The sequence below is a fragment of the Micromys minutus genome (assembly GCF_963924665.1).
Source record: "Micromys minutus genome assembly, chromosome: X".
In the NCBI taxonomy this organism is placed as follows: domain Eukaryota; kingdom Metazoa; phylum Chordata; class Mammalia; order Rodentia; family Muridae; genus Micromys; species Micromys minutus.
In genome coordinates, this window is record NC_137970.1 from 69,756,867 (window position 1) to 69,828,955 (window position 72,089).

Sequence of the window (72,089 nt, forward strand, 5' to 3'; positions counted from 1 at the left end):
TGAGGCACAAGGTTGAAAGACAAATTCCATGAGGGAGACCGTATGTAACAAATGACAATGATTTAGCAGATTATAAAAGGTAACAACAAGCTACAGCAGCTGGGTGCTAGTGCCACTTACCTTTAATCTCAACACTCAAAGGAGGCAGAGGCAGGAGGATCTCTGTTAGTTTTCGGACAGCCTGCTCTACAAAGTGAGTTACAGGATAGCCAGGACTACACAGCCTGGCTCTCAAAAAAAAAAAAAAAAAGCAATCAAAACATTAAAAACAAAAACCACCACCACCACAACAACAACAAAAAACGCTTCATAGACCTCTGTCTGCAGTTTTTCCTCCAGCACTAAGATTGTCTCTCTTTCTCCAATGTCTCTCTGGTTGCTTCCCAGTATGAACCACTGCCTACCACTCACTCACTACACCTGTGCTTTGCCCCAGGAACTCGTGGGATTCCCTTTGAGGGGTCCATTTTCTCTGGAGTTATCAGAACACCCAGATAATAGGAATACTGTTTCACAAATGTGAATGATGTGACACAAAAGAGGAAAGCAATTTAGCATTAGTACTTGGAAAGAGGAGCTTCTCGGCCCTGTACTGGCCCACATCTTTAATCCCAGTTCTTGAAAGGCAGTGGCAGACAGATCTCATAATGAGTTCCAGAACAACCAAAGGCATACAGTGAGACTGTCTTGAATGACGCCACACCACATCACACACCCCCCTAAAAGAAAACCTAACAACAACAACAACAACAAAAATAGAAGCTCCACAACATAGGGTCTTTGCTTCTTTTGCAACTATTTAGGGCATCTTGATTCAATTGGTGTTTACACACACTAGACACATAATAATAAAAGTAATACATATGTTCAAGAAATGGCACTTTTATCTAGGCCAATTGATTATAATGATTTTTTTTCTAGGATCAATTACTCATAAGTTGGTTTTGTGTAGGGATCAATTGCTTGCAAAACAAAAAAAATTTAATATAACACAATAGTTTTCCTAGCATAATAAGTAATATTCTTACATTGTATGTGTTTGTGTATGTGCGCATGGTATTGGTCTGCACATGACATGCATACATAGATCAGAGAACTTGCCAGAGTCAGTTTTACCTTCTATCAGGTGGGTTCTAGAAATAAAATATAGGTCATTGAACATCTTATCTTTACCTACCATGTCCTTGGCCCAAAAGCAACATTTCTTATATTTTTATTTTTCATGTGTATATATGTGTATAGTTTATGTATATATACACTTGCTTACATATATGTAAACATGTATGTGTATTTGTGTGTGTGTACGCACATATGGAGGACTTAATAAACATCCGGTGTGTTCTTCAATCACTTTCTACCTTATTTTCTTTAAATGGGGTCTCTCGCTGAACCTGGAGTTCATCAGTTCCACCAAAAGCACTAGCCAACAAGGTCTGGAGACCCTTCTGTGTACTCTGTCTCTCAGTGGCAGGATTACTTGTGCACATTACTTCCTGTGCTTGACTTTTTACATAGGTACAGAGATATGAACTTGGGTCCTAATGCTTGTGTGACAAACACCTTACCCACTGAGACATCTTTCCAGCCCCCTTTTATATTAAAGAAATAGTATTTCTCTCTAGAGTCTCTTTATGTAGAAAACTGGTAAACAAACTCCACTGAGTTAGGAAAAAAGAGGCTTTAAGCTAAGAAATAATAATAATAATAATAAAAAACAAACAAAAAAAAAAACAAAAAAAACAGGCCTCTAGTGAAAGGAAATGGAGCCCCACCACACAGGAAGCAAAAAGCATTTGAGATGATGTGTCTGTTTGTTTCTTTTACTCCTTTTCTTTGAACCCTTGCTGCTGTGTTTGCTTCCACTTTCCCTTTTGCAGCTGTTCTTAACAGCAATGTTTATGACTCCTTTACTCGCCGCACATGAGATTGTGCATTAATTTGGTTTGCTAGACATACTTTCTGTCTTCAACCTCGATAGATACTGGATAAAACACCAAAGGACTGCTTATTTTGCCAGTTGCTATAGGCAATTGGGCCAGGTTGTCATCCCTGGCCCTATTAACATTAATAAGTGTGCGTGGGATGGGGGAGATCACATTAATAATTCTTTCCAAACAGTGAAGGGGGAAGATTCCTCGAGGAGACTCTATGAGGCAAGGTAGGTATGCGAGACCTATCAAAGACAGTTAAGTAGCTACAGCCCAAGTGGTGGTAGAAATGATCTGCTAGAGGCTTCTAGAACAGAGGTCCACATTCTTTTTGTAAAGGGCCAGATGGTAAATTTTGTAGGTTTAGTGGGCCAGAGAGTCTGTGCTGGCAACTACTTAACTATAGAGCAAATGCAGCCACAGACAATAGGTAAAAAGAGTGGCGTTCCAACACAGCATAAAAATGTCAAAACAGTGGATAAACATAGAAACAGACAGAAGGCTGGATTTGGCCTGAGGGATGTACTCTCCAGATCCCCTTTCTACGATAAAGGTGCTATCAGGAAATCAGACACTTGTCCACATTATCTTCAACTTGGTGTCTGCTTCCCAGACTGACAATGTTATCTTGTTTTCACTGATTTCTTTGCTTTTTAAATCTTCAGTGAATTACAGTGACCTAGCTGTAGGATGCAGACGGTCCTGTCGAAAAGAGAATGCAAATAACATACCATGTCACATACAGTGAGCTTCAAGGAGCCAATTTTATTAGAGCAGACTGAATGAGAGTTGACCATTGGTGCTTCCTGCAGTTTAAATAGCTATGTACAATCTCGGTGGATGGAAGGCATGGTAGTAGAAGGGAAGTTCTCCAGTGGATTAACAGGAGTGGAAGGGGAGAGGAAAGGAACATATGTCTACAATATAATATATATTTGTAAAAAACATCCTTAAGCAACACAGTACCATGCTCAATAAACATACACAATAAAATTGTTTTAAATAATAGAGATTTTAGTCAAAATGAAACTATAGAAATTGTACTACAAAACACTGGGATGGTGTAATTGCTCAAGTTTAGAATAGTATTCTTTAGAAGCAACTCTCTTTTTCCCCTTTTCACCTCCGTGCCAACAACTCTACCAGCCTCTTAATAATTACTGCAGCTTTTTGAGGGGAGGGGGAGTAGTTGCTGGGTTTCTCTCTCACTTCTAATGGCTCCTGATAGAGTGTGAGAGATGAAATAAGGGTTTTAAAAAAGGATAAGAAGTAGAACCAACATGTGTCACCATTGACTGGATGTTTGTCAAGTAGAACAGTAGAGTTTTTAAATGTAGTTTTATTTTAAAGAGATGATGTTTGGAAATGCAGCCCGTGTGGCTGGGGCTAAGCTTGTAATAATTTGACCAGTGCTGTGAAGAAGCTCCAATTTCTCTCTGAAAGTGGTTTTGTCATACTGTAATATAAAAGGATAAGGGAGTAATCTTGCCATGTGTTTCTGGGTGGATGCTGTTGCTTGAACTTTATTATATTTAGGTAATGTCTAACTGCACACTTGATAGACATTATTTTTATGTTGTAGCATTGAACTGTTTTATGTTCCCTGGTCATTGTGTTAAGAAATGAGGTTCTCTTACCTTTCTGAATTAAAGGCCCCTATGCTTACCCCATATCCTAATAAAAATCAAACTCTTCACTTTCTCAATTAAAAACAGAATGAGTCTACTCGGAATAGACTTGGGTCCTTTAAAATGGATGGATTTGCCAATAAAATAGCAAGGTACCAATTGAGGCAACACATTAATTAAATGGTATTGCACTGTCCTCAAGGTGTGGCAAAATTGACCTTGACCAACCGTTAGGCAGAAAAGGTGGTTAAGGGAGCAGTTGTAAGTACTACTAGTCACTAATTGTCCTTGTTTAGAGCTAAGGTTGAAAGGTTGTGCTTCCTTAGGCTTCTTCTTTTGCCCCAGAGACCCTTGGGATAGAGTGAGCACCAGTGTAGCTTTCCCAGAACATCACTATCTAAACAATCACTGCAATGTGATTTTTTTCCTAAGTCATGATTTTCATCATGGCATTTGGTTCAGTAAATTAGCTTAGGTTTCTGGATCCTTTGTGTTTAATAAACTCAAACTTGCAGGAAAGTTGAGTACAGTATAAATAACGTTTTTTCCTCATTATTATCACCTCACCCCAAAATTCTGTTTGAGTTTTGTCAGTTGTCTCTATGATGGATATGACAGCAAAGGACTATAATGGCTTTGACAGCAAAACATCCAATTCTAAGACAATTCATGTGCTGTGCTGGGCTTTCACAATTCATTATGCTCCGGTGCTCTAGGAGATTTCCTAGGTTCACTTTTTGTTTTTTGACCTTGACCTTAACAGAGATTGTGGGCTAGTTATTTCATGGACTTGTCCTCATTCAGGATTGTTCAGTGTTTCCTCCTAATTGGTTCAAGTTACAAGCATTCTCACAGGAACATCTGTGAAGTGATGAGGAGTTCCCCCTGTATCCTTGCACACGGATTGGGATGTCAATGTTTTCTTTCATTGTTAATGTGTGCTTCAACCATATGGTTCACATACAAAAATTGGGATGATTATAAATTCAATCTCTACCACTTTATCAAATCCTATTTTTTTTTATTTTTAAGTAATTTAGAACTTATACCAAATATTTCATAGAGCAAATGTCATACAATCATGATCTGTTTTCCTCTGATATAAGCATCTTCTATGACCATAAGAATAACGGTGTGTGTGTGTGTGTGTGTGTGTGTGTGATACTCGATAGATTATTTCTTTGCTGGTGTTATTAGCCAATCCAAGCCAGATGAGGATCTATTAAAGGTAGGTTTATAGGGAAGCTGCCCTTGGACTGGTGAGTTCACTGGCTGCAAGGAAGGAGGCCAGGGAAACTGTCACAAGGTTGGGGAAGAGGGAAGAAAGAAAGGACACACACTTGCAAAATGAAGGCAATTTACAGCAAGCCCATAACCAACATCAACCTAAGCAAAGAAACTCAAATCATTTTCACTAAAATCAAGGATGTCTACTCTCTCCACATGTATTCATTATAGTTCTTGAAGTCTTTGCTGGAGAAATAAGACACCTGAAAAGATCAAAGCAATTACAAATTCAAAAGGAAGACATCAAAGTATCTGCAGATGATAAAATTATAAACATAAATGACCCTAAAAATCCACCAGGAAATTTCTACTACTGATAAACACCTTCAGCAAGGTAGCATGATACAAAATTAACACACAAAATTAATAACCTTCCTATATACAAATAAAAAGCAGACTGAAAAAAAAATTGGGGAAACAACACTTCAGAATAGCCTCAAAAACAATCACCTTGGTAACTCTAACCAAGCATGTGACAGAAAATATTTAAAGATGGAAAAATCTCCCATGCTCATGGATTGGTAGAATTGACATAGTAAAAATGGCCACCTACTGAAAGCAATCTTTAGATTTAGTACAACCCTCATCAAAATTTCAACACAATTCTTCATGGATCTTGACAGAACATTTTGTAGCAATCAAAGGAGGCTAGGTGAGATGATCCTAAATAATAAAATAACTGTTGGACGTATCCCTGGTCTCAAATGGTACTACAGAACTATAGTAATAAAACACCATGCTGTTGGCTTAAAAACAGACATATTGATCAATGAAATCAAATTGAAGACCTAAACATAAGTCTATATACCCACTGGCATCTAATGTTTGATAAAGAAACCAAAAATACACACTGGAAAATAAAAGAGCATCTTCAACAAACCATGTCGGTCAAACTGGATAACTACATGTAGAAGGATTTCAATCGGTCCCTAATTATTATCATGCACAAAATGCAAGTCCAAGTAGATCAAAGACATAAAACCACATACAGTGAACTTGATAGAAAAGAAAATGGCTATAATTTTGAACTCATTGGCACAGGAAAAGACATTCTTAGCCAAACACCAATATTGTATGTATTAAGAACACAATACGGCTGGAGAAATGGCTCAGTGGTTAAGAGCACTGACTGCTCTTCTAGTGGTCCTAGGTTCAATTCCCAGCAACCATATCATGGCTCACAACCGTCTATAATGAGATCTGATGCCCTCTTCTGGTCATGTACTTTTATATAATATATAAATAAATCTTAAAAAATAAAACACAATAAATGGGACCTTATGAAACTGAGAAGCTTCTGTACAGCAAAGGACACCATCATTTGGAAAAAGCAGCAGCCTACAGAATTTTTTTTTTACCAACTATACTTCTGAGTCAAACCTAATAACTAAAATATATAAAGAACTCAAAAAACTGGACATCCAAAACACAAATAATCCAATTAAAATTTGGGGTACACAAATTTAATCCCATCACTAGAGAGGCAGAGACGCGTAGATCTCAGAGTTTGAGAACAGTCAGGGAAAGGAAAATCAAAAGTATTTTGAGATTTCATTTTATACCAGTGAAAATGCCCAAGATCAATAAAACAAATGACAGCTGATGCTGGGGGGAGGATTTAAATTAAGGAAAAGCTCATCTGTTGCCAGTGGGAATGCAAAAGCCACTATGAAAATCAGTGTAGTTATTCAGCAAGTTGGGAATAGATCTACCTCAAGATCCAGGTGTACAATTCTTATTCATATACCCAAAGGATGCTTCATCCTAATATAGAGACACTTGCTCAAACATGTTCATTGTTTATCTATTCATAATAGCCAGAAATTGGAAACATTCTAGATATCTGTCAACAGATGAATGGATAAAGAAAATGTTGTATATTTCCACAATGGGATATTACTCAGCTGTTAAAAATATCATAAACTTTACACAGAAATGAATAGAGCTAGAAAAAAAAATCCTGAATTAAGCAATCGAGACCTCCAAAGACAAATAAATATGGTATGCATTCAATTATACATGTATATTAGCTTCCAATGGGCATGCTATAATTCCTATAACCACAGAAGTTAGTTACAGAGTAATGGAGCAGGGTGAGGGGAGGATTTTCCGAGAAAGGGGAAACAGAATGTATAGTTGTAGAGAGATGAAAAAGGGAGTCCGGAATGGGAAGGAGAGAGAATGGGGACTGATGGGGGAATATTTGGAATGACAGCTCAACTAAGGACTGTAGGGTTATGGGTCTCTCTGCCACAAGGCATGTCCACTCAGGGAGCGTGGACCAGGGAGTTGACTGCACCAATCCCACCTCACCAGGAAGGTGTTGGGCTGTAGAGAAGCCTCGGGACACTGCTCAGGGGTGGGAAAGCAGTCAGAGGTGAAGCAGCCGAAACTGGCGTTGGGGTTCCTGGGCCTGTGACAAGGCTGGGGCTGTCTGGTTCTAAGTCTTTGGATAGCCAAACACAGCTAGACAACACAGAAGAGCTGAGTACTGAGTGGAGGCCAATAGTCTGGATCTAGCCGGGGCTGGCAGGCGTGGGATGTGGGGGAGCTCTGGCTGGTCCCTTGGTGATTGTCTTTGGCTCAGCAGGCAGCAGTTTTGGCTTGAAATTGGTGGTAGTCTTGGCTGGGCATGCAGAGAGGCCTTCTACATGAGACTAGAAAGTGGTGAATCTATAGGTAAAGGCTTTCTCCATGATTCCCCATGGGGACTCTCATGAAAAGAGGTAGGCCGTAGTTTTAAGGCGTGTACTGTCGTGGCAGACAGTGAATTGTGTAAAACCATACCCTACTCTCAGTGTAGGCTTGAGATTAAATACGATTTGCCGGGTGGAATGTCTAGGAAGGAAAGCATATTGGCTAAGTCCTCCAGGTCTTTAGGTACTTAATTAAGATGGAGATGAGCCTACGTGACCACACTTTTATTTTCTTTTTCTACATGTCAGGTCTTGGGGCATTGCCCTTATGTGACTGATGGCCACAAATCTATGGGAGACTTCAGCTTGTAACAGGGGCCTGGTGCTTGGGTGAAGGTAGAGTTCCTACCATCCCTTCAGGGTCTCCACGGCTTAGCTCAACCAAGGACCACGGTATCTTCCACAGTCCCACAATGGTCCATCTGAAGGTTCATATAAAAACCTACTGCAGTAGAAGATAATATATGTGTATATATGACACAACTTAAGTTAATACTTTTTAACTCATGAGAGAGCACATAATTATCTACATGTTTATATAGATCAATCCTTATATTTCTATTTTACCTGTAGGCAACCAGATAATTATGGAGTATTTTGATAGAAAGAAGATCTTAAATGTAGTGAACTTACCTAAACCAAACTGTTCAGGTACAATATTTGACAAGAACATTTTTATCTCGGCTGTAATTGATTCACTTTGGTGGCAGGAAAACAGGAACTCTTGGAATTAAGAAAAAACTGTATTTGTTGAAATGTCTATCTCCGATCATGGGCCTGTAATTTTGTTTTATTTTGTTGATACTTGGAACTCTTACAATTCCATGTGAATTTTAGTAGATTTTTTTCAATTTGTGAAAAATGTTTTTACTTGATAGTGAATGTATTGTATCTACAAATTGTTTTGAGAGTAACATATATGGCATGGGTTGGGATTATTTTTCATTTGATTAATTTTTTAAACACCATTTAATTGTTCAACTATGTTATATAGTGTTTCACATATAAGACTTTTGTTTGATTTGTTAAATTTATCCTTCAGTATTTTATTCTTTTGTATAGTATTATAAATGGAATTGTTTTTTTCTTTTTTTTATAAACAACTTTATTTTACAAAACAAAGATAAATGTACAGATTTTAAACATTTTTGCTTAAACTTATACATTTTTGTCAGTACTTTTTTTCAGATTTTAAAATAATTTTTACATAAAATTATGTGAATATATTTTTTAGTCAGTACTTGATTTTTTTTAAAGGTTTAATAGTATGCATTGAAAACTTAATAGTTACAATGAGCGTAAAGTACATGTAAAACAAAATGTAACATGGAAATAGTCAAAGTTTTCTTGTGTAAATATTTTTTTTGTTTTGTTTTCTTTATTTCTGGGACTTCATAAAGTCTGTGAGTTGTTTCTGGGGGAGTGCAAGCCTCTGGGGTTAGCATCCCACTATCAATAACTGCATATTATGTCTGTTCTTTTGTGACTGGGTTATCTCACTCAGGATGATATTCTCTAGATGCAGCCATTTTCTTAAGAATTTGGTTAAGTCATTATTTCTGGTGGCAGAGTAGTATTCCATTGTGTAAATGTACCACAATTTTTGTATTCATTCATTTTCTGAAGGACATCTGAGTTCTTTCCAGCTTCTGTTTATTATAAATAGAGGTGCTTTGAACATTGTGGTGCATATATCTTTGTTGTGTATTAAAGTGTCTCTGGGGTATATGCCCAGAAGTGGAATAGCTGGGTCTTCAGGTAGTACTATATCTAATTTTCTGAAGTATCGCCAGACTGATTTCCAGAGTGGTTGTATTAGTTTGCAGCCCCACCAACAGTGGAGAAGTGTTCCTCTTTCTCCAAAACCTCGCCAGCATCTGCTGTCATCTGAGTTTTGGATCTTGGCCAATCTGACTGGTGTGAGGTGGAATCTCAGGGTTGTTTTGATTTGCATTTCCCTGATGGCTAAGGATGTCTAGAACTTCCTCAGATGGTTCTCGGCCATTTGGTGTTCCTCAACTGAGAACATTTTGTTTAGCTCTGTACCCCATTTTTTAGTAGGGTTATTTGATTCTCTGGTGTCTAGCTTTTTGAGTTCCTTGTATACCTTGGATATTAGGCCTCTATCTGATGTGGTGTTGGTAAAGATCTTTTCCCATTCTGTTGGTTGCCGTTTCATTTTCTTGACAATGTTCTTAGCCTTACAGAAACTTTGCAATCTCATTAAGTCCCATTTGTTAATCTTTGACCTTAGAGCTTGAGCCATTGGTGTTTTGTTCAGGAACTTTTCTCCAGTGCCTATGTGTTCTAAGGTTTTCCCTACTTTCTCATCTAATAGTTTCAATGTATCTGGTTTAATGTAGAGATCTTTGATCCACTTACACTAGAACTTTGTACAAGGAGATAAGAAAGGGTCTATTTTCACTCTTTTGCATGCTGAGTGCCAGTTGGACCAGCACCATTTGTTGAATAGGCTGTCCTTTTTCCATTGAATGCTTACGGCTCTTTATCAAAAATCAGGTGACCATATACATGAGGTCTCATTTCTGGATCTTCTATTTTATTCCATTGATCCACATGCCTATTTCTGTACCAGTACCATGCAGTTTTCAGCACAATTGCCTTGTAATATAGCTTGAGGTCAGGAATAGTGATTCCCACAGATGTTTTTTTTGTTGTTGAAGATGGATTTCGCTATTCTAGGTCTTTTGTTATTCCATATGAAATTGCACATTGATCGTTCCAACTCCATGAAGAACTGGGTTGGAATTTTGATGGGGATTGCATTGAATCTGTAGATTGCTTTTGGTAGGATGGCCATTTTTAAGATGTTGATCTTTCCAATCCATGAGCATGGGAGATCTTTCCATTTTCTGAGATCCTCCTCAATTTCTTTCTTTAGAGGTTTGAAGTTCTTGTCGTACAGGTCCTTCACTTGCTTAGTTAGAGTCATACCAAGGTATTTCATAGTTTTTGTGAGGATTGTGAAGGGTACCTTTTCCCTAATTTCTTTCTCCACATGTTTGTCCTTTGAGTATAGGAAGGCTACTGATTTGTTTGAGTTAATTTTGTATCCGGCCACTTTGCTGAACTTGTTTATCAGCTGTAGGATTTCTCTGGTGAAATTTTTGGGGTCACTCAAGTACACTATTATGTCATCGGCAAAGAGTGATGTTTTTATCTCTTCCTTTTCGATTTGTATCCCCTTGATCTCCTTTTGCTGTCTAATTGCTCCAGCCAGGACTTCCAGTACTATGTTGAATAGGTAGGGGGAGAGTGGGCAGCCTTGTCGAGTCCCTGATTTTAGTGGGATTTCTTCAAGTTTCTCGCCATTATGTTTGATGTTGTCTGTTGGTTTGCTGAATATTGCTTTTATTATGTTTAAGTATGGACCTTGGATTCCTGTTTATTTCAGGACTTTTAACATGAAGGGGTGTTGAATTTTGTCAAATGCTTTCTCAGCATCTAGTGAGATGACCATGTGATTTTGATCTTTGAGTTTGTTTATATGGTGGATTACATTGATGGATTTCCTTATATTAAACCATCCCTGCATCCCAGGGATGAAGCCTACTTGGTCATGATGAATGATCGTTTTGATGTGTTCTTGGATTCGGTTTACAAGGATTTTGTTGAGTATTTTGCATCAATGTTCATAAGTGAGATTGGTCTCAAGTTCTCTTTCCTTGTAGAGTCTTTTTGTGGTTTAGGTACGAGGGTTACTGTAGCCTCAATTAATGAGTTAGGTACTATTCCATCTGATTCTATCTTTTGGAATAGTTTGGAGAGTATTGGTGTTATATCCCCAATAAATGTCTGATAAAATTCTGCACTGAACCCTTCTGGACCAGGGCTTTTTTTGGTTCGAGGCTTTTGATGAGTTCTTTTATTTTTTAGGTGTTATAGGGTTTTTTATATGATTTACTTGGTCCTGGTTTAACTTTGGGATCTTGTTTCTGTCCAGGAATTCGTCCATTTCCTCCAGATTTTCCAATTTTGTGGAGTATAAGTTTTTGTAGTAGGATCTGATAATTTCTTGAATTTCCTTAGTTTCAGTTGTTATGTCGCCACTTTCCTTTCTGATTTTGTTAATTTGTATACTCTCTCTTTGCCCTCTAGTTAGTCTGGCTAGGGGGTTATCAATCTTGTTGATTTTCTCAAAGAACCAACTCTTGGTTTTGTTGATTTTTTCAATGGTTCTTTTTGATTCTATTTGGTCTATTTCTGCCCTAATTTTGATTATTTCTTGCCGTCTACTCTTTTTGGGTATATCTTCTTCCTTTTGTTCTAGGGCTTTTAGCTGTGCTGTCAGGTTGCTGATGTAAGCTCTCTCCAGTTTCTTTTTGGAAGCACTTAGGGCTATGAGTTTTCCTCTCAGTACTGCTTTCATTGCATCCCATAGGTTTGGGTATGTTGTGGTTTCGTTTTCTTTGAATTCTAGAAAATCCTTAATTTCCTTCTTTATTTCTTCTTTGACCCTGCTATCATTTAACAGAGCATTGTGTAGTTTCCATGTATATGTGGGCATTTTGTTGTCTTTGTTGTTGTTAAAGACCAGCTGTAGACCATGGTGATCTGAGAGGATGCATGGGAGTATTTCAATCTTTTTATATCGATTGAGGCTCATTCTGTGTCCAATTATGTGGTCAAATTTTGAGAAGGTGCCATGAGGTGGTGAGAAGAAGGTGTATTCTTTTACTTTAGGATAATATGTTCTGTATATATCTATTAATTCTAGTTGGTTCAAAGTCTTTGCTAGTTTTGCAGTGTCCTTGTTCAGTTTCTGTTTCCCTGATCTGTCCATTGGTGAGAGTGGGGTGTTAAAGTCTCCCACTATTATTGTGTGGGGTGAAATGTATTTTTTGAGCTTTAGTAGGGTTTCTTTTATGAATGTGGGTGCTTTTTTATTTGGAGCATATATCTTAAGGATTGAGAGTTCCCCCTGACAGATTTCCCCGGTAATGAGTAAAAAGTGTCCTTCCTTATCTTTTTTGATAACTTTTGGTTGGAAATTTACTTTATTCGATATTAGAATAGCCACCCCAGCTTGCTTCTTGGAGCTGTTTGCTTGGAAGTTTTTTTTTTCCCACCCTTTAACTCTGAGATAGTGTCTGTCTTTGTCTCTGAGATGAGTTTCCTGTATGCAGCAAAAGGCTGGATTTTGTTTATGTATCCAGTCTGATAGCCTATGTCTTTTTATTGGGGAGTTGAATCCATTTATGTTAATAGATATCAAGGAATAATTGTTTCTGTTTCCTGCCATTATTGCTTTTGTGGGTTGAGTTGTGTTTGTGTCTTTTTCTTCTTTTGTTTTTCTTGTTTAGGAGTTTTCTTGTTTTTACTAGGCTGTATTTTCCCTCATTTTACTGGGTTTTCCACCTATAATTTGTTGTAGTGCTGGGTTTGTGGTCAGATATTGTGTAAATTTTGATTTGTCTTGAAATATCTTCATCTCTCCATCGATGGTGATTGATAGTTTTGCTGGGTATAGCAGCTTGGGCTGGCACTTGTGCTCTCTTAGGGTGTGCATAATGTTTGTCCAGGCTCTTCTAGCTTTCATAGTCTCTGTTGAGAAATCGGGTGTGATTCTGATTGTCCTGCCTTTACATGTTACCTGACCTTTTTCCCTTACTGCTTTTAGTATTCTTTCTTTGCTTTGGGCACTTGATGTTTTTACTATTATGTGTCGGGAGGTATTTCTTTTCTGGTCCAACCTATTTGGAGTTTTGAAGGCTTCTTTTATGCTCGTGGTCATCTCATTCTTGAGGGTAGGGAAGTTTTCTTCTACGATTTTGTTGAAAATATTTACTGTGCCTCTTAGTTGATACTCTTCTCCCTCTTCTATTCTTATTATCCTTAGGTTCCGTCTTCTCATTGTGTCCTAGATATCCTGGACATTTTGGGTTACGAGCTTTTTGTTTTTTGCATCTTCTCTGGCTGTTTTGTCTATGTTTACAATGTTGTCTTCTGCCCCCGAGATTCTCTCTTCCATCTCTTGTAATCTATTGGAAATGCTTGCTTCTGTGACTCCTGATTTCTTTTTTATGTGTTCTACCTCTAGGGTTATCTCTTTTAGTGTTTTCTTTATTGTGTCAATTTCCGTTTTAAATTCCCTCTTCCATTCCTTAATCTCTTTGGTTGTGTTTTCTTGTAATTCTTTTTGTTTTTTTCTTGTTTCCTCTTTAAAAGCTTCTGAATCTTTTTGCTTTTCCTCCCGTTCTTGTTTAAGTATCTCTATCAGTATCTTGAGGTATGATTTCAGGTCTGTGTCTTCTTTTTCTGGAGTGTTTGGCATTCTGATGTTTGCTGTTATGGGAGAGCTGGGTTCTGGTGTTGCTAGATTGTTTTGGTTTCCTTGGGATATATTCTTTCACTTTCCTCTTGCCATTTTGTTTTCAGTGATATGTTCTTGCCTTTCCCTTGTATCTGGTCTGTGTCCCTGGATCTCCACTTTTCCAGGTGGCAGATGTGCCGAGCCCTGTTCTATGCCTCAGAGTAGCTGGGTGGGAACAGAATTTCCAAAGTTCTGTTCCTGGTCGCTGGATCAGGCAGGGCAGGGCGGGGCTAGGCAGGGGTTGCACTTTTCGTGTGCACTTTGCAGAGATCTCTCTGCTCCCTGGCAGCCCAGGTCTCCCACCCACCAGTTGCTCAGCCTCTACGAGCCGCCATTCCTTGTGGCAGATGGGCCAGGCTCAGCTCTGCGCCCTAAAGTTGCCGCCAGTTGGAAACAGAAGTTCCAATGTTCTGTTCCTGGTCACTGGATCAGGCAGGGCAGGGCAGGTCAAGGCATTGGGTGCACTTTCCGTGTGCACTCCGCAGAGATTCCTCCGCTCCCCAGAAGCCTAGGTATCCCACTCACCAATTGTTCAGCCTTTACGAGCTGCCATTCCGGGTGGAAGATGGGCCAGGCTCTGTTCTGTGCCCCGAAGTCGATGCCCGGTGGAAAAAGAAGTTCCAAAGTTCTGTTCCTCGTCGCTGGATCAGGCAGGGCAGGGCAGGGCAAGGCAGGGGGTGCACTTTCCATGTGCACTCCGCAGAGATCTCTCTGCTCCCTGGCAGCCCAGGTCTCCCACCCACCAGTTGCTAAGCCTCTACGAGCTGCCGTTCCAGGTGGCAGATCTGTTTTTTTTTTTCTAAGTTCATTTGTAGATTGATGTTTGCTCTCATATAGAAGAAACACGACTGGTTTGTTGTACAGATATTATATTCTGGAGCAGTGCTAAATTATTTCTAATAATTTCAAAGTTATATTAACATTTTACATACATGATTATGCCATGAAAACTCAATTCTCACACTTCGTTTTAAAATATTTAAATATATAATATTGCAACTCAAAAAGAAGTTTGACCCAGTTCTCTGAGTATGTTACTTGGAAACATTAAGATTTTAGAATCAATTAATCAATAAGCTATTTATAAGCCTATAACACATTTGTTAATACACTATAAAATCAGGCACATCAGTGAGACGATGCAACACTTACTCCAAATAAGCAGCAGCAAAGTGAGAACATAACATTTTCATTAATAATTAGATAATCAAAACGACACTGTAATAAGATAAATAAAATGTGTGTTCTTTCTTTTTTTATTTCTTTTTAATTCTATTTTTATTGGATATTCTCTGTATTTACATTTCAGATGTTATCCTCTTCCCCCATCTCATCTCTTCTCTCCTTCCCATTGCTTCCATGACGGTGTTTTCTCTCCCAACCATACTCTCCCACCTCAACTGAGAAAAAGAGTCTTCACTGGACCAAAGGCCTCTCCTCCCATTGATGCCAGATAATGCCATTTTCTGCTGCATATGCACCTGGGGCCATGGGTCTCTCCATGTGTGCTCATTGGTTGGTGTTTTAGTTCCAGAGAGCTCTGGGGGCTTTGAATAGTTGATCATATTTTTTTCCCATGGAACTGCAGACACTTTCAGCTCCTTCAGTCTTTTCTCTAGCTCTTTTATTGGGGTCCTCGTGTTCAGTCTGATGTTTAGCTGCAAGCATCCTCATCTGTATCAGTATAGGTCTGGCAGATCCTCCGAGGAGTCATCCATATCGAGTTCCATATTTTTATTCAATGTGCTAATCCCAATTCTCTGTTTTATATAATAAGTACAATGAGTATAACTTTTTTATTAGTTGTCTTATTTAAGTTTCTACTGCTGCAATGAAGATGCCATGACTCAAAAAACTCATGACAGGGAAGGGTTTATTCCATCTTACAGTTTATAGTTCATCCTGAAGGGAACATAAAGCAGGGACCTGGAGGCAGGAACTGAAGCAGAGACCTTGAAGAAATGTGCTTACCAGGTTCACTCCTCATGCCTTGCTCATCCTGCTTTCTTATCTCTAGGATCACTGGCTTAGGTATGGCACTGCCCCCAGTGGGTTGAATTCTCCCACATCAATCATTAATTAAGAAAATGCCCTGCAGACAAGTTTATAGGCAAGATAATGAGGGCATTTTTTTCTTCAACTTAAGTTTCTCTTCCCAGATAATTCTATCTTGTGACAGGTTGACAAAAAAAAAAAAAAAAAAAAAAAAAAAAAATTACCAGCACACTAGCACAGGGATATAATACAAATCATATTTAAAAAAAAAAAACTGCTTTCTTGGGATGCTCGAGATTGTTACATTCTAAATGTATGACAGGTGTAACTCTTTTCTAACGGGTATTAATAGACTTGCTTCCCTGTTGATTTTGTTCAAAATAGAGGAGCTGAGTTAGAAAGTGTGAACTTAGTATATAATCTTTCACCAATAATAATTTAGATTGTAAATCACAGTACAAATATGAGTCATGAATAGTTCAGCTTTAACAAATCATCATTAAGGAACACTTTCTACATATCTCATAGAATTAAATAAATTGTATAAAATCAAATGTGATAGAACAAACAAACAAGAGAGATGAAATAGGTACCACTAATGATTGTATCACACCTCATAAAACATTTCAAGGAATTAACCTGTGAAGTGAGAGGGCTGATGAGCACTCTATTAATTAATTTTCTTAATACACACTTTAAAGTTCACCACAATGTTTATTGTCATGCTCTTAAAAGTAGAACTCATAGCTTTTGAATACAAATACTCTATTATTATTTTTGAAAAGCTTTAAAACTTTTAAGCCTACTAAAATAATGATAATTCAGAGGTCTATGCTCCCTTAGGATTCCTTTACTCTTCCTGATGAAAATAAGGCTTACTTTTAATACAAAGACTAAGTGGGAGGTGCATACCTTCATATTTAACACATATTATTTGATCATTGTTTGGGGCACCATTTTTTGCTTTTCAGATCTTCCACTTCAGTAGGGTACTTAGAGTTCTGTGTCCTTTCAAAAGATCTGGACATTCATGACCAAGTAACTCATTAATATCACCATCATCACCACCATCTTGAGTTGTATCACTGTCATTCATCCACAGTGTCATTTGTGTCTTCCTGAGAATTCATTGTTGATGTATTGCTAAGGTTGAGACCTCTACTTCATTAATTTTTTTGTCTTCTTTCCCTGTTCATATGTAAGATGTTGGTCAGTGGTTTCCTACAATTATATAACCAGTGTGGTCTTTCTAGTCTGCATAAAGAAATCTCAGTTTATTGTATTATATTTTATTATATTTTCAGTTCTCTCATTGTCCAAGGTCTATTGCCTCTTAATTTCTTAATCCGATATTGCCATCTGGGAAAGACAAAACTTCATCCTGTGCAGTTGAGATTGAGACACCCCTGTTAGCAGTCACTATGTTGGGATCCTGGCAGGAAATGTCAGGCACACTTGCCATTCTTCAACCCTGTCATTAGCCCACTACAATCTACCACCAGCACAAAATCACTACGTAATAGAGAAGCTTTCTTGATATGGAATTTGTTCTAGGCTTGACTAGGGAAGACTCATTCAAAAAAAAAAAAAAAAAAAAAAAAAACTCTTATGTCCTTTAGACATATCACTAATATTCTGAGCATCTACCTCCTTGGTTTTAAACCCAATAAGATACTTCATGACTTGTTTTTCTTTTTCATCTCTTTCACCAGAGTCCTGCTTCCTTTGAATGCAATTGAGATCTAAGTGGTGTATGTACTCATTTTTATTAAGGTGTCATTGTGCTCATGGCTGCCTCACCATGTGTAGATTTAGAAAATGTATGTGTTCATATAATACATATGTACACACATAGTAGTGTGTTCTCACAAATCAACACTGACATCATTTTTATGCAATTGCATATTGAGAACCATTAGTTACACCAATAGCTTTACTATCAGTCCAACATCAGATCATTCTATATTTTTCTCTTTTGATATTTTCAAGACTTCTTAGACATTGAAAAATCCTGCCTTCATCATTCTTTGAGAAAGCTTTCTAACATTACATAGTTGCTGCCACCCTCTTCTCTGAGCACCATCCTTATCCTGGTGAGCATTGCCTTGGTCTGTTTGAACTTTGGACGCCAAGTCAAGTTCTTGTTGTGATGTGCCTTGTAGGTTCTTTCTTTTTCTTTTTCTTTTTCTTTTTTTTCTTTCTTTTTTTCAGATCTGAAAATGTCTTTATTCTTTAGAAAACAAATTCCAGGAAGGTTAAAAAGCAATACCAGAGGGCATAGGTGCAGAACTGGATGTATGTAGTCATTCACAGCATCCAAATAAAATATAAATATTGGCAATATAAATATCCAAAAAGCATCTCTTAGGTCTTCAGACAAAATGTGTAAATAATTCCTAACTAGTGAGCAGTACAGCATTTCCTAGACAGGAGAAACAGTTAACATTAAAGTCTTTGAAAGCCTTTTCCTTGGTTAATTACATGTAGATGGTTTGCCTTTGATTGAACTCCTTTAACATGAATAACAGTATCACACAGGTCCATTGTTAAAACAGACAACATGTTGCAAATTACTTGTGGTATAATGTGTTCCAACAAACCTTAGAACATAAAGCTGTTTGTTGAGTTGGCTTTGGACTAAGTTTAATAGTTATCTCCACTGCTGACAACTTCTGTACAGGTTGGACACAGCAAATCTTGCTTTTTCTCCAACAGCATTTGGCAACCCAACCCTCCACCCTGTGCACTTTACTTTCTGACTTCCATGGATAGGCTATTTCTTGCTAGTGTATTGTTATAATGCCTTCCTTCCCTTTCTGCCAAGGTCCAGCCTCAGTGTGAGGAGAATCCTGGGAAAGGATGGAATGGCATTCAATAATAACTTGGAGTCAATAGTAGATGCAAGCTGTCATTTCAGGTACTCTCTCTGTTCCCTGAAGATTCTAATTTTTATATTCGTTTATGGTTATTTTATTCATTTGCACTTCAAATGTTATCCCCCTTCCTGGTGTCCCCTCTGAAAATATTCCTCCCCCTGCTTCTATGAAGGTGCTCCCTTACTCACTCAGCCACTCCTGCCTCATTCTTTCTACTTCTCTATTTGTCTCTTCTTCCTTTTCATTTTATTGCTTTCTCCCATTTCATGCTTTTGCCTTTTCGCAACCAGAGAGCCTGAACCCAGTCTCTTGTTGTTCAAGGTTACATCATCAAAGCTTTGATCATTGGTAATTATCTTCAAAAATTCTTAAATTTACATAAATTTTGAGTTCTGGAACAATAGTCCCAACCCCCTGTTTCCTTAAAACAGAAACTAAACACAAAGCAAAAGCACATTTCCTTATAGGTTTACACATCCTCTTCTTCACGAGTAGCTGGGCACAGTTCTTGTGGTTTCCTGATACAGCAGACAGCAGTTTTAGTAACTATTTTCATGTAAAAACAGAAAGATGACAGACTATTAAAATTAAAATGATTCCTTACAAAGTTTTAAAATTTATGTAAGTAAAGCAGTTAGCTCTCTCTAATTTCTTTTCAGGTATTATCATCTCCAATTCTTCAAATAGCTAGGAGAATGGAACAAAACTACCAACTTTTTACGTGTTTCTATGTCATCTTTTAATTCTTTAATCTTTGTTTCCTCATCCTAGCAATTCTATAGCCTCATTACTCTCCTTCCAAAACTATTTATTCCTAATTTATATACAAATTCCGATGTTTTCCTACCCATACATTTTATTCCTGAAACCACTTTAATTCTATCTTCAATATCTACAAGGTGACTCCGGCTAATTAATGCAGCAGTTATTGCACCAGAGGGTACATATGTCTCTTCATAATTCAGAATTTAAGGCCAAGCCTAGCAATGAACTATACAAAAAAAAGCATATAGACTTTTATGGTATCTAGATCCTTTCCCATAGCCCTAAAGGCCAAGCAGAAGGCCTGTTCCTCATCCTCCACAGCCTCACGACCACCTCCATTCCTCATTCCTGAGAACAGTGTCTGTTTCATTTACTATGGCATGATTAGCTCTGAGTAATGGGAGAAGTGTATTCCTCTGAAAGAAAGATTAAAAGTAAAGTAGTAAAGACAGCAGATCAGCTTCAGGGCAACAGAAACCACCAGTAAACATTGGGGATCGTGGAGATCAATGGCCTGTCAGGCCTCCAGGGGCAGGAACTGTGTCACACCTCCTCTTATGCAGTCATACCGGACCTAGCACCTTTCGACTTTTACTCTTATACCCTTCAGTAGGGTCATCAATAGAGATGATGCCTTGCTCATCTGGATTCAGTGCCACCATCCTTCTTTGAGGTATTAAAAGACACACGCTATGTAAAATTTCAATGCAGACAAAGTTAATCATAAACACCTAAGCCAGAGAAAGGAGACATGACACAGATGGAAGAATTAGATGAGGATGGATAGGAGAACGTTGCAGAGAGAAGAGAAAGAGAAAAGGGAAATGGACTCCGTTTACATTGCTGGAACTAAAACACCTAGCCAAAACAGCTTAAGGGAGGAAAGATTTGTTTTTACCCCCAGATTCAGAGGTTTTTCAGTCCATTGTAACAATTAAGGTAAAGTGACTTCCCTTTGTCAGGATGAGGGAATGAAGAACAATATTATCACATCATAGTGGACCAGAAGACAGAGTGGTGATCCAACCAGGGCCTTAGTTAATATCTTTAGAAACCTACTCCACAGTGAACTACCTCCACCAGCTACACCCATGTCCTAAATATTCTGCAAGCTCAAACCAGCAGCAGTAGGAGAATAAGCACTCAAACATGAGCATGTGGGGACAGTGCCCGCTCAGACAAGCGTGCTGCTCTGATGGAACCACTGGTCTGATTTGATTTACCTGTACGCTAAATACATACACACTGAAAACTGCACATTGAACTATTATAGCTCTATTGGGTACCCTATTTGCTCCACTTGACTATCAACAAATTGAGACTTCAGTGGTTAAGTCTTATCCAGGTAGCACAATTAGTGTGTGTGGCAAACTAGGATTTGAAACTCTCTGCCTGACTCAGAGATGAGAAGCTAAGTTCCTGCTAGGCAGTCCCCACTACCTTGGATTGCCTCGAAGATTAGAATGTCTTATCCTTTACAAAATTGAAAATCTGTCTTCCTAAAGTTTTTTTTCCCCTTCTCTACTCATTGGTTTTGGTTTCACCTCTTGGGAACTTGTAAAAGAATTCTAATTGCTCTTCCACATGACAGCCCTTAAAATATTTGTGGACAGCTATCATATCCTGAGTTTTCTCTTCTCTATGTTAGACATTTCAGGCTCCTACAATGATTTCTCTTGTGAGTGGGGGAAATGCCTTTGCTTTAGCTTGTTATGCTGTAGTAATCTCCGAGGATAAGCACAATTAGTTTATGCCCCAAACAGATAACATTGTTGTCAGGGCAAAAGAGTTTATTGTCATTTTTAACATGAACCAGCATGTGTGGGGTTCAACCTGTCTAGCACTGCATGTGTTTGTTAGTTTATGACACTTATACTCTACTGTCATTTTACATAGGTCTGTGTGCCAAGAAGGCTGAGATACAGATCTCAATGCCACTCTTTTGAAGAGGCTCAACAAGAGTTTCCAGGAAGAAATGACTATCAGTCTGTTTGTAAGAATTCGTGGTATTATAATTAGTAGAATACATCTTTTTAAAAAAGCTACTTAGAGTTAATGTGTCTTATTGGGTTTGGGATTGAGACTATATTAAATGCTTTCACAAACTGACCACAAAAAACCAAATCATTTATTATAAAGTGGCAAGGACATTGAATTGGCATTTCTGAAACAGACATATAAGAAACAAACAAGTTCATGAAAAAAAAAGAAAGAAAACAATCAACATCATTCATCTCTACATAATGCAACTCACATTTATTATCAAAAACAATACACAAAAAGATGAGCAATGTTAGTGAGGAAGTGGACAGGTTGTATTATATTGTGCATGTATAGCCAGAGAGAGTGTAAGATAATTCCCAGTTACTGTGGGAAGCCATTTGGCTATTGCTCTAACGTTTACACATAGAACTGTCATATGACCAAGCAGTTCATTTACTAGGTATATACCCAAAGGAATTATAAACACACACTTAAATACTTTCATACATTTAGACATATGAACGTAGTTTTCAATAGCCAAAGGTTTAAAAAAAATAGCAGTTGGCCATCTATGCAATATACTATATATAATATATATTAGCCATAGAAAGAATGTATGACCTTGCTTGATAAAAATGCTATACACAAAAGATCACATTTATGATTTCACTTATGAAAGATGCCAGAAGTGAGTAAATTCTCCTGTTAATTATATTTTGATGGTGCTATGACAATACATGAAGTTAAAAAAAAAAAAAAAGTTAACAACAACCATAAGGAGGAAAGGTTTAGTTTGGTTCATCATGTCAAAGTTTTCAGTGTATCATGACAGAGATGGGTTTAGATTTCTGTGCTCATTTGCTGACTCCTTTTCTATCCTTTATTTCACCCCAACCCTCAGCTTAAGGATTGTGCCATGCACATTAAGGGAAGGCGATAAGGTTTGAATTTGAAATATCCCCCACACTTGCATGTTTTCAAAGATTGAGCTTTTGCCAGTAGCACTACTTGGAGGAGTTCTGGAAAATTTCAGAACTATAGCATAAAAGTGAAAGTAGATCATCAAGGGTGCCATCCTTTGAAGTATATTATCCTTAGCCTCGCTCTACCTCTGCTTTCCAGTCTATCATTACATGAACAGCTGTCCTCTGCCACGTGCTTGGTCCAACTTGATGTTCTGGTTAAAAGTATGGGTCCCCCATCTGCTCGCAATATCCTATAATCTCTGCTCTCACTGAAGTTCTTTGGGTTCCGTATTTTCCTCATTCCCCTTAAAGTCTAGCTGGATTGCAAAGTTAAGTTTATGATTATGAATAAAAAATAAATAAGAACTGTTAAAAAAAAAGTATGGGTCCAAGCAAATAGTTATTTAACCTTGTGAAACCATTATCCATAATAAATCTTTCTTCCCTTATGTGGATGTCAGGTTTCTTCTCAGAGCAACAAAAAGTTAAGTAATAGAGTGGGTTTTACCATCTGGGTTCACCTAGGAAAATGCCTTCTCAGTTGAATCGAGAGTCAGGCTTTTCTAGTCTCTCCAGTGCTTCAAATTGAAAATCAAGACAATCACAGTAAATTCAGAGACTGAAAGTATAAAAAAAAAAAAAAATCTAAAATTGCTATGAGTTAGTGTGAAGTGTAACAATGAATGGGTACGTGTAGGCTCTCTTTTGCTGGTAATGAAACTTTTAATGCTAGATGGAAATCATAGTTACATAATGGTATATGTATTATGTGCAACTCCATTCTAAACTTTCAGATGGTCAGTCTGATGTCATTTGTGATTACCAGAATCTCCTGCCTGGTTGGGAAAGCAACCACAGTTTTCTCTGTCACTTGAGGCTGAGTTACCTGTTGTTTTTGAAGATACTTTAAAGGAGGAAAAAATGAAGCTGAAGCTGAAATGCCGTCATGCTGGCTTAGGAAGATGGTAACTGTGCTATCTGAACCAAGGCACAAGTTTTCTACCCAGAGTGCTCTTAAAACCATGCTAATTAAGTAAAACAATGACAATTATAATGAAATGTCAGCTAGTATCAGAATTCATGGATGAGTATATTTATCATTTAAATATATAGTTGGTAAAATCAGGCCATTTTCTTCACCACGTCTTTCTTGGGATGGAACCAATTTTTATTTTCTGGAAGAAATCAATTTTAACTAGAACCATTGCATTTTCAATTTCCATGCAGTGCAAGACTAACTTAGTATTCATTAATATATGCCACACAGACTTTCACTCACACGGTGTTTTCTTCCTGGATTCAGCAGTCTGTCAGACAACTATGAAAAGGGATCGTTACATAGGCAATATCCCATCTACCTAAAAACAGTCAAATTTTACTACTGCTCCACAGTCCTTGAGTGAAATTCACATCTATCTCATTGCAAATGAAGCAAATTCTCTAAAGGCTTCTGCTTCTCTCTGGGGATGAGTTAGGCACTTGGAGAACGTCTATCAATGTGCAAACCATGAGGAAACCACTTGGCAAATTACATTTATGGTGTTCTGAGACTCTACAGAGAATTAATATTGTGTTTCTGACTATAAAAGTACTTTGGGGGGATGGGGAAATAGACCCATTCATAAAGTACTCACTATCCACACAAAAGTTTTGCATGGTAGAATATATCTGTAATTTCACTGTTACTACAGAGTCCCTGAAGCTTGCAGGCCCCACTGGACTGGCATATGTAGTGACAAGCCACAAACATGTGGAAAGTGAGGACTGCAAGCTGACATTGTCTTCTGACCTCCATACTTATGTGTACATCCACATTCACACACAAGAACATGCACAAACACGCTTGCATACACAACACGCCCAGATTGAGTACATGCACAGGTAAAAATGTGTCTCTTATGTAGTTGGGAAAATCAATTTAAATATTATAGTTAGGGCATGGAATTGTGCCTTTCTTTCTAAAAAAAAAGTCATTAGTGGGATATAACACAGAAATTTCTCTAAGTACTGGTCAGCATCTCCTGCCACAAAGCTACTTTTCATTCACAAATCTCATTGCAGACATGTCTCTAGAACTTCACCTTCCTCTGCCTATGTAGAGCATATTACACTGATATGCTAGAAAGAAGGATGGCAATTAACTGCGCAGGCAATTTGCTATCTAAGTCAATCATTTTGTAAAGGATGTATGAGTAGCAGAAGAACTTACAGTAACTATTAAGTCAGTCAGTAAATTAGCAGGGTAAGCCATTATATCTAAATTGATTTTTCTCTTCTTCCTTTTCCTTCCCTTCAATTGTCTGTAAGCATATTATTTGTGATTATACATCACTACAGACTGACAATCATTGAGTAACCAAAACAGTTTCACCACCAAATCTATCATCTGCCTCATTATCACCCATATTTCACATATGGGAGCAGTGTGTAACAAAAGCACCAAAGGAAATGGTGTTATTCTATAGCAAAGCTACATCTCCTATTAAGAAGAAAGGCAGGAAAGGAGGGAGGGAGGGTGGAGGGAGGCAGGCAGGCTAGATTTGTTTTTAAGAAAAAAAAATGGAGGTCTAAAGAGATAATTCAGTTGGTAAAAGCTTGTCACTTAGGCACAAATAGCATAGTTAAGTGTCTAAGAGCCACATAGAAAGAGCCATGCATGATGAGGTACACATGTAATCTCCACACTCAAGAAGCGGTGACATGCATGTACTGCTGGGCAGGCAGCCAAACCAGTGAGTTTAAGTCATATTAAGAGACCTTATCTTAAAGATTAAAAAAAAAAATTCAAAACACTTTAGAGGTTGAACTCTGGCTTTCATATGCAGTTGTGTGCCCACATATGAACACACACATGTGCCCATGCTTATAGATATTTATGCCCCATCACCCATGTACACCAAGTTATAAATAAAAACAAATATGTTTGTCCACAGACTAACTTAAAAATGTTTAAGTGAAATAAAATTAGGAAAATACAAAGCCCTTACCATCTTTCTTTACTTTCATGTTTTGATGCTCAGATGGTTTTTGTTTGCTTGCCTATTTATCAGTCATGCAGGTGTGGTACACCAGCACCAAGGAAGGCAGAAGTGCTTGTTCCTATTCTAGTCCCAAACTCCCAAGGAACAAATCACACTAAACAATGAAGATCTAACAATGGCCATTTTCATACCTTGCATAATTTTGAGAGTTAGAAAGTCAGGAAACTTTCTTTTGGGGTTTCTGGCACAGGGTTCTCCTAAAACCTCAGTCAAAGAGGCACTACAGTTGGACATTGGTGAGGTGGAGGAAAGGTAGCTGGCACTCAGATCTCTTTTCATTTAGTTGGGGGGGGGGTATCTATGTTGGCACTTGGAAGGATTTTATGTGATTGTCCCATTTCAGGAAGAAAAATAAAAATAGAAAGTGTTTCCTAGTTATTCTTTAGAAATGAAAGCATAGTTATCCACCTTAACAATATTTGAATTGATTTTCCCAACTGCCTATGAGGCACTTTGTGTGTGTGTGTGTGTGTGTGTGTGTGTGTGTGTGTGAGAGAGAGAGAGAGAGAGAGAGAGAGAGAGAGAGAGAGAGAGAGAGAGACCTGAGTTGTGGTATGTATGCAGGTGTGTTTGTGCATGTGTATGACTGGCATGCATGTGTATATGGCAATCAGAGAACAGTCTCAGAGTGTGGCAGCATTGGGGCTATCCAAAGGCTTCAAGTGATTGTCCAGCAAGCAGAAAGAAACCAAATCCTCCCTTTAAGACCTAGCCTCAGAAACACACATTATTTCTATCCCACCGATTATTGGTTGTGAAGAAAATACAAGGCCTGCCAGATTGGAGAGGAACAAGGATGAAGGGTTGGACTGTGCATCTTGATGCAGGAATGGTAACCTTCTAAGAAACCTGTGGGCTGGGAAATGCCATTGCAAACATTTTTAGGAAAAATACTTTTTCTACCACACTTCCTTCGCAGCTTTCTGTTTCTTTGTTCTTTTCTAAGTCCCTGCTCCTTGATTTTCATTTCCATAAGTAAATGTATCTTAAAGAAGTTTTAATAAAAAAATGAAAAAAGAATAAAAACAAAGTTTTAAATAGGCCCAGTCACATATATTGGACTCTTTTAGACACCTTGGGTTTGATAGTAAAATTACTATAGTCACTTCTCTTTGAGAGATTATATCCAAATGAAAAGATTGCAAACAAACAAGTAACATCACTTTGGAAACAGATAGGAGTAGGAACAGTAGGAACCCAAATTGGCTATGGATTAGCTATAAGGCTGTCTTCAAATGTGTAATATTCTAGCTTCAACATCTCTAATGTTAAGATTATAATTGTATACAATCAACTATATCTGACATAGTCATAATATATATTTCATTCTCCCGTTTTTAGCTCAGTAAAGTTGGAAAGAAAAATAAAATTAATTTATTTCATTCTTAAAATTATACTCCCAAAGAGCTTTCCCTTTATGAAAGAAATGATGAGTACAGTGAGGTGCTGTCATATGCTTTTAATCCCAGCTCTCATGGGGCAGAGGCAGGTAGGTCAAGTCTAAGGCCAATCTTGTTTACTACATAGTGAGATCCAAGACAGCCAGAGTTACACAGAGGAACCCTGTCTTGAAAAAAAAAATAAAGAAAGAGAGGAGGAGGAGGAAAAAGAATGAAAGATCGTGTGTTTTGTATTACTAGTTATTTCACATAGGACTCTTTGAAACTAGTAGAATACTCGATATAGCTTAAGAACTAAGGCACCATGAAGGGTGGGTGTACGTGGGAGCAGGGCAGGGATCTAATAAGAATAATGTTTTTCAGGATCAAATAACAAAAATGTCTCTGGGCCTCCAGAACACATTCTAACAGGAACTTACCTATTATCTGTGAATTTTTCATTGCTCTCTTCAGTCCAACCCTTGCTGCTTCATTTATCCATATCATAAATCAGGCAAATGAATCATAATAACAACAAACCAACATGGCAAACTTAGGGCTTATAGCAGCCACTCAGAGTGAGACTGGGTTAGCCACTGTGATTGTCACAGATCTAATAGGGCTTAAGCCGAAAAAATCTTGTCCTGATCTGATCAAAAAAAAAAAAAAAAAGTCTGCTGCAACAAGACTGAAAAATGTGTAAAGAATTGACCTCACATATATGTAAAGAACTGACTACAGCTTGATGGCATCTAGTAAAAGGCCCTTCAGGCCCAAGCATCTCCACTATTAACAAGACTATTAACACATTACTTTCTTCCTTCTCATGTTACCATAGTTATTGTATAAATTAATAGGAGGTCAGCTTTATATATTTTAAAGCACATATTTCATCTTCGGAGAAAGCAATAGACCATTTTGTTGCCACCTTAGCTTGTCACAGTTGTGAGATAACAAAAGTAGTGTTGGATATGGAAACATTTTGAAGTTTCAAAGGTCTACTTCAGAAATGAAATAAAGCTAGAATCTTGTAACGTCAACAGCTCTGTTGCTTTGTTCTCAGATATGTCACTTGAGTAGACATGTGTTGCAGAGTGTTCTAGGGCTTGTACAAATCCTGGTGCATTTTCTGAAGTGTGTCACATATGTAGTATCATTAGACATATGAATCACAGTGGAATAAGGTTGAATTCCTCTGCATTAAGAACCACAGAGAGCTTAAGGGAAGATGTGGGTGTGATCAATTTCAGTTCATATGTGCAGCTTAGTGAAATGTGCTATGTGAAGCCCTGGGCAGGCTATAGGGGAGGTGTGGGCTAAAAGCTACATCCTGGACAGGGAGAGAATCACCAGAGCCCAGCCCTAGAGAGAAGAAGGTTGCTGAAGGAGATTCAAAGGAATGGACAAAAGCAGGGCATGGAACAGAAGTGTCATGTGTCTGAAAACTGTGTTCAAGACAAGCCCTGTCTGAGCTCCTTAATGTCCTACTTGCTTTTTCCACCTGTAATAAACAGCATGACTAAAGCAACTTGATGGATGAAAGAGTTTACTTGAATTACAGTTTATAGTCTATAATTTAGGTAAGTCAAGGTGGGAGCTTAAGGAAGGGACCTTGAGGCAGGAACTGAAGTAGAGCTCATAGAGGAAGGAATGCTGCTTGCTAAGGTTTGCTTGGTCTGCTTTCTTTTAAAGCCTTGGCATATCTATCTAGGGATGATACCACCCACAGCGAACTGGACCTTTCTTCATCAATTAGTAATTAAGGAAATACTTTGCAGTTATACCACAGGGCGATCTGATGTTCCAACTGAGGTCCCCTCCTCCTAGGAGAATCTACGGTTGTGTTAAGTAGACAGCTGAAACTATGATACTTAATTTGTTTTCATTTGGACAAGCTTTTGTGAAATGAGATTATGCCTGCTTTATCAACAAGTTAATCAAAGTATTCAGGAGCCATTATGTTTAAACCCACAAGCTGATTTTCTATACTTGGCAATCTGCTGAGCACCTGCCCTCCCCACAAATGGTCTAGTGTATGTGCCAAGGCTAAATTACTTCCAATAAAAATAAAAACTTCGAAGTCAGTAAATAAACATACCAATGTAATAATAAATTATAGAAAGGGATGGTAATAGTTTATTTTTATAGGAAGGTAGACTAATAAAGTAGTTCTAAGACCTGGTTAGATATTGTGATATCTTTTGTCCTTCATATTTCAAGTTTTACTTTTTGACCTTCAAGGGAATATTCTCAGTGTTATTATATGAAGAGAAAAATAACCTTGGAAGTTCTCAAATCAGGCCTGCTGCCACCAGGTGTTGGTTTTATAACACAGTCATATAATCTAAACAATAAAGATTCTCACTTAAGCACATGCATTAAGGGAGACATTATTACTATCCTCCATTTAAAGGAAGACATTGCAACACAAAATTTTTGGCTAACTCTCTAAGATGATAATATATGTGTAGGTTTTAAGATTTTGATTTGTTTCTGTTTTGTCTTTTTAGAGAAGTGTATGCATATATGCACTTGGTATTGGTTATATTCATCTTTAATATCACTTTATGATGTCACTTTGAATTATAGCTTCTGGGCAAAGGCCTTGGCCTTGACATTCTGATATTTACAATGAAGGTCAAAATTTTCTGAGTAGTTCTCTCTCATATAGGTCTTCCTATTTTTTGTAGGCAGCCAACATACCTTGCTATTCAAATTAACTTCTGACCCTCTGGATTATAGAGGCCCTGTTTCTCAAAAAATATCAAAGAAGAAGTTGAGAAAAAGATTTCCTGAGTAGAACAATAGCTCGTGTTTTTCACATCTCTTCGACAATGTTAACTGGAGGAAACTTCAGTTTTTTTAACATATTCTAATTGGTGTTAACCCGTTAACCTGCAAAACTATATTATTTAGAATTTATAAGATAAAATAATACTTTCATCTCCCCTAAAACATTTACATACTTTTATTCAATCTCTGGGTCTCACTATGCAGGGCTTGGGTGCTTGAATTTCTTAGCATGTCATTTTCTAATATTTACCCGAGAGTATAGACAGTATGATGTTTCTAAAATGAAAAATTTGAAGCATTGGATTTTATGAATAAAACAAAACATGTTTATCATTTATTTTATTTTTATTATTTTTGTTATTTTATTTATTTACACTTCAAATGGTACCCCCCTTCCCAGTTTCTCCTCCACAAACCCCCTATCCCCTTCCTCCTCTCCCCTGCTTCTATGAGGGTGCTCCCCCACCTGCCTACCCACTCCTGCCTCAGTGCCCTAGAGTTTCCCTATATTGGGTCATTGAGCCTCCACAGGACCATGGGGCTCCCCTTCCAGTGATTCTTCTGCTACCTATCTAGCTGGAGCCATGGGTCCCCCCACACACTATGTATTCTTTTGTTGGTGGTTTAGTCCCTGGGAGCTTTAGTCTGTATCAAAGAATTAAATAACTGTTAAAATAATTGTAATGATACCATCGTGATATTATAATGCACATTTCTAGATGGACTGTGTAAGAATAAAATGGCCCTCAGTAAGAACATCATCATGATCAAACACTCTAATTTTTTCTTGAGCAGTTAGAAGTTATCTACAGGTAAATTATTCACAGTGTACTCTTACATACTCTTTCTTCTTGCCTCAAACTCCTGGCAGCGTATTCTTACTTCAGATAATTGTGGAGTGACAAAGTAGCCATAAAGATTTCCAAAGGAAAACCAAAGAATTATATTTCTTTTAAAAGAATTTATTTTATCCTGTCTACAAGTAACACAGGAATCAGGATTGAAACAGACTGAGGGAATGGCCAACTAATAACTGGTTCAATTTGAGACCCATCCCATGGGCAAACACCAATCCCTATCACTATTAATGATACTCTGTTATGCTTGCAGACATAAGCATGTGGTCATCTGCAAAGCTCCACCCAGCAGCTGACTCAGACAGATAAAGACACCCAGAGCCAAAGAGTAAATGGAGCTTGGAGATTCTTATGGAAGAATAGGAGGAAGGATTGTGGAAGAAGCGGGTATATACTCCACAGGAAGATCAACAGTGTCAACTAACCTGGACCCGTGGGGCTCTCAGAGTCTGAAACACCAAATAAAGGATATACACAGGCTGGACCTAGGACTCCCCACTCATTTGTAGCAGATGTGCAGCTTGACCTTGAACAGCTGGAACAGGGACAATCCCAAAAGCTGTTCCATATACATAGGATATGTTCTATTAGCTTGGCTGCCTTGTCTGGCTTCAGTGGGAGAGAAAGTGCCTAGCCTTTCACAGACTTGAAGTACCAGCATTGTGGCGGGGGGGTGGGGTGGGGGGGTGGGTCCGGATTCCCAGGGGGCCATCATCCTCCCAGAGGAGAAGGAAAGGGAGAAGGATTGTGGGGAAAAATAAAAGAGTACAAAGTTTTTAAAAAGAATGTATTCATTTTATGTGTATGGGTGTTTTGCCTGTATTTATGTAAGTGTGCCAGGTATATCACTATTTCGAGACCAGAAGAGAAAGTCAGATGCCTGGAACTGGTCGTTCAGATGGTTGTAAGCTGTCTAGGTTTGGGAGTCAAACCTTTGTGTTCTGGATGAACAGTTAATACTCTTAAACACTGAATGAGCACTCCAGTCAGAGTGCTTAATGTGATGTAGACTGTTGAAATTAGAACTCTAGATTTGCCCCCCTTGGGGGAGAAATAAATGGCTCTGCAGTTTTCTCTAGTCATTTTCTGTGTGTCTCATTCAGGTAATTCTTGTAGAATCACCCCATTACCTGAAGTAGTATTGGTTACAAAAGCTACTTTTCCCTGTACCAGAGCAAAGTGACTAGCAAGACATGTTCAGGGATTTTATGTGAAGTTCATTTTCATCCCATAGCAATGACTTTTCATATGTGAGCATTTATCTGTTCTTCAAGTGCAGTTCTGCAAGAGACAGCACCAGACAGGTTTCTTTTATTTAAAATGTACATATGTATGTATTTATGTATGTATGTATATATATATATATATATATATACATATATATATGAATTGTTTCACCAGGTGACAGGTGCTATCTAGACCTTTAAAAATGGAGAGTTTTATTTTTTGTCTTTTGAGTTCTGACAGTTATACGTACAACAAGTGTGCCTTGGAAAAATTGATTGTTGTTAAATTTCCTGCATGAGTCACAATTTATCAGTCACCAACTTTTAAAAGGTACCTCCTTGTTTTTGTTAACAGGTGGTATTATATGGTAGTGTGTTATGTTCAATTTTCAAAAAAAAAAAAAAAAAAAAAAAAAAAACATGTTTTGAAGTATTATCAAAGAGAATATATTCCTGTTTGTCCCAGTCTTGTGAACTGAAATCTTTGACAATTGGTTAGGTTATTGTTGAAAGAACATAAACAACACAGTTCAAGAACCCAGTCAAAATTTTTCTATGCTAAGAAGGCTCTACTCTCTTCCTAGTACCCTACCTCCCCAACCCACCAAAACTAACCTTTAACTTCTAACTCATGTTTCAACTACAACCAAGTGAGTATGAACCTGGATATACTTTAAACATTTGTAAGACTTCCTACCTCTCAGTTCACTTATGAGTACCTATACCTTCCATTAAATTAACACAGTTACAACTTAACATAGGTAAAAATTTTGTAACTATGTTACAAATCTTTATCTCTAAGAATAAAGACCAGCTTTCTCATATCTTAATAGAAGACCAAGATTATATTTATTGTATAGGGTCAAATTGTGTTTCTGGGCAGGGGATATCAGTTACAATTGAGGACTGATGGCTTTCTCTACTTTAAATGGGATATTGACAATGAGACAATAGCTCGGTGAACAAACCATGCATAGATAAAATAAAGAACTAGAAAGACGTTTAGCCGCATTTATGTAGTTCATGTAGTTGAAGTAAAAACATTCAAAATAGAATAGAATTTTTAAACATAAAAGCTAAAAATGTTTCAGGAACTAGCCTAAAAAGACAGAATGATGTTAGAGAGATAGAAAACTATATATATATATATATATATATATATATATATATATATATATATATATATATATATAGAGAGAGAGAGAGAGAGAGAGAGAGAGAGAGAGAGAGGGAATGTTTAGCATTAGACAACGAAAATTGAGAAATGAAAGCAGAGATACATCAATGAAGAAAAACAAAGAAATACTTTGAGAAAAAAATCTTAATCCATAAAAGACACAAACTTCAGCAATGAAAGGGTCAAGTGCCACAGTACACCTCTACAGATTTTCAGGGTACTTGAGACCGAAAGATCCTAGAGATGTTCAGAAAGAAGGAAACTGCCCTCAAGAGACACTCTTTTTTAAAAATATTAATTTATTATATATAAGTACACTGTATCTGTCTTCAGACACACCAGAAGAAGTCAGTGGATCCCATTACAGATGGTTGTGAGCCACCATGTAGTTACTAGGATTTGAACTCAGGAGACTCCGGTAGAACAGCCATCTCTCCAGCCCCCCAAAAGACACTTTCAATTTGTTCTATTAAAACAGCTGTTCTCAACCTGTTGGGCACAACCCCTTTGGCAAACTTGTATCTCCATTACATTACCATTTATAACTGTAGTAAAATTTTCAGGTTATTGTAGGGAGCCATGCCTGAGAACCATGCTTAAGAAAATGACTGCACAGCAGCCACCTTAGAACTGGTCAATGCTGTACCCACACCCCCCACCCGTGAGAGCCTGACCTTTCCGAGGAATACCACAATGAGGTTCTGCCGAGATTAGCTGCTAGGCGGCAAGATAAGATATCCGGAATCACATACCTGACTGTTAACCTGTAACTTGCAGGACCACCCTCTTCCTGTCACGTAGATGCTGTAAAAATTCCACTGCACCCTGCTTCCCCCTTTTTGCCAGGCCCATATAAGCTGTAAGCACCAAACCCTCAATGAAGCCTTGACACCATTCAGACTGACTCTTTATCGTTCTTTGCGCGCTTGGCTTCCTTTCTCTCTCGCCCCCATGACTTTCAGGACGAAGGCCTCTTAGGGACCCTGAATAACCGGACCTGCTGGACGGGTCAGGTTATGAAGTAGTAACAAGAATAATTTTATGGTTGGGGTCACTACAACATGAGGAGCTGCATAAAAGGGTCACAGAATTAGGGAGATTGAGATCACCTGATTTAGAAGCTTATAGGTAGTGCAGAAACCTCAAAATACCAATAAAATATTTTCAATACAAGGTACTTTATTCAATTAAGAAACCAATAACTTCTTAGGGGAAAATAAATGTACTCTCCAACTTGAACAATCTCAAAATAATGTTCCCTTTCCTCTAAGCACCCACTTTAAGAAAAATATTAAGATTATACCTCTCACAAAAATAGAGGGGTGGAATAAGAAAGAGGAAGGAAGCCTTGTCATACAAGTAATATGGAATCTACCTCAAAAGAAAGGCAAAGACAGCCTCAGGAACTTGCATTAAATAATAAAAAAATCAGCAAATGATCCATGGCACCATGCCACACTACCCCTAGCTAGTCTCTGTCCCTGGCTGTCTTTCTGCCTCCATTTCTAGCTGCATACTGTGGCAACCCTCTCCCAGCTGGCTCTCTGCCTGGAACTATGCTCATACTCCTAGCAACTGCCCCCTGTGGTTATTGTCATAATTCCCAATAGCCTGACAAAAATCAAAACTCTAGGGGCTTTAATTTAACCAATCAGATTTTTATCAGTAAATTCTCACTCCACAAAACATCCACACAATAAACTCAAAGCCAATTGATATGATATAATCTGCCCACCTAGATAAGACAAATTGTCCTCTAACAATCCATTCCTTATAAGATACTCATAGCTGCCTGTGGCTATTTAAAGCCACACGGAGATTGAACATCTTTTTCCTCCATCTTGTGTTCCTCTCCTCTCTTGGCTTCTCCCCTCCTTTCCAAAAGACTGTCTTCACCTTACTGTTTCACTGCCCAATCACAGGCCTTGCCTTATCTTGTGCCTACCCTCACCTTAATATCAACGACAATAATGATGGCAAAATTAGCCTTGGCTCACTGCACTTTTATGTATGTTTTCCACATGCTTGAAATTGATGGAATACTTGATGTAGATGTATTTCAAAGGAATATTTTACATAGGAAGGAGTAACTACATTGAAAGCTAAGACCAAAAGTCACATAAAACTAAAATCAATGTTACTAGGGAAGGATGAGAAGGTAAGAAGACAGTGTGTACTCACGTGTGTGAGTTTGGGGAAAACACATTTTAGTTTTTGACCATAAGATGTTGATTGGTTTACCTATAGCTAACAATCTAAGAATGGGATACTATTAAGAGTTCATTTTATTTGGATGTGGTGGTGTACGTCTTTGGCAGTAACACTCTCAGAGGCAGGTGGATTTCTGTGACTTTGAGACCAGCCTAATCTACATAGTGAGTTTCAGGACAGCCAAAGATACACACACAGTAAGACCCTGTCTAGAAGCAAAACAAAATAAAACAAAAGTGAGATTGAAATTGAGGCAGGCTATTATGAGAACTACAAACAGACTGCAAAAACTCATTATGAAGTAAGAACAATTTATAAAATAATTCATTTTGGGGTCAAAGAGCCAAAGTTCACAGGTTAAGAACTGTCCTATAAGCAGCCTTCATATGTTTTAATGATTCTTTAGACACGTGATGTTATACCATAGTCTAAATCAGCATTGTCCTATAGATTCATAAGGGGAAGTATGTATGTTGAACTGTATGTGTCCTAGTGACAATAGTGTAAACTCAGATTAAAGGGTAAAACATTCCATTTAACCCAACGGTATTTCAGAGATGTATTCAACTATCTTTATGTTATTATAAAATCATACTATACATTAAAATTATTATTATTATTATTATTATTATTATTGACTCTAATCATATGTATACATAATTTTGACAAAAATATTTAAAGGGTCAGAAAATAAATTTCTTATTATTCATACAGCTTCATATTTGTTTTCCTTTTCAGTTAATGTTATTCTTTGGAGGAAGTGATAATAATATTTATTGAGGAACTAACTGTGAAGGAATTCCCGAGTAGCTACAGGTGATGTTTCCACTCTTCCATCTCAGCTGTGTGACATTTCCCAGGGAGATGTGAAATACCTATTCACGCCAGATAGATAATGATGATAAGCCAAAAAGAAAAAAAAAAAAAAAGAAAAAAAAAAGACTCCATCCAAGTCTTCCTTTAAAAAAACAGTGAATTTACTGGAGTCATTACCAGAGCCCAGGTAAGGGGTTGATCACAGTAGAGTGGATAACCTAAAGGCAGCTTAAAAATTCCACTTCATTATTGACAACTCATGAACATGTACATCCTTAAGACTCTACATATAGTACAAATGACGCTCTTGGTCCCAGTCTCTTGTCTCCAGAAAGCCTTTGCTGTTTTTATTATGTCCAGGGGAGTACTTGTGAATATCTTTTCAGGAGCTTCCTGCTACTCTTTGTAAGTTTCTTTTACTTCCTAAGACTTATGAGCCTTCCTTCCTCATCCAGGAAGGACTGCTTCAATTTGTAGAAAATAGCTACCTAGAAGCCCATTTCGTTAACAAATCATACCTTAAGCAATATTTCCTTTCTAATAGGAAAGGGTTAAAGCTTAAGAACTAAAACCACAAAACAAAATCCAATTTTCTGAAGTATTCAAGCTGCATAAATAAACAAAAACCCATAATCATCATCATTAAGGTTTGAAATTCCCTTATTACCTTCTTCAGCATATTTTTATATAAAAAAAATCAACTCTCTTTGATAATCAAGGAAACAGACAGAAACTTCAAGGCTCTTCAACTCCAGTGAGAAAGAAGGTTGGATTCAAGATGTTTCTGGTCAGTTTCAGTTCTATAGTAATTAGCAATGATTTTTTCCTCAGCCATACTAGATAGGAGTATGAGAGAGAGAGAGAGAGAGAGTGAGAGAGAGAGAGAGAGAGAGAGAGAGAGAGAGAGAGAGAGAGAGAGAGAGAGAGAGAGAGAGGTGACAATTTGCAGTTCAGCTAGCAGACCCGACAACATATTTGAAATAGCAGTTTTCTGGAGAACTTTCAGGCATAAACTGTAATGGGAACTGAAAAAAAATCATATGGAAAAGTAGTGAGAGACATAAAAAAAAAAAAGTCATGAATCTCCTCTTCACTTTCCCCTTCCTGCCAAACCCAGATTTCCATTCAAAGCACTTATAAAAAAAAGAAAGAAAGGCTTATCTTTATCATTTGTGTGTGTTTGCATTTGAAATAGATTTTCATCTAAACTTCATTTACATTTTTGTAACCATTTCTGTATTTGACCGCCAAAACTTTCAGAGTAATTTAAATACAAGAAAAACTTGAAGGTCCCAAAGGAGAAAGAAGGAGAGTACTAGAAAGTCAAAACGGTAAAAAACTATTCAGATTAGTGACAAAGATGACAGAGGGGCAGGTGAACATTGGCCTTCAAAGAGACCATCAATTTGGGAATAGAATAAATGAAGGCTAGAAGCTCTCTCAAAGGGAGATTTCTGATCAGTGAGAGTCATTAGTGCTTGGGATGCTTTATTGCAGAGGTGGTAAAATTTTCTTCTTAGATAGCCTTCGGCAACAGGATAAATGTGTATTGGTTGAGAACTTCATATGGCTTCAAAAAATATAAATTGATCATATGACCTTTCTTGAGGTCTTTTTGTAGGCCACACAAAGAACAAGAGATAGAAATTAGTGGCAGTTTAGGGGCAAGTACCCTGAAAGGGAACTTGTCCATTCTTGCCCTTGGCCAGAGGCAGGAAATGTCCTTGGTTCTTAGGCCGGGAAAGGCAGGAAGGGAGCTAGCTCTGCTTTCTTATACATACCTGCCCAGAGGTTATACCTAAGGGTGTAATAAAAACTCAAGTCCTGAAACAAATTCTTTGTGGTGAACAGCTTTGGAATTGGAACCTTTTGGAATTGAATCTTTGGAATTGGATTTTCATTATGGAAATGGATTATATCTAGTCCCCAATTTCAGTTTGTTTTCTGAATTATTTTTGGGACTATTAAGGGGACAATTTTTCCATAGTTTTGGAGGTCATTAAGAATATCAGGGCAACTGGGTGTGGTGGTGCACACCTTTAATCTCAGCATTTAAGAGGCAGAGGCAGAGGCAGATAAATCTATGTGAGTTCAAGGCCAGCCTGGTCTACAAAGTCCAGGACAGCCAGGGTTACACAGACCATGTCTTGAAAACAAAACAAAAAACAAAAGTAAACAAACAAACAAAACAACAACAACAAAAAATCAGGGCCATTAAAGGAAAGCTATCTTCTCCCAGGCAAAAGAACTGGGCCTACCTCTGGTTCTAGGTGGAGACATGATATTTTGATCTACTGAAAAGATTAGAACATTACATACCATTGAATCTTTCCTCAGAGTTAATGTATCTGGGCCTGTCAATCATTTTGGCAAGAGAACATTCCTGGAGAAAGCTGCTTCACCTGCAACCATGCTAAGGAGAGATGAGGAATAGCTATTCTCTTAATGAGATAATGCACTTTTCCTTGCTAGAAAGAAGCTTGACCTTTGGGACAGCCATTTGAAGAGCCTTTGTCTATATGATCTGCGTGTTTTTCTGAGTCCTACATCAGAAAACTATCATGTTTCCTTTCTTTCCTCTTCTATCATTTTTTTTTCTTTGGGATACTGACCAAAGATTGGGATAACTTTCCTTGATGTTCTGGGATTTCTCAGAAGCTCCTTTCCATGCCCTCCCATGTGGCTACTTAGCTGACTTCCATTGCAGAGCAAACTGACATGATTTTCTCCATTTCCCTCTTCCCCACAGTTGTTGCCAATAGTGTTGTTTTTAATCAAACTCTGATAAAAGTTTTTCTTAAACTGCTTTCTGAATCTATTTTCTTTATTTCTTCTATTATGAGACTAAGAACCTAGAAAAGGTATCCCAAAATTTCAGATAGTAATAAAAATACCTAATCATTTACCCATTTGAAATCACTTATTAGACCTGCCAACCAGGTAAGAATTTTATTTTTAAATGTAAATACACCTACCATATAGATAAGCCAAACATAGTTCAAGGTTCTGAAGAATCAACAAGGAACAAGAATGTCAAATAATCTCTACTATTTTGGTTTTTGTTTGAAATTGTGTTAACAGATCAGCACTATTTTTTCTGTCAACAGCAAAGAGAAAAGAATAACCAAGAAAAAGTCAGACAGGTTAATCAACAAACTACATTTGTAAAAAAAATTGTATTTTCTTAATTTCTTAACATCTCCATTCAAAAATGTCAGAGTTTCACATTTGGGGCACTTTAAAAATACTTTGAAGAATGATATTTAGAAATCTAAAAGAACCTTGTCATTACAAAGTAATTAATAATCATGATATTATCTTCCAAACCTGCAAGTATGTATGTAACCGTGGAAGATTGTAGCTAATATTTCCAAATACCATGGTCAGTGATTACAAGTTAAGGCATTTGCAAATTTCAACATGAGCTCTTCAACCTCTTGCTTCTGTTTTGAGAAAAAAAGGAAAGGCTGTTTAAAATAGTTCTTGAGAAAGGATAGATGCAAAACTGATACAATCATCTCAAGTAACTGACCAACCCAAGTGTAAGGTAACCTATTCTAGATCAGATCTCTATGAGGTTAATCTTGAAAACAGTTTTGCAAAGATTTAGGCTGCCTCTACTTCTGCTCCGAAAAGATCGCCAAACACTGATAATACCAAGGGGCATTGCTGCCAAACATACAAGCCTCTGTGATGTGTTAGGGAGATTGAATGTGGGAACCTGAGAAAGAAGCCAATGTTGTCCAATTGTAAGGGTCCATAATTCACCTAATAATGATACACTGGACTCAAATAGTATGTAAAAGTAAAGAGTGTTTTTTATTCAGCAGAAGTCCAGCATGCTAGGTTCTCCCATTCCAAGATGAAGAAAACAAAGTAAGATCACAGGCCCAATTTAAAGCACATTAGGTGAATTCCGAGGTAGGTGACCTTTTCTTTGCTCCTTCTATAGGGACATTCCAAAACCATTATCTAGGCAAGGGGGCTGAAATCTGTTGCTGGGGAGGTCTAGAAACTGTTGTAGATTCATTGTCCTTGCTTCAGGCCAGGTGGGGGGGGGGCTTCTGATGGCAGGGCAGTTTCTGACTGAAGCCTGTTTTTTTTTTTTTTGTTTGTTTTTGTTGTTGTTGTTTTTATTAACTGACTTGCCTGAGCTTGCCTAGACTTGTCCAGTTCTTAGACCTAGTCTTCTTTCTTTCTTCATTCTTTCTTTCTAGATTTATTTATTTATTTTATGTATGCAAATATACTGTCACTCTCTTCAGACACACCAGAGAGGGCATCTGGTTCCATTACAGATGGGTGTGAACCACCATGTGGTTTCTGGGAATTGAACTCAGGACCTCTGGAAGAGCAGTCAGTGCTCTTAACCACTGAGCCATCTCTCTAGCCTAGGCCTAGTCTTCTGAACCACCAATTTGAATCTTGTTGTGGAGTCAGCCTAGTCTTTTCACAATTTTATTCTCCACAGAATTTGCTGTGTTAGGACATAGGGATGTTCCTCAAATATATCAAGGGATGATTACCTTCCTGAAATTCTCAAGTAATCAGAAACTTTCTCTCTTTTTCTTCTATAGTAAAAACAATAACAATATTTTCTCAATAATAATCATTTATTGTTTAGTCTCCATCTAACACTGTATGAAAAACTGTTCAGAGAAATAAGTCCATCTACTAAAGGATATTCAAAAAGGAGACAGGGAATCTATTGGGTCCTGACATAAAGATACTGTAGCATACTGACAAACAGTTGGCTAGCTCAGAAACTAAGTTAGTAGCTCTCAAATATTAGCTCTGTCACATGACTGCATTCCCTGGTTCAAGTTATTGAATCCATTTGTGTCTTACTTTTCTCATTAATAGTAGGTTGTATAGATGGATTTGTGGCTACCCAACATTTATGTTGGATTCATGTATTGAAGTCTTGCTTCTTAGTATGTAAACTTAGAATGTAAACTTGCTTGAAATATGTGGTCTTTAAAGAGACGATTGAGTTAAAATTGTACTATCAGAGTGGAGTGCTAATCCAATAGAACTGTAATTTTGAAGCCAGGAAAATACACTGGGGTAGGAGTGCACAGATGAAAAGCCATATATAGAACTAGGGAAATGGCAGTGTTCTGTAGGCCTAGAAGAAAGACCTCAGTGGAAACCCATCCTTCTGGCACCTTGAATTTCAGCCTCTATCCAGAACTGTGAAAAATTAAATTTCAGTTGCTTAAGCCACCCAGCTTGTGACATTTTGTGGTGGCAGTCTGAGTAACTAATACAAAGTACTTGTGACATTTTGTTATGGCAGCCCATACAACTAATATAAAGTACTCATTCTTGTAAAGCTGCTGTGAAAATTAAACACATTAATGCATATATAAAATCCAAAACTAGTGCTAGCATAGTTAAAAAGTGTATTATTATCACTAAGTGAAATAACAAAAAAAAAAAATTCTGTTTTCCCTATGTAGTGTCTGTCTTTTGAGACCTATATCTACTTTAGTCCCTGACTTTGAAGTTACTGAGGATTGGGAGGAATCCTGTCTCTCTTTGTCTTGTAGATAAAAGAATTTCAAAAGGGCCTGGGCTCCTAAGGAAGCTTCAAGACTATTTTATTAGTGGGTGGGAGGAAAACTGCAGGGCAGATAAGCTGTAAATTGGACAGCTGTTGGACTGTGAGAACAATGAAACACTGATAAGCTAAGAAGGGGCGGGGCTGAGAGTACCAGTATGTGGGGGGCTGGGGGGGTGTGCAAAGTGAGAAATTAAAGTTACATCTTTTGAGCTGAGGCTAAGAAAAGCATTCAGGCTTAGTAAAGATGTCTGCAAGCAACTGCATTGAGGAAAACTATTCTGTCCATTGTTAGGTTGAAAGAATTCCTTTATGGTGGTGCTGCTGACAATTTCCTAAATAGAAGGACTTTGGCTGAGTAAACAAAAGGGTTGTTATAGGGTAAACAGAGGCCTAAAGGTTGATTTCTGTTTACAAGGAACTTCCCTTAATCCTGCTGTCTAAGGTCAACTACCTTGGACAAGGAAATCTAGTTCCAGATCAATATGGAGAGCCTTTATCAACTCAAAGACTCCTACCCTGTTAACTGTCATATGAACTCTGCTTGCTTTTCTACTATTTTGCTCTTCTCTTTGGTCAACCCCTAAAATGCTCCACCCCTGAGAGATATCTTTGGCAGTGTGATCCCAGTAAATCATTCTTTCTATCCATAGAGAGATCTTGTTCAAAGATTTCAAAGAATACTTGCTAGTTCACATCTCCTTACCATATCAAGCATACTCTGATGGGTGGTGTCCTGTTCAGGTAATTGACAGCCCACTAGAATTAACTTTTGAGGGAGGAGACAATAGTATGTAATATTTTGGGCAGTTTTGAAAGACATGCCCTCTGCCCAGTGTCAGAAATATAGTTCAAATTGTATGCTTTTGACTGAGAGAAAGTAGCTTGCTTCCCTGAGCCTCAACAAAGCCCTGGTACCTCTACCCCTTCTATTTCATAATGTATTTTAAATGTTAAGAAGAGGCAATTCTGATGTTTCCCTTTGCAAGAGCATTCGTGCATGCTTTTGTGTGTGTGTGTGTGTGTGTGTGTGTGTGTGTTACCAAGGAAATAGCAGTTAAGATCCAACCCTACTTTGAGGCTATGCTGATTCCAAGACAGGCTTCAAATTGGCAGTTAAGGAGACCATACCCAAATCGCTGTTTCTAGGAACTTGGTAGTTCCAGGCCAAGTCCAGGCCTCAGAAGCTGCTCTACCACCTAGCACAAGGCAAGGACAATGGTTCAGCATCAGTTACCAGACTTCCTCAGCTACTTCCTCAACAACAGTTTTCAGACCTACCCAGCAAGTTTCCAGCCCCCACACCCAGGCAACGGAATGCCTGTAGAGATGGACCCAACAGATTAATGTAGATGTAGGTCACCTACCCTGGAATTCCATAAAGTGCTTTCAATCAGGCTGCAAGCTCACTTATTTGTCTCTCTATTCTGGTAATGGGAGACCCCAGCATGCTGGACTTCTGCAGAATTAAACACTCTTTGCATTTACACACTATTTGAGTCCAGGGTGTCATTCTTTAATGAATCATGGACCCTTATACCTTGTGCCTGTCTCACCTAATATTGGAACTATAAGCTAAGCTTGTTTATTTTCTTTTTGATGATGAACTGAATGAAGACAGACTCTCCTAGATTTTTTCTTAGTGGATATTTAGATCCTGGTGCCCTGAGGAAAATGTTGGGACTGGCACTTTGGTGGGCAGAAAAGCAACCTTCCCTTTTAGAGCAGTTTATTTCACTAAGAAATTTGCTTTTTGTGGGTTAGGATTGTGAATCGTCTCTGTGAACATTAGTTTAGCTTTATTATGCAACATCACAACCTTTCAGTTTGTAATAACACAAGTTTTATAGATTCTATATATCAGGCACTGTTGAATATAAAAATGTAATGATTTTAGCACATGCGAATTAATTTTTTTCTAACTCCATTAGATTAAAATGCACTGGTATAAGCAAAAATAGGTTAGGGCTTCACCAGAGTGTGTTTTAATGAACGAGTATTGCTTATTATTCAGCTAACCTAATGAAGTTGCTTTGTATCCACTGCATGCATTATTACTGATTCCCCTATCATGACGCTTTTTTTCTAGAGACCATTAAAATGATTTGTACATTCCTCAGTGGAAATCTGAGAAAGGGATGGTGAGCCTCATTCTGATCTCCAGAGTATAAAATGGTTTCCTACCTTCAAATATGCCTGGTCCTAAGTCTACTGGAATGTTTGTTTCAAGGACAGTCTTCTGAGTAGAATATGCTATTTAATTGCAAGTAAATATCCAATCAGGAAGAATCATCATAATATTTAGTTACCCATTATCGTATTAATTTTGTAAAGATAACTTTCTTTAACAGAAAAGTGTCCAAAATAATCCCTGCCATGGACATTCAGGTTAAACAGTTGCCTGATTGCAGGATTACATAAACACACATAAAGACTGTATTAAAATGTAGCTGCTGGTTCAAGAGATTTGTGGAAGAGTTAAACTTGCTTTATTTCAAACCATTTTCAAGGTAATGTTGCTCTCACCAGTCTAGGGATTATGTTTGAGTTGCCAACTCTTAGTGATTTCTATTCTTTGAAGCCAAAAGAACCTTAGATAATACATTTATCAGGCTGCAAGTCCATCTTAAAGTCCTTACCTTCTTTTTCTATTCATCATCCAAGAATTAATTATACTCACGTTTCCTTTATGAGGACACTCTGAAATTACTATAACACCTTTTTCTCCCTGTTGATGAACTGTGGTACATAAAGCCTCTAATGCATAGTATGTTGTTTAGTTGTCTTTGAGGTAATCTACTTGTCAACATTGAATTATATTAAGTGGAAAATCCAAGAAATAACCAATTATTGATTTTAAAATAATATACAGTATATTGCTATACTTGTATTACTTTTTTGTTTCTTTTCATATAGTAAATTAATATTCATGTTTTACTTTACTAGTTGTTAACCTCTTCCTATACCTAATTTATGGAATATGCATCATGGGCACATATATAGAGGATCAACAATAGTGTAGATAGAGTTTGGTACTCTGCAGAATCAAACATTCACTAGGAATTTTAGATGGAAACATACATTTTACAGATAAGAGGATCTTTCTTTATAGATGATAAATAGGTAGAGAGATAAAGAGAGATAGATGATAGATAGATAAATAGATAGATAGATAGATAGATAGATAGTAGGTGGGAGGATATCAATCTTCAAGTTACCATGACCTACATCCAGGAATGGAAATGTAACAGATAGTTACCTAAGACCTGTTGAATTAAAGGCATATAAAAAAGTGACTAGTACTATTACTTTGCCTAGGGCATGGGATGCTAGGAATAAAAGGAGACGAGATCATGAAGAGGATTGGAAGAGTAATCTAACATGGCTTCCAGTCCATGGCTCTGGAGGGTTGAAATATTTGCATAGGGTTTTGGCCAGCATAGCAGTTCATTGCCCAGGAAGAAAAGATGGATCTGGACATGCATCTGTTCAGGTCATATGCACAAAGCCTCACTGCTTCATGTAGCCCAGATGTCTTTTGGTCAAAGCACAAACTAGACAGTCCCCTGGGTTCAGTGCTTTGCTTCAAACAAAAGAAAGGAGACAAAAGAAAATAATATTGTGAAATCTGACTGCCACCATAGAGACCATCTTTTAACTTTTTTGTTTTAAGGATGAAGAAGATACGGCTTAGAAAGAACAGGTTAGAGATGCACATATCTTTGCCTAGAGCATGGGCTTTCATTTAGTAGGATATTGCTGCTCTGTGGCTCTAATCAATCTTGGGAGAATTTTTAATCTATATTGACACTCTTTCTCCAAGCACCCTCATGATATGCATTGTTCCCTTTGATGGAGCTGAAGCATCCTAAGAGTGAAGGAGCCATGAAGTGGCAAAAATAGGCAGGACCCATAATGTGTAGGACAGAAAGTATAGCACAAATGTGACCTATTCCAACTGCCTTTTCTTTTACTGATTCCACGTATCTCTTTGATCTCTGTAGCATCCTGTTGCTTCTGATGGATTAAATTAGACATAACTGTTTTGATGTGCTCTATTTTGGTATTAGGAGATTACAAATTTTCTCTGGGGCAAAGAATTTAGATAGCAATATATATATATATATATATATATATATATATATATATATATATATATATATACATACATACATAAATGTGTGTGTGTGTGTGTGTGTGTGTGTGTGTGTGTGTGTGTGTGTGTGTGTGATGAGCAAATTCCTATTGAATGGTAAGGCTCATTTTCTGGAGACTGCAATTCCTTAGCCATAGTCTACTGTGCCCCTTCATGGAGGGCTGAGTGGGCTGGCTGGGGTAAAGGAGATTCAAAGTCCTGTGCTCATTCAGGACTCAAAGCAGACTTGGAGCAGCTAGATACACTGTGGCAGATATACAAACACACTTTTATAAAGAGAAAAACAGGAGCAAAAAAAGCCACACTTAAAGCCATCCAAACCAAGCCCTTATTGCTTCCATGTATGGATTTATTTCAGCTCGTGGGGCGATAGTAATACTTGTAAATGAAGAGATGACCATTTTGTTTTAAAGAGAATTTCAACTTTTTTCTGTGAAGCAGCACTATATTATGCTCTAGCAAGAAGCAAAAAGGGAAGAGAAATTGGGCATAAAAATTCAAAGAGCTATAAATGTATGATGGCTCAAAGAGCCATGAATCAAGTGATGTCAGACTTTCTTTCATATTTTTCCTCTTGTGCTCATTTGAACACATGTATTGATTGTTCTAATTTAAGTCTATAGTAAACAGCACCAATATTTTCAACAAATGATTTTTTTAGAAGAAAACAAGTGTCGCTGGAATCAGATGGCTTGATAAAGAATTTTTTTTTCTCTAAAAGCCTGACTTGCTTTTTTAAAAATCACGGGGGGATCTCTAGTGAATTGTATAAAAGGCTTTGTATTGTTGCTTAGGGAAAAAGTGGCAACATAATGTTGAAAACATAAATTGTATACTCTTTATTTCTAAAACAAAACCAGCTAACAACATGCAAAAAACACTTGCTGTCCTCTAGAATAGTTATTTATGTAGTAAACACACCTTTGCCACAGTGAGACACATAAGAAAATAATTAAACTCACTGGGTCATCTCCATTTTGAAGCCATCTTGATTTAATGCTGCACAGGGAAGTAATTAGATGAATTTGAAACCACAGTCTTAGGGGAGAAAAATAGGGCAGAATGTATTCCAAGACGGGATTGCAGGCAGCCTGAGCTACCACTATTATGCAGAAAAGAGTCTAAAAATAAAGTGGCACACAAGCTGTGGAGGACTTCGTACTGAGTAGTGTGCAGGCTGGCTTTTCAGTGTCTAGTGCCTCTGTTTGCAAATGCTGGGAGTTCTCCACCTTCTGAATCAGGAAATACTTTATAAAGCACCAACTTCTAAATCTACATGGTAGAAAGACTCTCAACTTGCTTTTTAGGGGCATATATTTTCATCCTTTTTTCTTACTACCTTCTCTCTTTTTTCCTATGGTCAGTCACACTTCCAGCACAAATTTGGAATGTGTAGGTGCAGAGACAAAATAATGCCCACTAGAGTAATTCACTTACAAACAACAACATGTTCAAGGGTAAAATAGTAATAAAAGTTCAGGTCCTCAAATCATGTAGACCTAAGTTCATGTCCCTGATCCACTGTATGCAATTTGGATTTAGGTTCATATTTAGCTCAAGCCAAAGCCTCATAGACAGTGGAGACCAGGATATAAGTAGTAAAAGAAAATATGTTTTAGGCTCCAAACTAATATCCAGGCACAGACCTGAAGCTCTTGTGAGCTGGAGAGTAAGGAATTAGTCCAAACAGGGCTATGCACAGTTGACACTAAGTGTTATAACCTGTACTTGTGTTTCTGAAGCTTGGGAGAACACGAACTCTAAAAGTTGTGTCTTCCTTTAGGATAGGAGCTGAGACTAGTTACCCTCTTCAGCCTCATCAGTGCCCTAATGCCCTACCTGGCACCGAACAGGTGACTAAATGGGGCACTGTGCATGAGGCAGAGAGCCATAACCTTCCAGGCTTTCTGTTGTCAGTGTTTTCCAGAACATATGAACTGAGGACTCAGGGGCAAAGGCATGCAGGAAAAATACTGTAGTGTGTCAAAACGGATTTGACCTTAAGATAAAAATGCAGCTATAAGATGGCAATGCTTCTAATGCATGTGTTTATGGCCAAAGCAAGAATTCAATACTCACAGGACCGAATTCCATGTGTTATATAGAAATACAAGAGTCACGGGAGCTTATTGGAGAGCCTCTATCACCTTGGAGTCTTTTGAGAATTATTTTCCCATTTGACCCATTCTTCCCTCCTGGTCCATTTTCTTCCAACCTCTAGAAGGCACTTCTATTTACAATGCTTCCTTGGCCATGGGGAGAATAGCTTAGTGACCCATGGACCTCTCACTGACCCAGAGTCTCTGGACTCCTCTGAGGGGATAATTACGTTTCAAAGGGCAGGCACTGTAACAGTCTTGGCACACTCTGAGAGATTCAGTAAGAATAACTATCAAGGATAGGACTGGATAGGAAAAGCAGGAGGGTTTTTTTTTTTTAATGATTTTGTGCACCTGCTAGCAATCACTTATTCACCTGCTCACTGGTGTATTGGCTGAACTTTTTTTTTTTTAAATGAGACTTTCTCTAGGTGTATTTGGCAAAGGATGTGTGGAAGCTATTTATTCTCTGCCTCCCATGAACCCCTAGGCTCCCTCAAAACATCCAGGACTTCGAAGTTTTCTTCCTTATTTCTTGCCACCTGGTGTCCTGTCAGGCCAATTTTTGACTGCAGTGGTTTTTAATCTTCTGTGCTCTGCTTGGCAGAATTACTACTCCCAGAACAGCCCTGCTCTAGAGAAAATGACATAATCATTTGTGCTAGAGATTGTAGGACCAGAGCCCTGGTCTTGAGTGTTATCCACAGGCAGTGAACCCAGCTCAAGTATTGTGGAGCATACCTAGTGAAGTCTTCATCTCAACTAGCAAAAAGTGGCTCCCATCATTATAGCTCAAACACATGAAATACATGGTGGAGTGTGGGGTGAGACAGGAAGGCTCTTGTGCCAGACAGTTTGAATCCCAATTATTGTTCTAGCTCTTATTGATTTTGTGATCATGAGTAAGCCACATGACTTTCCCAGCCCTAGTTTCTTTGTTTTTTTTTATTGATAGCATAGGAGAAAACAGCAGGTTTCCGTTACAATGTCCTCTGCACAATGCCCTCAACAAATGTTAACTCTTCTAAAATTTATAGACATGTTTTTAGACTTTTGAGATTTTTGTCCATGATTCAAGTTCATGTTTTCTTAATTTGGTTCTTTTGGCAAAGATCTCTAGGAGATAGAGCATTTCTATTACAGGTTTGGGAAAGCACTTTGAGACATGAAATAAAGCCTCCTGAAGTAGATGGCCTAACATTGGAAGATTGGGCTGCTTACAAGCTAGGAAATGATGGGCTTTGGGCTTTGCCAGCCATTCCTGTAGGCTGAGCACTCAAATGTGCCGGAAGCCTCTCCTGGCTGTTAAAGCATCTGCTTATACTGTATTTGTTTGTCTAACTGCCAGATCCCAGGGCACTCAGACGCTTGTGTTCATTTTGAAGCTGTTTTAGTATTTACTAGCTTTAAAAAAGACATTGGGATTTAAATATAAAAACTAATGGTAAAACAAGGACAATGTTCCAAAATCAGACATGCAAAATCAGGACACATTCAACATATAAGTGTATACCAAAACAAACATTCAGAAGTAATGATAGCAATAGACAATTCAGCAACAAAAAGAGCTAAAGATTATTGACATGACTCTGCTATAAATTAGCCAATGCTATCTGAATTGGTTGAGGATTCTTCATCCAAAAATTGGAAATCTAAAATACTCCAAAGTCTCAAAATTTTTGAATGTCAACATGATGTTCATGATGTTACAAGTAGAAAATGCCATATGACTTAATGCTATTAACTTCAGGTAAAGCTCAAACCATGTGTAAACCTTGCATCAGACTATTTGGCTAAGGTGCACAAGAAAACATAAATGAGTTATGTCCTTAGAGTTGAGTCCTATCCTTAAGATACCTGATTATACATATGCAAATATTCCAAAATTCAAGAAAATATAACATTCTAAAAACTTCTGATAAGGAACACCCACTGTGTATTGGATTTCTAGATGTTGAATTGTCTAGTTTCTTTTTTAGGGTAAATCATAAGATTTTTCTCATTCTGGTCATTGTTTAGTGAAAAACTGTTTTTTAAGAATGGATGTTACAATGAAGAAAAACAAAATCAATGACTTAGCAATATAACTTCACTTTAATAACTAAATGTTGAAGTTTTAAAATGTGTCCTACATGGATTTATATATTAAATACTTGGTCTCTAATTGGTGGTGCTATTCAAGGAGGTGGAAAAAATTTTGGGAAGTAGAGGCTAGCTGGAGGCTGTGAGTCACTGGTAACATGGTTTGAAGGCTATATCTGGTCCCCAATCCCTTCCTCTGTTTTACCTTCTGTCTATTCTGAGACAAAATCCTCCCCAACCACATGATCTCAGTGCCATGATGTTCTGCACTAGCATAGGAGGCCAAGTGACCATGGACTGAATCATCTGCCAGTAAAAATAAATAGATCTTTCCTCCTTTAAGTTGATTTTGCACATATTTTGTTTACTACTAATTGTTTTACTCATTATTCTAAACGTTTTCCAGACTCAAACTTATTTTCTGGATTGCCTCTAAATATCTACAAAGCCCTAGAGAATAGGATACAGTTCCCCAAAAATGTTTAAAAAGAAGTATGAATCCATTGCTTTGCTACTTGTCTTAGTCAGGGTTCCTATTCCTGCACAAAACATCATGACCAAGAAGCAAGTTGGGGAGGAAAGGGTTTATTCAGCTTACACTTCCACATTGCTGTTCATCACCAGAGGAAGTCAGGACTGGAACTCAAGCAGGTCAGGAAGCAGGAGCTGATGCAGAGGCCATGGAGGGATGTTACTTACTGGCTTGCTTCCCATGGCTTGCTCAGTCTGCTTTCTTATAGAACCCAGGTCTACCAGCCCAGGGATGGCACCGCCCACAATGGGCTGGGACCTCCCCCCTTGATCACTAGTTGAGAAAATGCCTTACAGCTGGATCTCATGGAGGCATTTCCTTACCTGAGGCTCATTTCTCTGTGATAACTCCAGCTTGTGTCAAGTTGACACAAAACCAGCCAGTACACTACCTTTTCCAATGGCGTTAGGGGAACTCCAATATGTACAAGCCTTTGTTTGAGGTGGAAGTAAATTCAAAGGTAGAATGGCTTGAACAGTACAGAAAAAGTTAATATACCAAACCTAGAGACTTTTAAGGGAGTCCTTTATAGCACCCCATGACCTATAGGTGGCATGTTACTTTCTGCCTACACAACTGTTATCATTGGAAAGAGATGTCTATCATTAGACATTTCCACTTGAACAGAATTTACTAAACATAGCTTAGATATTAAAGAAAACAAACAAGTTGTCCTTTTACACAGATTATGGAGGTAAAAAGCTCTGGGCCCAGTATTTATCCATCCTGCCCTCTGGGAAGCATGCTGAACCTCAAGAAGTATGACTTCTTCTACCCTTACTCTGCCAAAGTCTGTTCCAATCTCCAGTGGTTTCATATGGCCTTTAGCAAGATATATTTAGTTATATTGCCATGTTTATATTTGTGAGAAACTGTTTGACCATGGAGCCATGCAGAAGTTCACAAAATCTACTTGTTTTAAACATCACCATCTCAAGCCTTTTTTTTTTTAATACAGAAGAAGAGCTGCAGCAAAGAAAAGGGGTCTTCTTTACTTAAGATAATGTAACTACATAATAGAAAGGCCTATGCTCAAATCGTGGTGCTCTAACATTTCTTATTTGCTGGAGTCCCTCCAAATGTGGAGTTCTGCAGCCACACTAGACTCTGCCAGCAAAGCAAGCATTTTCACATGACATCAATGAGCTCTGTAAGAGAGCCCTGGAACATATTGCATGGGGGAAATGAAGAGCAGAGTGTTTTGATAAAGTTGCCACTTTCATGTTTTTCCACCAAAGATTTGCCTTTGAAACTCTCTTAAGGAGTTAAAATTCTCCACAGTTGTCAGTAATTGTGTATATGCATAAATAGGCAGTGCAATTCAATACAGGACTTAAATATGTGATTAAGAGATACCTTAAAAATCAATGGGAAATTGTCTTAGCTTAGCAAAAAGTGTTTTTCTTTTTCTTTTTTTTTTTTTTTTTCTTTTTTTTGTAGTAGTGGAGAGAGGCTTCTTTTCCATTAGTTATTTGATGCTCATTAATTGTGATAAGGATGGTTTATACTAGCATTTTCTTCATAGGAATAGTACTGTCTTACAAAATTTTAGCTTGCTTAACATTCACTGAGTTTAAGAATATTATATACAATATTGAAATCTACATTTTCTTCTCATCATAACCTTGAGATGAACTCTGAATTTAGTAATTTTGTTTCACTGTGATGCTTCTAGACTATGACCCTAGAAAAATCTCCAAACAATCTGCCTTGTGAACAGAAAGTGGAGAAAGCTAATAGAGGGTAGGCCCTTGTGAATTAAAGCATTTATTAAGTTGGGCGCAAAAAGTAATGCTTCTCAAACTTTAGCCTGGCTAGGGCTTATTAAAACACAGATTATTGGGATCTTCCTACACAGTTTCCTATCTAACAAGTTCCCAGGTGACTGATTCTGCTGGCCCAATGACCATACTTTAGGAACCAATAATGTAACAAATTTTAATGTATGCTTCCAAAGAACTTACCTTTTAGAGAGTTACCTAGTGAATCATATTGTGCTGGGAGAGCTGATGGAAGTACATAGTCCAGAGTCAAAAAATAACTGGGTCTTAATATGCAGTTTCTAAGGCTTGTGACCTAGATCACAAATTCAATCAATAAACTATAAGCAAAGACTTGTGACTTTAAAAACTACTGGTGGGGAGACTACAGAGACGATGAGAACCTCAGGAACCTTCTAGCTTAGTAAACCTCTTAACTAATGGATCAGATGAAACAATTGGTGATGCTTTGGACGTCTACTTTTGATAAAATCTCTATAAAAAAGATAAGATGAAAACCACATATTTAAGTGCTTTCTTTACATCATAATTTAGATCATTTATATTATGGTAAGTGTGTTTTATTTTCCATGAGTAAACCCACTCAATCTTTTTAACTAACCTTAGGTAGTCACCTTTTTGATGTTTTACAAGTAGAAAGACTGAGTTCCAGAGAGGATTGAGTACCTAGTTCATGCTCTTATGGCTAATAGGTAGAAATAAGTGTAAGTGTGAAATTTAGCCCTATGCTACTAGACATGTGTTTCATCATATTATCAGAATAAGAGTGCAATGAATTGCAGGTTGTAAGAGAAAGAATGATGATTAGGGAAACATTTCTGAAGATGACAAGTGACTTAGAGATTAAAAGCATGGAACATTTGTTCTAGAAAGGAGAGTGGCTTTCCACACATACGGTAATACACTATACCCATACTCTCTTCTTAGGATGATCAGGTGAAAAGAGGAACGATGCAGATAGTGGCAAAGTAACAGTTGAAAGCCTAACCCATGAGAGTAGGAAAAGCAACTGCTGGCTACCATAGAGGATGACATAAAGGCAACCTGAGCAAGGATGCATTGAAATGGCAAGCAAGATCAGATTTGAATATCACTGGCACAGTCCCAGGAGTCTGGTTCATTGAATCAATTTGAATACTTTGGTCTTGCAAGCCATAGGGACTGGGCCAATTTTTTCAGGCCCCTTCTGATATGAATCTCTTCATCTGTAGTCATGTGCTGGCCATGGCACCTTATTTAAGTTGTTGTTATAATACTTACATGAAGCAGCACACACAAAATAAACTGTTGAGCAGCAGGCCTGCAGATGATCTTCTCTTGCAGTTAACATTTTATACAATGCCACTTTTTAACTTCCTGTACATCAAGCAGCATCTTAACTTAGTGGTTTACACGATGGTCCCACACCAACAGCATCAGCAAAATCTGGAACTCATTGAGATGCTTCTAGAGATGCAACCCAGGTCTAATGAATCTAAAACTCTAGGGGTGAGACTCAGCAGTCTGATTGAACAAACCGTTTGAGACTGATCCTGTGCATGAGAATGTGTGAGAAACTTAAACCAGTTTACATAAAAGGAGTTCATTTATTGCTCATAATACTTCTGTTGTGTACATGAAGAAACAGAGTTGCAGGCAAAGCAGATAGTGGGACAAGAACTTGTATTCTATTATGGTTTGGATATGGTTGAGTTTCAAGTATTGAAAGCTTCGCCTGAGGTACAGCAATGTGGAAGGTAATAGAGCCTTTAAGATCAGTGTTTAGATGGATGCATTTAGAATATTGGGGCAGCTAAAACTAATTGAAGTAGTGTTCATGAGATCCTTGAACACATCACAGAATGAGTTTCTGTAAGAGTACTCCAACCTCCATGTGCTGGCTTCATATTTAATGGTGTCAAGTTGTATGCTGCCATTATCTCTACCACAAAATCAGGCAGTGTGTGTGTGTGTTTGTGTGTGTGTGTGTGTGTGCGCGCGCGCGAGCGCACGCTCGAGCTAGTATGTGAATTGGGTGAGATGGAGCTGAAGCTAAGGATTTTGAGTTCAAAGCCAACTTGGGCTTCATAGCAAGACCCTGTCTCTTAACATAAACATAAACAAACAAAACTTAGGATTTTAGGCATGCCTAATTTCTGTATATAAAGAAAGTTTTTGTTGTCATGGCAAAAACTAATCATCTTCAGAGAAAAGGTCTTTTATTAAAAGTTTCTTGCTGATTATTGTTTCTACCTTTGTGGAAAGAAATTTAGAGATTTAAGGAAATATGAAGATATCTGATGCTATCCCATGAGACAGAAAATCTAAAAATGAAGAGTAAATTTATATTTTAAGAAAATAGGTCTTGGGGCTGGAGAGATGGCTCTGCGGTTAAGAGCACTGACTGCTCTTTAAGAAGTCTTGAGTTCAATTCCCAGCAACCACATGGTGCTCTCACCACCATCTGTAAGAGGATCAGATGCCCTCTTCTGGTGTGTCTGAAAACAGCTACAGTGTACTCACATAAAATAAATCTTAAAAAAAAAAAAAGAAAAAAAGAAAGAAAGAAGAAGAAGAAAATAGGTCTCAAAGGGTCATTTTCCAGGTTAGGGTGTGGCTCAGAGGTAGTACATTTGTGTAGCAGCAAGGCCCAAGGTTCAGTTCATACTACACAGGACAAACAAAGCTCCAAAGTCACATTACCTAAAAACACTTGATTCATGTTAAACATTTCATGTTTTCTCATGATAGAACCATATGGTTGTCATTAGGATTCAGTTTAAACCAACCTTTATTGTGGTAAAATACATACAATATCATTGTAAACAACTAAAGTGCATAATCTAGAATGAATGCATTCCAAATGTTGAAGAGCCACAACCTAATATGGAAGAATTCAACAGTTATTCCCCATTCCTCTTCTTCCCCTGCCTATGATAATACCAAACTGATTTCTATGTATTATGGATTCTTTTGGTTTAAGTATTTCACATAAATAGGTTAATAGTACATGTCACTTTCTATTTGACTTCTATGACACAAAAAAATTTCTACAGCAATACAGCACATAGCATGTAATCAGCACATAATATTCCAGTAGCTGTATATATCACAATTTTATTTTCTTTGCAGTATAAACTTAGGAACCGAATTGGTAGGCCATGATGTGATTCTATCTATCATCAACTTACTGAGTATCCTTGAAAGCCACATAATTTTATATTTCAGCTGACAGTGGGTGAGGGATCTGATTTCTCCACATCTTTAACATTACTTGGTACTTTTTGTTTTTGTTTTTTCTTTTCTTTTCTTTTTTTTTTTTTTTTTTGGTTGTTGTTGTTTTTTATTTTCAACCAACATTTAGTCATCCAGGGGATGTGAAATGGCATCTCATTATTATTTGGACTTTTCATTTCCTTAATGCCTAACATCATTGAGCATCTTTTCAAGTGCCTACTATAGCTGTTTACCTTCTTGTAAGAAACTTCTTTTAAGAATTTAAGAAATTCAAGCCTGTTGTCCATTTTTTAAAATCTTTTGTTACTGAGTTTTGAGGAGTCTGTTATGTATTTTAGATATGAGAATTTTTTTTTTAATCCTAGGGTGTTCATTACAAAGTTAAACCCTGATCTTGGAGATTAGCTTATCAGTAGAATTTCTGATAATTCTACACAGGCCCAGGCACCAGTGCCTTCAAACTTTTTGGATTCGCAGGGACTACAAGGGTCAGCTACAAGCAGGGTCTGATTGTACTGGATGAAGATATCTTTGATTTTCTTCTTAGAGGCTTCGACCACATATTTTTGGTAATAAGCCACCACGGCTTTTGAGAAGGACTGTCGGATAGCATAAATTTGGGCCACCTGACTACCACCCTTCACACTGACAGGGATATTCAAATCAGCAATCGCTCCTTGTCCATAAGCAAAACTGGCTCCGGTAACTTGTACTGCAGTGTGCGCAGCTTGACCATCTCCAGGGGACATCCGATGGGCCCATTTCCTGGTTTGCAGAGGCAATAGCTGTGGCTGTCTTCTTGGGTCTGAAGACAAGCACGGACTGCAGCAGAACCACTGGACAGAATAGCTACAAGTACTAACACAAGAGCTCCTCATTGTGAGGCGGCCACCACCGGAAAAGGCTGAATATGAGAATCTTAACAGACTTGCAAATATCTTTCTCCTGTTATATTATGGTCAGTTATTTTTTTTCATCATAAATTTTTTTTCAAGATATATTTGTAGAACATTCTATTATGCTCTTGATTTGAGATGTGACCACATACCACTTCTGTGTGAAAGGAGTACATTCTAGAATGTTCTGTGTGTTAGGAAATCAGTAGCTCCTTAGCAACTAGTAACAATGTAGATCATGACAGCTCTCTCATTTTCTGTTCTGAAATAAGGATGACCTATAGAAAAGTCAACTACTGACTCGTGCTGAACATTTATCATAGGAATATACTAATCTTTTGTTGCTTCAGGCTATGGAGATTTGGAAGTTGTTATTTCAACCAAGTTAACCTTTCCTGACTATTACAGAAGATCAAGTAAATCTTGAGCTACTTAGTCAATGTTCTATTTCTATGAAGAGACACCATGACCACAGTGATTTCTACAGAGGGAAGTATTTAATTGGGAGTTTGCTTACAGTTTCGGAGATTTAGTCCATTATCGTCAAGGCAGGGGGTATGGCAGTACACAGGCAGACATGGTGCTGCAGAATAGCTAGGAGCTTGGCAAGCTGAAGGAGGGGGAGCTACTCAACAGTGACACATTATCCAGTTGTCTACTTCAACAAGGCCATACTTACTAATCCTTCTTAAAAGAGTGACACACCTCAATGACTTAGCATTTCAATATGAGCCTATGGGGGTCATTCTTATTCAAATTACCACTGTTACCCTAGCTGGCAGTTAACTGTCCTGCTTAGTACTGAATGTAAATGAAAACTTGGTGAAAAGAAGCAGTGCACTTTGCCTTTGCCTTTGCCTGTGTTCTTACTGCTAATTATATATTTTTAGAAAGCATGTATTTGGAATGGAGAAACTGGCCGGGGGGTATAGTTCTTGCTTAGCATGCAAGTCTGTAGTGACTCGAATGAAAATGCCCCCCCCCCCCCAATAATCCTCAGGTATTAGCACACCTGATTGCCAACTAGATGGCCCTGTGCAGGGAAGTTATGGAACCGTTACAAAGTGGAGGCTTATGGAGGAAGTACAAGACTAGGGGCAGGCTTTGAAACTTCATAACCTCAACCTACTTTCTGTTGACTATGTTTAATGTCTGTGGTTGAAGATGTGATCTCTCAGATTCCTGCTCTAGCTACCTACTCCTGTGCCTTTCCCAGCATTGTGGATTCTCCTCTTGAGCTATAAGACAAAACACACTCTTTCTTCTATAAGTTGAATTTAGTCATGCTATTATGTCAGAGCGACAGAGAAATAATGGATACAAGGCCCGGGGTTCAGTCCCACTACCAGGAGAAATGAAAAGGAATCAAAACAGGTTATTACCTTACTCAAATCATTTTATAATTTCTCATCGCGTTACTGTTTTTAATATGATTTTTTAAAATGTCAGGCCAGGAATGGTGGCACAAGCCTTTAATGTCAGCAATCAGGAGGCAGAGGCCAGTGGATCTCTGGTTAGTTTAAACCCAGCATGGTCTACATAATGAATTTCAGAACATCCAGGACTATATAGAAAAACTGTGCCTCATCTTTTTTTTTTTTAATTATTAGCAGAGTTAATGAAAGACCTTTATGATGTCACTCCAGACTACCTTATAAATTCTCCTTTCAACAACTTGAAATATTTTGATATGGACACATTTGCCTAGAAAGTATTCCATTGCATCTAAAATTCCACTTTTTCCAGTCATGTCAACATCAGGGCCACTATTCCTATTCCTTATTCCTACCACTTCCTTAAAAAAAAAATTCTTTCTTTTTTTTTTTAAAAAAAAGATTATTCTATTTATTTACATTTCAAATGTTATCCCCTTTCCTGGTTTTCCCTCCAGAAACCCCATGTCCCATCCCTTCTCCCCCTGCTTCTATGAGTGTGCCCACCCCACACCCACCCATTTCCACCTCCCTGCGCTGGCATTCCCTACACTGGGGCATGAACCTTCACAGGATCAAGGGACTCTCATGGGTACTCTATAAGGCAATCCTCTGCTACATATGCCTTTGGAGCCACAGGTCCATTTTTGACTAGTGGTTTAGTCTCTGGAAGCTCTGGGAGCTCTGGGGAGACTTGTTGGTGGATATTGTTCTTCTTCCTATGGGGTTGCAGACCCCTTCAGCTCCTTCAGTCCTTTCTCTAATTCCTCCATTGGGGACCCATCTCTCCCACTTTAGCACCTTGGCATTCCCCTACACTGGGAAAACGAGCCTTCACTGGACCAAAGGACTCTTCTCTCATTGATTCCAGACAATGCTATCCTCTGCTACAAATGCAACTGGAGCCATAAGTTTCTCCAAGTGTACTCTTTGGTTGATGTTTTAGTCCCTGGAAGTTCTGGAGGGTTTGTTTGGTTGATAATGTTGTTCTTCCCATGGGGTTGCAGACCCTTTCAGCTCCTTCAGTCCGTTCTTTAGCTCCTTCATTGGGATCATTGTGCTCAGTCCTATGGTTAGCTCTAAGTATCCTTCTCTTTATCAATATGGCTCTGGCAGAGCCTCTAAGGAGACATCCATATCAGGCTTCTGCCAGTAAGTACTTCTTGACATCAACAGTAGTGCTTGGGTTTGGTGGCTGCATATGGGATGGATCCCCATGTGAGGCAGTCTCTGAGTGATCTTTTCTCCAATCCCTGCTACTATATTTGTTCTATTATTTCCTCCCATGAGTGTGGTATTCTCCCCTCTAAGAAGAGCTAAGGCCTTCCTTCTTTTTGAGCTTCATAAGGTCTGTGCATTGTTTCTTGGGTATTCTGAGCTTTTGGGGCTAGTATCAGCTCATCAGTGAGTGTGTACCATGTGTGTTCTTATGTGACTGGGATACTTCACTCAGGATGATAGCTTCTAGTTCCATCCATTTGCCTAAGAATTTCAGGAAGTCATTGCTTTCAATAACTGAGTAATACTCCATTGAGTAAATGTACCACAATTCCTGTGTTCAAGAGACAGTTATATCAGGCTCTTCTCAGCATCTGCAATAGTGTCTGAGTTTGATGTCTGTCTATGGGATGGATCTCCAGGTGTGGGCTTTCCTTTAGTATCTGCTCTACTCTTTGTCCCTTTATTTCCTTTAAACAGGACCAATTCTGGGTTAATATTTTTAAGATGGGTGGGTAGCCCTATCCCTCAACTAGATATGGTTTCTACTGGTTCTCTTGAAGGAAGTTGCAGTGGGAAATTCTCTACCCTTGGCTTCCTCTCTACACATTCCTTAAATTTTTCTTCTTCCCCACCCTTTTTGGAAACAATGGCTTAGCAGGCCACCCTGCCTAGGTCTAAGGGACTTACATGAGGAAATAATTCTCAAGAGAATCATAAAACGTGCTCACTGATAGCCATCTGACCCTCTGGAAAGTCCCAGTTAAGGTCCTGGTACATATGCCAACTAACCAACAGGTTTAAAGGCCAATATGCTTAGCCAATTAATTTAAATTATAACCTTGCAGATATAACCTATACCCCTAAAATGTATAAAAACTGCTTGAAACAGCCTTTTGAGGTCACCTCCCCTTTTCTATGTAGGCCACCCAGTGCACTAGACAACAAAGGCTCTCCTGCGTCTTTCACTCTCTCCCCTTTGTAGGGTATTTCAGCTAATGTTTTCCCTGTTGGGTCCTGGGAGCCTCTTGCTTTCCTGGCATCTGGGACTTTCTGGTGGCTACTCCCAGTTTCCCATCCCCCACTGCTACACACATCTATTCAATTTTCTGACCCTCTGTATATCTTCCCGTCTTCTCCCACATCTGATTCTGCCCTTCCTTTTCCTCCCTCTTCTCTTTTCCTTCCAGGTCCCTCCCTCCCTCTACCTCCTGTGATTATTTTGTACCCCCTTTGAAGAAGGACTGAAACATCCACACTTTGTTTTTCTTTCTTTGGCTCATAAGGTCTGTGAGTTGTATCACCTACCACTACCTTTAACATTTTTTAAACTAATTTTTTTAAATAAATTGAACAACTTTATTTTAAGAAAACTAAGATAAATGTACAGATTTTAAACATTTTTGCATAAAAGTATATGAATACATTTTTGTCAGTACTTGATTTTTTTAAAGGTTTGATAGTATGCATTAAAACCTTACTAGTTACAATGAGCATAAAGTACATGTAAAACAAGATGTAACCTGGAAATAGTCAAAAAGTTTCCTTGGTATATAAAGATTAAGCATAATGTTTTTTTTTTTTTTTTTTTTTTTTTGGCCTTTGTTTTTTCTTGAACTTCATATTGTCTGGGTTGTTTCTGGGGTGTTCAGAGCTTTCTGGGGTTACTCTCCAATTATCAGTGTCTGCATATTATGTCTGTTCTTTTGTGACTCAGGATGATATTCTCTAGATGCATCCATTTTCTTAAGAATTTCATAAAGTCATTGTTTCTGATAACTGAGTAGTACTCCATTGTGTAAATATACCACAATTTTTGTATCCATTCATCTACTGAAGGACATCTGGGTTCTTTCCAGCTTCTGGCTATTATAAATAGGGCTGCTATGAACATTGTGGTGCATGTGTCTTTGTTGTGTGTTGGAGCTTCTCTGGGGTATATGCCCAGAAGTGGAATAACTGGGTCTTCAGGTAGTACTGTGTCCAGTTTTCTGAGCTTTCCAGAGTGGTTGTACCATTAAACTAATTTTTAAGCTCTTTTGTTTCTGGGCAAACTTTACCTGTGCTATAAGTATTGGTGTGCTCATTCATAGAGGACATACTTGTGTCTGCACTCTCTGGTAGTATTATAACTCTACTTAGTCCATTGTCTAACCTAACATTTTTACATGATTGCTTTAATTACAATGGCTTGCTTACTTTATGTCTTACCTTCTAAGAATATACACTTTATGTAAACAAAGACCTTGTTGGTATTACTCATTTTATAACCAGTGCCTTGAAGAATATTTAGACCATGTTAGGAAAAAAGAATGAATTTATTTATTTATTTTCTCCCTCTCTCTCTCTCTCTCTCTCTCTCTCTCTCTCTCTCTCTCTCTCTCTCTCTCTCTCTCTCTCAAATGCCTCTGGAATTAAAGTAAAGCCAGAATTCAATGTTCAATTGTACAGTCGACATTCTGCTAACTTTCCTACCTTTCATGAACCAATCTTATAGTTTGAAATCACAATTCACCTTTGGTTCTAAGTGTTTTTGAGTATATAAAAAGGCTGCCTTTTTCTTATAATGACAGTTACTGACTTTATAAAAAAAATGCCATTTGCAAGAAAATGGAATTTAGATTTGCCTTATTAGTCTGGGGCAGCTCAAGCATTCTTAAGATTTGAGCCTTTTATGAATATGACTATGATTACAGATCAAGAATATAGTCGACTTTAACAGTTCTTATGTGTGCTTTTACAGCAAATATGTCATTCGAGTTTCATTTATGTGGGGTTCATTACAATTTTACTTACATCTTTTATATGACAGAACTCATAAAATTATTGGAAGTAGAAAATGTTCTGAGTGTTCTGCCTTTTATCCTCTCCTTAAAAAAATAATTAAGGAAAATATTCAATTACCCTAGCTCATCCAGCTACTGTGTTGCTTTTATTCTTTGTTCACAAGCATTTACTGAGCAGGCTGGACTCAGTCTTCTGCTAAGTGGGGCATATAGTTTAAGATATGGTCTTCTGTCTTCAACAAGTTCACCATTTGGAAAAAGAATAAGGTGCACATAAGACCGTTAGTCACCATCAATATTTGTTTCTAAATCTTCTGTTGTTGTTACTCAGTGATTTATAGTTAAAGGATGCCAAGTTTGATGACAGAAGACACTGAAACCCATTTTTCAAAGGCTAATACAAAACTATTACTTGAATAAAATAGAAAACAAAGTTGTGTAAGCCTACCTAGATGCCTTAAGCTCTCAGGTCTCCCATTCTTTTCTACAGTGATTGGCAAATGTCAGTGACAAAGTCTATGAGGATCCTGTTAAGTTGAAGCCATTCATTCTTGTTACATGGTCATCCCTGTGCATCCCTATCTCACCCATTCTCTCAACCTCCATCTGTCTATATTATGGCTATTACAACCCTACCACATACAATAAGGCACTTAATTCTGAGTCAGTTCCCAAATATAGCAACCCTAAGCTAAAAAGACCTAATGATAGGGCTCTGTGTTGTTCAGGTCAGAGCATGACAATGTAAAGAAGTAGGCAGACAGGACTCTAGGCACAGGCAGCAATCTGTGTAATGTCAAGAGCAGAGGCATTACCCACTAGCTCGGAAATATTTATTTATCCCATTGTTAGTCTTAAAAGGACCACAGTTTTATCCAGATACACATTTCCATCTTAATACTAAGGTAAGTACTGATAGTTCAGGCTAATTAACGTATGGACTTTCCTTGATAACTACCCTTTTTCAATTCTCAGGTCCTGGCCTAATTTAGCTGATAAAACAAAAAGAGGAAAGTACAGAGGGTTTCTAATTGTGGTGTTTCCTTTCCAGTTTATGGTAGTGCAAATGTGAAATGTATTCACTAATGCTTCTAGTTGTGAATCTTTTAATGAATGACATATTTATTTTTACTTTTTGTGTATGATTTTAGGGTAGATCACATGCATTACATACACTTTGACTTAAGATAGTTCCTATTTACCATGTGTTTATTGGATATAATCAAATTGTAATCTGAAGAACGTAAGTACTTCTCTAGACGACAAGGCATGATTTTATTCTTTTTTAATTCTCATATATAAAAAGCTTGTATCTAGTAGTAATCATCTTGCTACACAGAGGAAAGGCAGCTTTAATATGAAAATAAACTGTAGGACACTTAGCCCCAAACTAGAAAAAAATTAAGGCATGTAATACTACTTAAAGAGCTACTGATTGCTCTTGCTCTCTTGGTCTATTGTCCTCCTTCTCTCCCTATTCCCCCCTCCACATACTCATGGTAGGACTCTACTTCTCTACTCCTTTTCTCTCCTCTCTCTCTCTTTGTCTCTACTACCCCCTTAACTCCTTTCCCCATGACCTGAATAAACTCTTTTCTGGAAAAAAATAAAAAAGAGCTACTGATTACCAACAGACTAAGAGTCTGCTGTATTTGGGGCCCCTGATTTTACCTTAATAAATCCCCATATTATCATAGCTTGTTTCAAAACATGGTGTCCTAATTTCATTTCTATTGGTGCAATAAAATACCCCAACCAAAAAAGCAACTTACAGTAGAAAGAATTTATTTTACTTAACAATTCCAGGGGATAGTCCTTGTTTCAGGAAAGTCACAGAGGCAAGAACTAAAGACAACTAAGTGGTTATAATACATCCATAGACAAGAGCAGAGAGAAATGGACCCATGCATTCCTACACTCTTTTTTTTTATACAGTGACCCAAGGAAGAGTGTCACATACAAATGACTTGCACTACCACATCAATTACCATGATCAAAGAACACCTACCTACAAAACAAAATAATGCAAACAACAAATAAAGAAAAGGGCCTATTTATGTCATTTTGGAACTTCAGTCATATAAGTATCATAGTATAATCCTTTATGCTCTAATATTTGGTCAGCACTTTTTCTCCCCTGTTGTTTAATTGGTTCAATTTTATCCACGTATATTCCATAGAAGAAATAAGATACATCTATTTTCAAGGGCAAAGATGATGTTTTGAGTAAAGAACAGAATATATCAACATCAAGAACAACAAAACAAGAGAAACAAAACAAAAACATTATAAACATTGATTATAGTCTTTGTAGCATCAGAGTCAAGTCAGAAAGACTTAAATTTTCATTCCACGGTGTAATAAGATATTGGAAATAGATCCAGGTTCTCTGGACTTTCCAGTCATGTGAAGAAATAAAAAAGCAGAAACCTAAGTTTAGAAATTACAACTGAAAAAGTTAATAAAGGAGGTATGAAAGATGAGATAGTCACTGGTGAAAAGGATTACATTTATATTTTAACAATGAATGCTGTCCTGGACTAGGGAATGTTGCTAGCTGGTAAAGGCTTTGCTTGACATAGTTAAGAAAATGGGCTTACAGATACCCTAAATCTCATAGAAGAGAAAGTGGGAAATATCCTTGAATGCGTTAGCACAACAGACAATTTCTGAACAGAAGACCAGTGGTTCAGGCTCTAAGATCAACAACTGATAAATGGGACCTCATGAAACTGCAAAGCTTGTAAGGCAAGGGGCACTGTAAATAGGACAAATTGGTGACTTTGAGATTGGGGAAGGATTTTCAAACACCCTACATCTGGCTCAGGTCTGATATCCAAAATTTACAAAGAACTCAAGAAGTTAGACACAAACAACCCAGTCAAAAAATAGGGTACAGAACTAAACAGAGAATTCTCAACAGAGAAATCTTGAATGGCTGAGAAACACCTGAAAAAATGTTAAAAGCCTTAGAGATCAGGGAAATGCAAATCAAACCAACCCTGAGATTCCACCTTACACCAATCAGAATGGCTAAGATCCAAAACTCAGGCGACAGCACATGAAGGTGAGGCTGTGGAGAAAGAGGAACACTCCTCCATTTCTGGTGGGATTACAAACTGTTAGAATCACTCTGGGAATCAATCTGGAGGGTCCTCAGAAAATTGGAAACAGATCTACCTGAAGATGCAGCTATACCACTCTTTGGATTATACCCCAAAGATGCCCTACAATGCCACTAAGTTCATAGCAACCTTGTTTGTGATAGCTAGAAATTGGGAACCACTCAGATGTCCCACAACAGAAGAATAGATACACAAAATTGGCTCATTTACACAATGGAATACTACTCAGCTATTAAAAAATGAGGATATCTTGAGTTTTGCAGCCAAATGAATGAAATGAAAAAATATCATCTTGAGTGAAGTAACTCAAACCCAAAAGGACATGCATGGTTGTTGTCACTAATAAGTGGATATTAGCCAAAAGTTCACAGAATACCCAGGATACAATTGACAGAACTCAAGAAGGTTAACAAGCTGACGGGCCCATGTGAGGATGCTTCAGTCCCACTTGAGAGGAAGAAGAAAGCAATCACAGGAGGCTGGGGTGGGGTATGAAGTAGAGAGACATGGGTGGGAAAAGGGAGGGGCAGGAGAAGGGAAGAACATGATGAGGTATTGGGATGGGGACAGGAGTGAAAACTTGAGGGCCAGCAGAAAGAAGGTAAATATACAACCTTGGGAGGTGGTGGGACCTTCTAGAATATATTGGAGACCTGGGAGGTGAAAGACTCTCAGAACTCAAAGGGAGGGTCCTTAGATGAAATGTCCAACAGTGAGGAGATGGAACTTATAGGATACACCTCCAGTAGAAAGGCAGGCATCAAGTGGAGTGATGGGGTTGTCATCCCACAGTCTAACACTCTGACATCGAATTTTTCCTGTATAAACGGACTGCAGGGACAAAAATGGAGTAGAGCATGAGGGAAAGGAGGTCCAGTGATGGACCAAACTTGAGATTCATCTCAATAGGAGGCTCCAAGACCTGATACTATTAGTGATGTTATGATGTGCTTACAGACAGGATCTTAGCATGACTGTCCTCTGAAAGGCCCAACAAGCAGCTGAATGAGACAGGCAGATGATTTCACCTAACCAATGGACTGAATTCGGGTACCCCTGTGGTTGAATTAGGGAAAGGCTAGAAGAAGCTGAGGAAGAGGATGACCCTACATGATGGCCAGTACTCTCAACTAACCTGGATCCCAAAGACCTCTCAGACACCGAGCCACCCAACACACAGCACACACTACTGATATGAGGTTCTCAACACATATTCAGCAGAGGACTGCCTGGTTTGGCCTCAGTGAGAGAAGATGCAACTGATCCTCGAGATCTTTGCAGACAAATGGATTGAACTTGAGAATATCATCCTGAGTGAGATAACACAGTCCCAAAAAGGTCATGCATGGTATGTACTCACTCATCAGCCATAAAATACAGGTACCATTCTATATTCCACAGACCCAAAGAAGCTAAACAAGAAGGGAGGCCCAAGCAAGGAAGTTTATATCTCACTTAGAATGGGAAATAAAATAATCATAAGAGGGAGATGGAGGGAGGGAAGAAGGAGGAAAAGGTATGGGGAGGGGAATGGGGGATTCAGAAACAGGTGTGGGGAAAAGCAGGAGAGATGGGTAGATGGACATGAGAATAGGTGGAAATCTGCAACTGACAGGGGTGGGAAGGGGCATCTCTAGGAAAAGACAGAGTCCTGGGATAAGGGAGGCACCTAAGAGTCAAATGGGAGTGACCTTAACTCTGACTCACAATATTGGGGATATGGAATCTGAAGAGTCCACTTTCTGAATCCAGCCTGAAACCCCAGTGGAGCAATAGAGACAGCACACAAAATTTTCAGCCCAAAATGTATCCTGTCTACAAGAATGGAGGCATGAGGGATGGAGCAGAGACTGAGAGAATAACCAAACAATAACTGGTCAAAATTGAGACCCATCTTATGGGCACGCACCAGTCCCAAACACTATCAATAATACTTTGTTATGCTTGCAGACATGAGCTTGCTGTCTTCTGAGAGGCTCCACCCAGCAACTGACTCATAGAGATACAAAAACCCACAGTCAAACAATGGATGGAGTTTGGGAACTCCTATGAAATAATAGGAGGAAGTGTTGCAGCCCCAGAGGGGATATAAACTCCACTGGAAGACCAAAACTATCAACTAACTTGGCTGAAGGCAGAGATGTTTGGAGTGGCTGATTGGAACAGGCCACTGAGTTTGGGGTGTCAAAGACATGGTGGTTTGGTAAGGTTACACATTTCCAGATGGGAGGTATCTGTGCCCAGCAATTGTGCCAAGAAAGGTAAGGTATAAAGTGACAACCTCAGTGTGTGTCCTTTAGCCTCGGATTCAAAGGTCTCAAATGGGGCTAGTAACTGGACTCCTCCCGGAGCAAGGGTTTTCAGAGAGGATAGTGTAGTGATTCTCTCTTGGATCAGAGGCAGGTAAGGAAGAAGAAGCCAGGGCAGTGCTGGCAGTGTTGATTCAGCTAAGCCAGGTGGAACAAAAAGAAGCTGGGAGTGGGGTGGTAGCGCGTCCAGGCTAAGGTGTTAGCATGTTTACAAAACTACATGCAACTCACATGCACACATAAGCAGGCATATTATAAAAGAAGGAGACTAGTGAAAGGAAGCAAATTCTTGGATGAAGAGAACATCCAAGAAAAACAGAGACATCGGGTTGAAGCATATGATCTAGCTGAAAGAAGCTATCTGTATGGAACCCAGCACTATGTACAATGAATATATCCTGTGATGGTTTGTATATGCTTGGGCCAGGAAGTGGCAGTATAAAGAGGTGTGGCCTTGTTGGAATAGGTGTGTCCCAGTGGGCATGGGCTATAATACCCTAGTCCTAGCTGCCTGGAAGTCAGTATTCTGCTAGCAGCCTTCAGATGAAGATGTAGAACTCTCAGCTCCTCCTGCACCATTCCTGCCTGAATGCTGCCCTGCTCCAACCTTGATGATAATGGACTGAACCTCTGAACCTGTAAGCCAGCCCCAATTAAATGTTGTCCTTTATAAGACTTGCCTAGGTCATGGTGTCTGTTCATAACAGTAAAATAACTAAGACATAAACTAATAAACAGTAAAATGATGGGGACTAGAGAAATGGCTTCGTGATTAAGATGGCTTGCTGCTCTTGCAAGGATCCAAGTTCAGTTTTCAGCACTCACATCTGGTGGCTTAAAACATGTAACCTCAGCATTAGGGGTTCTGACATTCTTTTCTGGTGTTTATAGGTATTCTCACATTTGTGGTACACACAGTAAATTAAAAAAAAACAAATAAAATTATGTGATAAAATAAACTTTTATCATAAAAGAAAAAAAAAACTCAGGTATTAACAAAATATTTACTGAAACACTGAATCTCAAGGGGTATTTCTCTGAAGCATTCATCCAATAATTCTACTCCTAAGATTTTATCCTAAGGTTAATTAGAATCATCCATGAAGATTTATGTGGAAGATATTCATAAACAATTCTAAATTAGGTTTTAAGAAACATTGAAAGTAACCTACAGGTCTTAGTAGAGAAAATTTTAATTAAATTATAGTCGTGCCCTAAAGTTAAACATTATGCAACATGGATTAAATCATGATTTCAAAAACATGCAGTGACACAGAGAAGTTCTTAAAATATAAGTAGAAAAATAGCCAAGTAAAGTGATTACTTCTTCCCAAGTTTAGAGCAAATGTACCTGAAGATATTTATGTGCTACACTTATATCCAAAGTTTCCATCACTCCCAAGACTGAATATATTAATTTACATGGCAAACTGAACTTGACAAAAGTGGAAATGCTTAATAACCTTGAGATGGAAAGATTTTTCTGGATTGTCTGAGTGAGCTTTAAAGACAGGTTTATCTGTCTTTAAATTTGAATGATTGAATTGTTGAAATTTGGACTCAGAGAATGTTCAGCAATTCATAGAATTTGTGGCTCTTGCAGAGGACCCAGGTTTGTTTCCCAGCACTGTTATCGTAGCATACAGCTATACATAAATCCAGATTTAGGGGAACCCGGCTACCTCTTCTGAACTTGATGGGCTCTAGGCACAAGAATGGTACACAAACACGCATGAGGGCAAAATACCAAATACAAATAAGTACAGCTTAAAAGGAAAGAAAAGAATGAGAGAGGGAGGTAACAAAAAATTAAAAAAGGGAGGGAAGGCAGGAAGGAAGGAAGGAAGGAAGGAAGGAAGGAAGGAAGGAAGGAAGAGTTTAAGTAGAAACTTTGAAGCATTCAGATGTGCCTGTCTATGAGTGAGGATAAATACAGCATTGCTGGCTTTGGGGAAGGACACCATTAGACAAGAAGTTGCAGTTGCTTAAAGAAGTTTGAAAAGAAAAGGAAATGAATCATTTGTTCCCTAGACCTTTAGTAGTAAAGTAAATGCAGTACTACCAATACCATGACACCAGACCAAAAAGCCCTCCATTAGCTTTCACTGGTACATGAATAAAAGACAAAACCTTTGTGTAACAATAAAACTGAAGACAAAAGAGGCTATCCACTGGGGCAGTAGTCATGGTGAAAGGGGTTCAATGGAGGGTATCTGAGAAGGGCTGGTGAGAGGAGGAACATGTTGTAATTCTATTTCAATTAAAAAGACCTTTGTGTTATTCTATATATTTGTGATAATGTGTTATAATCTCAAGTAGAAAACTGACATGGTTTAGAGGAAAATACCGCCAAAAAGAGTGTCACCTGAGTGATAGACTTTGGGTGGCAACATAGGTGATTTTCACCAGCCTAAGAATGCCTGTCCATTTTGGTCTATCCATTATCATCTCTAATTGGAAGCAGGAGAGCAGAGAGAGGATCATTAAATTCTTCTCTAATCTTGTTGATATAACCCTATGGACATTAAATTATTTTGTTAAGATGGATTTTTAAAGTGGTGTCACTAAATCAGATGTTACATATGTTTTTATAGTCCTTGAAAACTTAATGACAATTTCTATTCCGAAAGTTTGTACCAATTTACACCCCTATCCAAATATTACCTTCACTGACATTTTCAATGAATTAGTTATCTTTCTTCTTTTACTCACACTGTGAACCTCAAGTAAATAAAGAAAACTAAGCATAGAGCTGAGAAAAAGTAAAAATATCAGTAAAATAATATATTTTCTTTTAAATGTGTTTTAATAATTTTATAATTCTCTGAGAATTTCACACAATGTAGGGTTCTGGCAAATCTTATATATGAGTAATGGATTGACATAATTTGCCCCCCCACTCCTCCCTTCAACTCTTCTATATTCTACAACTCATTATCAATTTTCTTATACATTAATATATATTGTAAATGTGTTATATATATATATACATATTTGTATATATATAGTCTATATATATAATGGAGCTGAAGAGATAGTTCCCGTGGTTAAAAACACTTGTTTTTTCAAAGGTCTCTGATTTGATGTCCAGCACCCACCTGGTGGCTCACAGCCATCTGTGACTCTAGTCCCATGGAGTTTCTTCGTTCCATCTTTGTGGGCACCAGACACATACATGATACACAGACATACATGTAGATCAAGCACCAATACATAAAAAAAAAATAAAAATAATTAAGTCTCTGAATACAACCTTCTGGGTTCATTTAGTACTGTTCATATGCATATGTGTTTCTGAATGACTACTATCATAATAAAATGAATGATAGTTCCCATAGGAATAATTACTATTGGGGTTCCAGCAACTTATGAATTCAAAAGCAAAAATAAGTATCTCTGAACCAGTATATATGATAAATATTTGCATTTTCTACAGTATGTATTTAGTATATAAAAATACAACACTAACACTAATCCTATCTTAATCCAACATAAAAAATGTATATTTCACATTTCATTAGTAGTTTCATGTCTTAGAAGTTAGAAAACACATTAGGGAATGCTCTAGATAACCCACTGTCTTTTAAAAGCCTGTCCAAGTAATTTCCCACTGATGCCTTCTTTTTCTCTTGATAAATCTCCCAACAGTAAGCAGTGACATTTAAAATCATCCCTTTGACCTTAGAACTACTCTCAAAGTACTTGCAGTTCTTGATGATGATTGTATTTATCAGACCAAAAAACATTTTCAAGTGTAAAGGCTGACCCAACATTTCTTCCCTTCACCTTCTCTCTTCCTTGGTTTATTCAAAACAACAAATAGAGTTAGTCAACCTTGGAGTGAAGTAATGTCAGTGGGGAAAACAAGATAGTGATAACTCAAAAACATTTTTTTTTATTACCCTTCACTTCCACAGTGGTAGAAAGCAAGTTCACTCAGTGTCCTGGTAGGACAGGGAGCAGGCTGCTCTTCATCCTCTAAACTCAATGTAGAAGATTTCTTTAAACAGAAAACCCCAGATAGACTAGTTTTGTTGGTGGTGGTGTTGTTTTTAAGCTGAGATAGAAAATGTTTTCTACCCAATCACCCTGTTGGCTGATAAGGCACAACAGTCCAATGACTTCCCTACCCATGAGTTACAATTGGAAGTGAAAGATAAACAAAGAAAACACCAAAAATGTGATATGAATGTGGAGCTACAGAGATTGACTGGCACCTTTTTGTGTTGTTTAAAAAAAAACAAAAGACAACAAAACAAACAAACAAGCAAACAAACACCTCAAGCAAACAAACTAACAGATCAGGGGATCCATCATTTTGAAAAAGCACTTTTCTCACTTACCACGACTCTTACAAAGCCGTCATCTGATGGCGATGGTGCTGGAGAGAATTGAAAATACAGAATAAGTAGATAAACTTTATTGGAAATGTCTGAGCCTTTCAAGGAAAGATGAAATCAACAGAACTGAGTGGTTTTCTGTAACATTTTGAATCTCACATCTTTATCTCCTCAGCAGGAGTCTTAAGCCTTGTGGTTTTATCCTGACTTATTTTTCTTCTTTGTGGTGCTGGGGATTGAACCCAAGGCTTCAGACTTGGTTGGAAAGAACTACCACTGAACTACTTCCCTCAGCTTCCTGTGTTTAATTAAGTACAAGTAATCTTCCCCCTTTTTCTTCAAATTCTCTGTGGTGCTCATTGAATTCTCTGCCTTACCCACCTCAATGCAAGAAAGTATCCCTTTTCATTCAAGTACACACTGTCTAGGAGTGTCATAAACAGTTCATTTCTGTTTCGCCTTCCTATTTCTTTCTACTTTAACCCTCTTCTATCAATTACCTTATTCTGTTTAGATTTTAAGAGTAATCATGGGGCTAAAGAGATGGTTCCGCAGGTAAGAGCACCCAAAACTCTGTTCTCTGCAATCACATCTGG